A 72089-nucleotide genomic window follows, 5' to 3' on the forward strand; every position below is an offset into this window, starting at 1 on the left:
GTTTGGCTCAAGAGAACGTGGTTAACATAATCATGTCTCACTTCATATAAATTTGTGACTTTCATGTACGAGTAACATTCAATACCAAGTTAGAAGCCGAATTTGCGGTAGGTTTCATAGATTATATTGTAATCTATTTTCAGAGTCGTCACAACTCGATTTTTTGTCCATTAAATTTTAAGAGATTTTTTGTTAGGAGATTTTTCCATTGTCAGCTACTCAGCGGATAAATCGGGCTGGTGAACTTGGCTTTAGGGTCAAAACTCGAACCCATTTAGTGTTGTCCGATAGGTGACTCTAACTGGTCGGATCAACCTGTATAACTGTACTAGTATACGAACCTGGCATCGGTAGTCCAGTGAGGATCCTCTGTCCCACTTTTGTGTCCCATTTCGTGTCCCACTCCATACACATCTTGACACATCAACCCATCACCATATTTATTGTGTATTTTTTATTTGCATCAAGTGATGTGTCAAGATGTGTATGGAGTGGGACACAAAATGGGACATAAAAGTGGGACAGAGGATCTTCACTGTCGGTAGTCAGGTGTATGATAATTTAATCTTTTGGGTGTGTACTAGGCCAAAATTGTTTAACCCCATAGATAATTTCTAATTTGGGGAATTGGTCGCCTATCGCTTGGCGATTGAATTTATGGACAAGCGCGAAAATATAGGTCAGTATGGGCCGCATGTCTTAAGGATCGACAGTCTTGGACATGAACAATTGGGCTTGTCAACTTCTAACCTAAGCCCAATGGATGACAAATTTCTTACAAGAAATAGAGTAACCTAAAGGAGCCCACGTCATATTATAGATTTTCCGACCAACAAGTTTCTCTTAAGACGACAATATCCGTCTTAAGATGAAAATACATCAAATATGCTCTCTCTTACATATATAGAACAAATATTTTGTTAGTGTGCATTTAGGACTAAGTTGCACATAGGTGTAAACGTTTGAGGTGTATTTGCTACTTACCCGTGAAGGATCGTTTCTAATAGTTGTTTATTTTTTCTTTCAAAAAAAAAAAAAAAAATAGTTGTTTATTTTCGGAATTAAATTACTTTTTTCATATACGGACTTTACTCTTTCACATCTACTTTTTTTGTTAATTTTTTATATCCTACCATTTTCCCAAACTTAGACAAATTTTAGTCTACATGTTACCTTTTTCCCTAAAATCAATTCTAATTGTTCTAAAAACTTAAACAATGGATTGTAATTCTCAAACTAGTGAAGTTATTTATATTGTTTAACAATTAATATATTTTGTTAAAATTATTTGGGTTTCTGAATTGTTAATTAATGAAATGAAATTAATTGTTTACTTGTTTATCAATTGTTATCAATCAAGGCGTGGTGGACGGTACTTCTGGGTGGTGGACCGTGGTTACATGGGTGGTGCGCGGGGGTTAAGGGATGGTGCATGATCATGGTGGTGGTTGAGGGTGGTTACTACGTTAGTTTTTGTTATGCTTACATGTTTGGGCTTGGGACGGGAGCTAGGGGAGAAGGAGGTATGGTGGTCGATGGTGGTCGAAGCAGGGGGGAGGGAGTGCGGGATCAAAGGTAGTGCAAAGGGGGAGAGAGGGGGGGTGCGGCCAGGGGGTGGTCGTGTGTTTCTCTGGTGTGGAAGCCGGTGACGGAGGTGGTATGTGGTCGAGTGTTGATGTCAGGTGGTGGTGGTGGTGGTTGGGAGGCCAGGGCGTTGTTCTTGTCTTTTTTTAAATAAAACATATTTAGATCGTTCTTATGTAAAATAATAATTAGTTTGTTGCGAAGACTAGATTGGCCGGAGTTAATGAACGGAGTATGTGGTGGGCTGGTGTTAGCGACATGGTGGTGAAGACTGAAGGGAGATGAAGGAAGGGAGGGGGGGGGGGGGAGGGGGGAAATAAATTGGAGAATGACAAAAATGACAAGGGTAATATTATAAAAATCGTATGTGAAAAAGCACGACCCAATTCAAATTGGTCTAGTTGAGATTGCTCATTGACCCCTTGCTTTAGCCCACGAATAAAAAATCCTAAATCTGTTGCCCAAAGCTAAAATCAGGCGTCTCTTCATTGGTCATGCCGTCACACAAACTTACATATGGCATGAAAATACTGATGAGCTCTTATTTCTACACTTGTTTGGCATTATTTGGAGCTCATTTGGTAACATCTGGTAACGGTTTTTGACAAATTTAACGTCATTTGACCAATTTCGAGTGCTTTATCATTTAGCATGGTTTCTAATGAAAAATGAGGTGCCAAGAGACCAAGAGAAGCATCAAAGAAAGGGTGAAGAACAAGCATTGAAGAAACATCATGAGAAAGCCTTCCAAGGATCAAGCAAGCAACGATTGAAAAACGCGTTCCAGGACCTTTCTCGCACGGTGCGAGTTTCCAGACCCCAGAACTCGCACGGTGCGAATTTTCTGGGTTTTGTGCCGTTTGGTATTACGGGCTTTTCCTATGTTAAGCCCATGATTATTAGGTTATGTTAGGCTATGTATAGGATGTTTTCCTCTAGGTTAAGGGATCTTATGCTCTTTAAATTAATCAAGTTGTAATTTTGGGAATTATTTATCTTTTGATTGGGTTTAGATCTACAATAGAGAACTAATCTCCTTATCTTAATCCGGCTCAAAGGTGTAATCTTTGGTTGTAAGACTACTTAATTTTTCCTTAATTTTCATTATCATTGTTAATCCTTTGTGTTTATTGTTTGAATTTTGGAATCCTTGTTTACATTGAGTAATTAAGTGTGATTTCCTTGTTGCTTAATTAATCAAGTTCCTTAATTTATTGTTGTTGGGATTATTAAGTGTGATTTCCTTGTAATCTTATCTTTGCAACACCTTGTTATTATGCTAATGAATGTGATTTTTTCTTGACTTAATTAGCAAGTAAAGGATTAACTTGTAATTAGGCATTAATCGTGATTTAATTGTGTCTAATTACCCCTATTGAATCTCTAGTGCTCATATCTTCTTGTTAATTTAACCAATGTATGTGATTTTTACTTGGTAGAATTGATAAGTTGGGTTATTTGATTAAGTGTGATTTCCTTGTCATTTTGGCCATTATTAAGGAGATTTAGAAGATTCATCTTCACAATAGGGTGATAATATAAAACTAGTGTAGTTCCCGTGCTATAGCACGGTACTTTTTAAATTTATTTTATAAAGAAGTATCATCAATTAAATTATTTGCATAAATGTAGTATACTTTTAATTTAATGTTATAATCTACATATAATATTAATAAGAGGTTAAAAAAAAGTTTACTACCATAAGAAGATATTTTAAGTCAAGTTATTTTTTTACTATTAAAAATAACACAATAATTTTATATCGTTACATGCAACTAATTTATGACATTTATAGTATAATTATTAATTTAGTTGTATAACTTTATTAAAACGCGTATTGACCTTAAAACGAAAAGCAGTAAAAACTATTCCTCGCGTCGAAAAAGACGATTTACGAATTATTAAAATAATGTTTTCACTTTTTTATTTCTAATAGAAAATACATAAGTGTTTTTACATCCTTCAAAAAATAGTCCATATTACTAAGACAAAAATTTACATAATAAATAACCGATGATTTCTTACAAAAGGGGTAAAATATAAATATAATATAAATTTAAATTTATACGAAATCAAGTTCACTCATATAGCTTATAATATGACATGTAGAGTCCAAAAGTATTGGCTAAAATAACTTTTACTTTGATAGATGAGATAAAATAAGTGGGCTACGTATAAGGTCCACAATTTACAATCCATCAGATCTTGTTGTGTTAGTAGTATCCAAAGAAATAGGCCCAATTAAGAAGAAGTTTCTTTAGGCGGGAAAACTAAGAGAATTTTTATTCTCTTAGTAGTAGGGGGATTAAAGGATTGATTTTGTGGTTTTATTAACTAAAGTGTCTCACTTTATTGAGTCGGATTAAGTCTCTCTCAAATTTGATAAATTTCCATATCAAAAACTTGCTTGTTTAATTACTTGTTGCTTACTCTTGTTTGAATTTTGCTTTGTCTTTGTTACTTTTGAAAACCAAACCCCACACCCCCCCTTTTTACATACTTGTTTATTGTTTAACTTGTCACAATTGTTCTACTTGCTCTATTGAATACACCATTGCAAACCTCCCTTCTCTTGGGTTTGATCTCATTGCTTACTACTTTACTAGTTTATAATTAGTATTAATTAGTACGTATTGTGGTATATAAATTGTTAATTTGGCCAGCCGTCTTTTATTGCGACATTTTCGGCGTGTCACATACCATATGATAAAAATAACGACAAGATACGAGTCTATATTCCCTCGGTTCCGATTATTTATTTGCCGTATCTATTTTTTATAAGGAGTATTTTAATCAAACGTAGACAATGCTTGTAAATGGAAGAAATGTTAAACTGTCCTACAGAAAAAAAGATAGCTAAATGCCTAAATGCCTAAATAATACGAAGTACGAGATATTGTATATACTTCGAAAGTCCGAAGTAAACCCCGTTGTGGAAAAAGGACAATAGTTATCGAACATATTTTACTTGCAATAATAGTTACTCCCTAAGGCTTTGTTTATTTTGTACTTAATTCAACTCACTTCAATTCAGTTCACATTATATTATAAGTTGAATTTAGAAAATTTTACTCCAAAAAGAGTGGCTTTATTTTTTTGGAGTTAATTACACTTTGTTTATTTCGAGTCCAATAAAATAAGTTCCGAAATTAATCTTTATCTCAAGTTCTCAATTCTTTTAAATTCATTTTGAAAAGTCTTAATCAGACTTTAAGGTAAATCTCACGACTAGGTTTATGATTCATAACCCAACACATATCCAATAAGTCATTAGATATTTACTGGGGCTTAAATTGGTATCTAATACTCATCTTAAGACAAATCAGTAAATAATGAGTTGTTATCAAATAAAGTGGATCACTCAATTGTTTTGGATAGTTTTCGAGATTGAGCCGGTAAATAAATAAAGGGACATGCTAAATTCCGCACACACTTTTACTTAATCCCGCACATTTTTACGTGCTATTCCGAGTCTACCCTTTTCATTTGTCACCCACCAAGAGAGAAAAAACAAAAAAAAACCCTAAAAATTCGAAATTTCCCCAAATTTAACACGATGCACCACCACTCTCCTTAACTCCCAAATGGTTGCACCGACCAGCCACCCCTCCAGCCTTCCACCAACCGATCGGCGACAGAGAAGGATGAAGTCGACAACGACGGCGTAAGGGGAAAACCGGAAAATTGTCGGCGCAAAAGAAGAAAGAAGCGTTTGGATCGATCATCGATCAACGGCGGCGTTCATGTGTCGACACATGCCTGGGGTCGATGTGGGTAGGGTGATCGGCGCCGGGTGAGAGGTTCGGGGCTTGGTGGTCGGAGCAAGGGGAAGAGAAGGGTAGGCAGCCGGCAGGGTTGTCGGGGTTGGGATTGGGTGTAATTTAAATTTTTTTTTTTTTTATATTTTTTTTTGTATTTTTTATAAAGGGTAGTAGTGGAAAAACAAGAAAAAATGTGTAGGATATAGTAAAATAGTGTGTAGGATTTAGCAATTACGTAAATAAATCAGAAGTCGTAAGTTTGAATATAATCACAAATATAAAATAGTTTAGCTCCTCCTCAAATATATACTAACACATGATTTTGAAAGTTTTATTTTTTATAATTTATTATAAATATATTAACAAAAAATTGACATATGTGATTGTGGACTAGTACCCAATTGATTGATAGAGACAGGAGCAAGATCTTCATTAGCTGACGATGAGCAATCAACCATAACCAAACATAAAACTTTTTAAAAAAAAAAAAAGTAGTCATTGATTGGATTGGCCCTTGGTGTGAGGATAAGAAGATGAAGAATGCAAGCATTATACTCGTATAGAATAAAAACTATAAAAAATATCTCACTTTAAACCATCCGTCTAAAGTTATAGGCGAGTTAAATATGTGATCATTTACATAATCACAAAATCTCATTTGTGACGGCGATATCCGTCATTTGCTTGTGACGGATACCATTTTCTCTCACAAAATACCCATGAGAAGTGAGTGGAAAGCACATGGGGGTGCCCCACCTTGTTCCCTCTCCCTTTTTCTGAGAGGTCACAAGCTTGTGACGAGATTAACCCGTTACAAGCAAAACGCTTTGTTACATAATAAGAAAATAACAAGTAGGATGATGGGGTTACTATTCATGCAAAAATGAGATTATTTAACTCTACATCTTTAAACAGTTATACCCGTTTACAATAAGACTAATCTTAAAAACTAAGGCATGTCGTAGTCTATAACAACCATTTCACTCAAGATTATCAAGTAGATTCCCATGATGATGCTTTCATATTTCACTATCTTCACTTCTTTTTATTCTTCGATAGTTAAGGTGTCAACAAAGGACGTGTCACTAATTGTTGACTTTGTGCTCATTCGTTACCTGATCAACATTCTCCTCGGATGAAATTAAAAGTTGTGTATTGAAATATTTGTGAAGAATCACATAACAGTCTTGGAGAAATAGAGAAGTGTGATTTAGCTTATAATTTAAGGGGCTACTTTATCCATTGTCAATTGATTTTGGGTTGAAACCTCCTTCAACTAGTAAAGTGGACACTCTCTCCTCCTCGGTGGGCGCGGCCTAGGCCCATCTGCTATTCTAACATGGTATCAGAGCCTAAGGTTTAGTCATGGGTTGTGAGGCGAAGACGGGTCCGAAAAGCGACGACGCTGGGCCACTATTTAGCGGGTCCGAAAAGCGACGACGTTCCCGCCTGACAAAACAGGTTCGAAAAATAACGACATTCCTGTCGATCAATCGAAAAGGAGATCTCACATGTGAGGGGCCATGTGAAGAATCACATGACGGTCTCCCACATCGAAGAAATAGAGAAGAGTGATCTAGCTTATAACCCACGGGGCTACTCCAATCATTGCCATTTGGTTTTGGGTTGGAACCTCCTTGAACTTGTAAAGTGGATACTCTCTCCTCTTCGGTGGGCGCAGCCCAGGCCCATGTGCGATTCTAACAATATTTCACGTTCTAATTAATGACTTTATAAAGGTGAAAAATCATCTTTATAAGTGTTCGGAATATAATAGTATGAGGCCTTTTGGAAGGAGTCCAAAAGTAAATCTGTGAGAACTTGGCCAAAAGCGGATACTATCATACTATTATGGATTGTTGACACATGTGCGCAACACATGCCTAACAGAGAGAATTCACGCTTCCGCACAACAAGTGGTATCAGAGCCCGAGGTTAAACTTGGGCTTCGGCCCTACAACGTACAAATGGTGGAGCTTGGAGAGCAGAACAAATAGCATTCACGAGTCACATTTTAACACTCCAACTATCCGGCCAAGATAATTGGAGCCTTACCATCTCGGTTCCCCGAGACAGTGTTTCAAAACTCCAATCAAAGAACATTTTATTAATGTAAGGTTTAATGAATTATATAAACGTAAACAAATGAATAAATAAAATACAACTCGTGACATCTATACTCTTCTAGCCAACTAGACTCGTCTCGTAATATCATTAAGCTCGTCCCGTCTACCGCGTACTATCCAAACAACCTGTACTTAACCTACTCCCCATATGACCAAAGGATATTGTTCCGGGTGTAATTCCGGAGCAGGATTTGTTACCACGTAAGCTTGGTGAATGATGTCTTTGCTCGTCTCTTCCTCTCGGTCTCTCCTGTAAAGATGAACAAACTGAGGGCTCGGCTTGGTACCGAGCGTACTCACTCCGACGCTCAAGTCAGTAAACTTAAAGAGATTAAGTTGTGTGTTACTTGGCAAAGTATATTGTAGAGAGATAAAGGAGTTTATACAGATTAATAGTGAGTTTATGGATGAATTGTGGATTATTGGATTTGATTTCTCAATGAGGATTGAGGAGTATTTATAGACTTTCACCTTTTGTCACGTAGTGGCCAAGTGGCCAAGTGGCAGAGCAGGTGGAAAGACTGTTCTACCCTCAGCCGCGGGACCCATGGCAGGCCGGTGGCTGGTTGACTCCATGCCGAGGGGATTTGGATGTGAGTACGCGGATATGCCTCCGGTGGCTAGTTGCCTAGCCGAGACCCAGTGACAGCCGACAGCCGACAGTCGAGTTTAATTTGTCTAATACGTTGACTTTCTTTGTCTTTTGACTTTGACCTTGCTCAATATGTTGACTCGGTCAGCGGGTGCAGAATATGCCCCATCAATTTGCCCCCAGTGTAGTCTATGCCGTGGTATGGACCTTCGATGAGTGTTGAGCGTATTCTGCGCAAGTTGAATTTCTTCCCCGGCTTCTTCTTCCTCGGCTTGGTTACGTTCGGGCCGTACCATATCCCCCTCCACATGGATGTGTGATGGACATCCTATGTGGAAAAGAAAGTGGCGCTGGCCGAGACCAAGGTTGAGAGTGCCGTTTGTACTTTTGATTGCCCCGGCGTCTTTGTCTTTGTTTTGTTGATTAGTGGCCGTTAGCAAGTAATACCAAGGAGCGTGTTGAAGAAGATTTGTAACTGTATGTCGATTGACATTCCATGGCTGCATGCTTGACACGTGGCTTGGCATTGATTGGTCGATGTTTCATGGGTTTGCCCTGATTGGTCCGCTTCATGGGCTTTGCTCTATAAATAGAGCAGTGTGCCCCGTTTTTTGGCCATCAAACATCATTTTCTCAAAAAAAATTTCCTCTCTCTTAGTTTTTCGAAGAAACTTCTCTCTAGTCTTCAAAGCGTTACTCGGCGTAGCACTTTTCCAAGGTAAACAAACAAATTTTTCCAACTTTTAATTGTCAAGTTTTTGTTGTCATTATGTCTTCTGCGAATGCTCAATCCAGTACCTCTGTGGGGCGAACCGTCGCATCCCCGATGAAGAGGAGGCACTGGTTGTCACCCCGATAGGGTTTGGGGGTCCCAAGTCGCCTTCTCCTGAAATTGATCCTCAATTTTTGGAGGGTTTTGATGATGACGATGATGAGGCGACCCTTCGTCGTAAAGAGGCCGCTTATTTCATGGCACGGTGATGCCTCGATCGATCCGATCGTGCACGGACGAATAAGTTCGCTAGCCGCTCCGGTTCGATCTTTTTGAAGACCATTACTCCTTCGGCGGGAGGTATAAAATTGTTATCCCCGAGGAGGGTCGGGCCGTGTTGCCCTCCCGAGGGTTGTATCGGCGTGTACATCAGACACCTGGAGTATGGGCTCCGGTTTCCTCTTAATGAATACGTCGTGGCCATAATTAAAGCCATGAATGTCGCCGTGGCTCAACTACATCCGTTGGCCATCAGGACGATTATTGGCTTTGTATGGTTATGTCTTTTTAAGGGGGAGGCCCCAACGGTGAACCTCTTCCGCCGGCTCCACCATCTTAAGCAGACTACCCTAGGCGGCCCGGGGTGGTACAACATACTGACCGAGCCAAGCCGTCACCGTTTCCAAGCCGACGTCCGGCAAGGACTGGAAGGGGCGGTGGGTATACGTTGAGGTTCGGAGGACTACTCGCTGCCGGTCCTTTGAGCGCGTCAATTTGCGGTGTGAGAATCAAGGGGAGCATGACAAATATGTCTCCCGGAGTAAGCTTAAGATGGACGCCAGCAGGGTCTATCTTAATGAGGACGAGACGCGGGCAATGAGGCTGTTTGAGGCTGAGAAGGATGGCACGCCGAAGGGATGGATGCCTCCAACGCAGATCGTTCTTCAGGATGAGCTGCTTTGCCGCGTCGGCCTCATACCGGCCCTCGAACAGGGTGAGTGGGTTCGGTGTAAGGCCCACCCTTGCTTTTTATGCTTCTATGTTTGAACCTTGTTTTATTTCTTTTGCTTGACTCCTGCTTCGTTTCTTTTGCAGACCGATTTGGCCCGGAACTGCCTGTCTCCGTCCTCAAGAGGTTGGGACTTGACGAGAATGGGAGAGTTGTTGAGCTGCATCCCAAGGCCGCGCCACGTGATCGCAGACCGGCCCCTCACGAACTTATGGAGCAGCGGTTGAAGGCACTGGATGTGACGGCGGCTCAGGCGCAGATTGCCGGTAACGTGCCGCGCCGGAAACCAAAGACAACGTCTACGGCGGCAACGGCGTCAACCCCAGCTCAATCTGCAATCCCCGTTGTCCAAAAGGAGCAGGTGGTCGTTGACGTTGAAGAGGAGGTCACCGTTGTGGAGGGTCCTCCTCCTTCAAATAAGAGAAAAAAGGCAATGCCTGCCGCCGCTGCTGTTACCGAGGCCCGAGAAAGAAAAGGGGCCAGTCGGCCCTCTGTCTAAGAAGGCCAGGACCGGTACGGATCTAACCCAGGGCTCGGATTTAGCGGGCTCTTTAGGCATTCCTGATGACAGGCTCTCTGATATGTCAATGAATGTTGACATGGATGCTTTGTCTGAATTTTTTGTAGATCAACCGCCGCCGGCTGCCGGTCCCACTGAACGACAATTGGAGAAGCGGCCTGTGGAGACGGGCAATCAAAATGTCACCGTCGACTCCTCATCCCTGAAGGTTTCCCCCGCTCAGATTGCGGCGGAGGGTGCAAGGTTGTCCAAGAGGTGGCGAAGGGTGAAATAGCCGACGCTCACATTATGGAGTAAGAAAAGCTCATGGTCGAGGCGCTCCTGCGCTCGAACGGCTTAGGCTTGAGCTTGCTGCTTCTAAGGAAGAGGCCGAGAAGGCGAAGAAGGACTTCGTCGCCACCATGGAGAACCTCCTCACTCAGCGAAAGCTTAAGGAGGAAGCTGAGAAGCGGGTCCTAGCCGAGAGAGCCAAGGTTGAGGCTGCGTTGGCCGACGCCGCTAAGCTGCGGGAGGACAGAGAGAAGCTTCAGGGCGGTTACGATGCTATGGTTGAGCAGAGGGAAAAGTGGAAGTCCCTGCATCTGACCGAGGCGAAGGAGCACAGGAACACAAAGGCCATCCTTGCTCAGAGGGAGAAGGACATTGAGACGCTCCAAACTGTCATCATCCCTAACATGTGTGCCCGATCGGGGGACCAGTGAAGATGCTACCAGGGATGTAATTAAAGAGCTCTTTCCTGAAGGCCCCTTCCCGTGGAACGATTTTGACCGGCTTCTTGATGAAAAGGCGGCTGCTGCGGAGGCAAAGGCGGTGGAGAAGGCAAAGGCGGCGAAGGCCGCTGAGGAGGCTGAGGCCAAGACGGCCCATGCTGAAAAGGTGAAGGCGGCAAGGGAGGAAGCTGAGAGGGCAAAGGCAGGTGAAGCTGCCAAGTCGGCTCGGGTCGCCCATCGATGGTGATCTGCATCGATGCCGGTGGTGAGCGTAAACAGGCATAGGGAGACGGGCGGTCGTCACCAGATTCAACGGCCCTTCAGACGACTTCACTGTTCGGGGGCCAACTATTGAGCCTTTCCTCCCTGCCATCCTTTTGGCGCTTCAAGTCTTATGTCTGTAACCTTTTGTTGTACTTTTTGTTCTTGTTAAACTTTTGGTAGGTTGTGTTTAGGCTATCCCTATGGGGACAGCCGTCGACTTTGTTTTGCCTCATCCTGTAAACATTTTTAATAAAGTTTGTTTATTTTGCCTCCATTAAGTTGTCTTCTTACGTTTCAACATATTGAGTGCTTTTTCGTTTTTACTTCCGGCTTGGCCGAGGCAGTTAGAAGGCGCATCTCAATTGTACTTAAACGTTTAAACATGTTGGCATGTCGGTCGCTTCCTCCACCACCCCCGGTCTTAGCCGGGGCGGTCAGATTTGCGCTTCCCAACCACCGTTGTGAACATGTTAGCGTATCGGTCGTTGTGTCCCCGTCGCCCCCGGTGTTGGCCGAGGTAAAACGAGGTTACGGCTCGACAGCGTTCAGATCAGACATATTGATCGCTTCCTCTGCCGGGCCTTCGGTTGGCCGAGGCGGCTAGATTTGCGTCTCAACTGTACTTATACGTTCCTATTAGCGTATCGGTCGTTGTGTCCCCGTCACTCCCGGTTTTGGCCGAGGCAATCGAGGTTACGGCTCGACAGCGTTCGTATCTGTAGACATATTGATCGCTTCTTCTGCCAGGCCTTCGGTTGGCCGAGGCGGCTAGAATTGCGTCTCAATTGTACTTATACGTTCCTAAGGCATGTTGGTCACTTTCGCGAGTATCAATCGCATTTGGCGGATTTGCCGGCTTTGGCCGTGGCGTCTATTCTGGCATGACTATGGAGGGGACAAGTATTTTGATGGAAAACTTGGATTATTCTTCATAAGGTGTAATCATGCGTTGGGGTGTCCACAATGGTCTCGGACACCTCCGCCGCTATACAAAATATTTCTTTAAGTTGTTCGTGTTCCAGTGGCTCATCAAAGGAACACCCTCCATATCCGTCAGCCGGTATGTCCCCGTCTCATTTCTTCAACCACCTTGTAGGGTCCTTCCCAGTTGGCCGTCATTTTTCCATGGACGTTTCCTTTGTTTGTGGCGGCCGACTTTCTTAGGACTAGATCTCCTACTCTTAAGTCCCTTTTGTGGACCCTACGGTTGTATGCTCTTCTCATCCGGTTTTGATACACTGCCAAGTTGAGTCGTGCCGTATCTCGACTTTTTCGACTGTGTCAGGGAGGCTCTCGGGCCTTCCTCATTTTCGATCGGGTCAAAGGTTTGCGTTCGAATGTCGGCACCGCTTCAATTGGCAGGACGGCCTCAGACCCATAGACTAGGTGGAATGGACTGTACCCCGTTGCTTCTTTCTCCGTGGTTCGAAGTGACCACAGGACGCCGGGTAGCTCATCAGCCCATCTTCCCTTTAGATCTTCGACCTTCTTTTTTAGCCCGTTCAGGATTGTTTTATTAGCTGCTTCAGCCTGCCCGTTGCTCTGAGGGTGGCAGACGGAGGAGTATGCAAATTTGATTCCGAGCTCCTCCAACCAATTCATCACCATGTCGCTCCAAAACTCTCGGCCGTGGTCAAATACCATGACTTGGGGTAGCCCAAAACGAGTTATGACGTTCTCCCAAATCACTTTTCTTACGGCCGCCGTGGTCTTGGCAGGTACCGCGACAGCCTCGACCCATTTGGTGAAGTAATCAACGGCGACAATAAGGTACTTTCTTCCTCCGGAGGCCGTCGGAAATGGCCCTAGTAAATCCATCCCCCACTGTGCAAATGGAAGGGGACTAAGCACCAGTTGCAGGTCTCGGGAAGGAGCATGTATCACCGGAGCATGCATCTGACAATTCTTGCACTTCTTGGTCTTTGCTCTGGAATCCTCAAGCACGGTGGGCCAGAAGTAGCCGGCTCGGAGAGCTTTGTGGGCTAGCGTTCTTGCCCCCATGTAATGTCCACAGATGCCTTCGTGAATCTCTGTCAGTATGAGCTCCGCGTCGGCTGGGCCGACACATTTCAAAAGTGGTCTTATCACGGACCTTCTGTATAGTTCTCCTTCGAACACCAAGTACCTTGCGGCGATCCTTTTTATCTTCTGAGAGAGACTGCGGTCCTCCGGTAACTCTTTTGTCAGTTTGTATTTCATTATCGGAGTCATCCACGTCGTCTCGGCTTCGATGTCGCCCACCATGCCGACGGTCTCAGTGATGCTTTTAGCATTCCTGATATCCACCAGCACGGTTCGACTGACATTCTTGATACTTGAACTGGCAAGTTTTGAGAGAGCATCGGCTCGGTTGTTCTCAGACCTGGGGATGCACTGTATTTGGAAAGATCTCAATTTTGCAGTGTCGGCTTTTACCCTTTCCAGGTATCTCACCATCCCGTCGTCTCGAGCCTCATACTCTCCTCTGATTTGATTAGCCACTAAGAGTGAATCTGTCTTCAACACAACATGCTCCGCCCGGCAGCTCTAGCTAACTCGACTCCAGTTATCACCGCCTCATATTCAGATTCGTTATTTGAGGCCGAGAAGGTAAACTTCAAGGCGTACTCAAACTCGTCCCCGTTAGGGCTGATGATAAGGATGCCGGCTCCTGAGCTGTTTGCCGTGGAGGACCCGTCGGTGTATACTTCCCACACACCGGGATGTGATTCTTCTTGGTATGTGCACTCGGCTAAGAAATCTGCAAGTGCTTGCCCCTTTATCAAAGGCCTTGGTTTGTACTGAATGCCGAAGTCGGATAGCTCCACTGCCCATTTGAAAAGTCTGCCTGATTTTTCGAATTTTTCTAAGGCTTTCTCCAATGGCTGGTCGGTTAAGACCGTCACGGGATGTGCGTCGAAGTAGGGTTTTAACTTCCTTGCGGCAACGACGACGGCGAAGGCCGCTTTTTCAATCACTGGGTAATTTCTTTCGGCGGGCAGCAGTGTATGGCTGATAAAGTAGATTGGGTGTTGCTGCTTGTTTTCTTCTCTCGACGATTACAGACCGACCGTGGCGAGGTAATGACTAAGTATAGATATAGCGTCTTCCCCGGCGTCGGCTGGACGGGGTCGGGAGAGTTAGTAGGTGGGCTTTCAGTTGTTTGAAAGCCGCACTCTGTTCCTCCCCCCAGCAAAAATCTTTGTTCCCTTTTAGCACCGTAAAGAACGGAGTGCTCTTGTCGACCGACCGAGAGATGAAGCGGGCAAGAGCCGCCATCCTCCCGGTCAGTATCATAACCTCTTTTCGGTTTCTCGGTTCCGGCAGGTCTAGTATTGCTTGGACTTTCTCTGGATTGGCATCAATTCCCCTGGCACTGACAAGCACGCCGAGGAACTTGCCGGCCCGGACACCGAAGTTGCATTTCATTGGGTTGAGCTTCATCTTATATTTCCTTAGTGAACAAAATGTCTCGCTCAAGTCGGCCAAGTACTCGCTGTCAGACTTGATTTTTACAATAGCGTTGTCGACGTAAGCCTCGATGTTTCGCCCTTTTTGATCTTGAAATACTTTGTCCACTAGCCTAGTGTAAGTTGCGCCAGCGTTTTTAAAACCGAACGGCATCATTTTATACATGTATGTGCCGTGTATGGTGATGAATGCTCACTTAGGCATGTCTTCCTCGGCGATGAATACCTGATGGTACCCCGAGAAGGCGTCGAGCAGGCTTAGCATAGTGTAGCCTGCCGTTGCGTCAATTAAACTATTTATTCGAGGCAAGGGATAGCAATCTTTAGGGCATGTTTTATTAAGATTGGTAAAATCAACACACATCCTCCACGCCCCTGATGACTTCTTTACCATTACAACATTTGCTAGCCACTCAGGGTAAGTACAAGGCATGATAAAGCCTGCCTCTAATAGTTTATCTACCTCGGCCTTGATGGCCTCATCTTTCTCGGCCGAGGAGTTCCTCATCTTACGCTTGATCGGGCGGCGGTGGAGAGTACGTTCGGCTTGTGAACGATCACCTCCCGCTCACGCCTGGCATCTCGGCTCCGAGTATGCGAAGACATCCTTGTTCTTCCTCGGCGGGTCTAGGAGATCGGCTCGAATTTTGGCTCCAAGCCGACAGAATAGTTACGGTGCGCCCGGGTCAATTTCCACTTCCTCGGTCTCGGCTCCTTCGACCATGCCGACGTTGGTGTGCATTGGATCACCCTCCTGTTGTAAGGATGGGCTCTTCCCTTCTCTACGATTTCTTCGCCACTTTGAGGGATTGCATGTTGCACCCTCTGGCAGATACTTGGATATTGACAATTTCGTCTCTCTCGTCCTTTGAGACGAGCTTTTGTGCTTCCCCCTGGTCCGAGACGTACATCAATGTAAGGGGCCGGATGGACATCACAAAGATCGGCCTCGCTCAAAGTGACCCGGCCTATGAGGACATTGTAGGCGGACGAACCATCAATAACCACGAACTCAGACCAAACATTTTTGGCGCGTCGCTTGGCGAACATCACCGACGATCGATTGACCTCGGGGCTACCAGGCCGGCCCCGGAGAGAAGTCATACGGCGGGTTGGTGCAGTGGGCCGAGGTCTTCAATCTTGAGACCGAGATTGAGAAAGCACTCCCTGAACATGATGTTCGTGTAGGCGCTGTGTCAATCGGGCACCTCTTCACCAAGTGGTTGGCTATGTCTAGGTGGACTACGAGCGGGTCATTTGTGCGGGCGATGACTCCTTCGTAGTCCTTCTTTCCGATGGTTATATCGGGGACGGTGGAAGCGGGGGTCGCTGTTTTGGGCACAAAGTTGATGGCTTGGTATAGCTCATTCAGGTGCCGTTTGTGCCCATTAGTTGACCCACCGTTCTCGTTTCCTCCGATGACAACCTGGATCACTCCCCACTTGTTGGAATACGATTTTCTATTCGCCCGTCGGAGCTTGTTTCTGGCCTCCGGCTACATACTTCTTTGAGGGCCCCTTTTCGGATCAGCTCCTCGATGGCGTTCCTCAGATGCCGACAGTTGTCGGTCTTATGGCCGGGTTGGCCATGGTAGTCGCAGAACTGGCTAAGGTTGCCGTCCCCCCTCGCCTTGGGGGACCTTGCCCATTTCTGCCCTTCGTTCTTGCTTAGGGTAAAGACCTCGGCCGGTGATTTGACTAGGGGTGAGACCATTTGTGCACCGCTTCGGGTGTATGGTCCCGAACTCCCCGCGCCCGCCGAGTTACATTTCTGTTAAATCTCTCGTGTGACCTATTCATGTCACGGCGTCCTTCGTCTACGTTGTCCCGGCGGCTCCTCCTCTCTGGGTGCCCAGCTTCACTGTGGCCTACCCAGGTCTTGTGATAGTCCTCCACCGTTATGGCTCGGTCGGCCATCTTTCTGGCGGAGTCTAGGTTGAGGTCCTCGCACTTGATGAACTCATTTTTGAACTCGCCTTTCATCAGTGCGAAGGCCGCCAGTTCGGTGTTTAGCTCACGAATCTGTTGAACCTTAGCGTCGAATCTCTTGACGTAGCTCCGGAGGGACTCGTCCTCCCCCTGTCGGATAGTCAGGAGATCTGATGTCTCCACGGCCCTTCGCTTGTTGCAAGCGTTCTGGGCTATGAAATTGTCCCTTAGGTCGGCATAACAGTACACCGAGCCATTAGGTAGTCCCTTGTACCAACTCTGAGACATGCCATGGAGGGTCGTTGGGAAGACTCGGCACCACACCTCATCAGGCTGCTCCCATACCGACATGTACGACTCGAAAGCCTCGGCGTGGTCGGTTGGGTCGCTATCCCCTTTGTATGATAGGGGCGGCAGCTTCAGTTTGGTCGGCACCGGGACATCGAGGACAAAGGCATTGAGGGGCTATCAGACCACGTGCCGAATGACACGCGGCGATCGGCTCCTCGCAATCCTAGTCCGGCTTCTCTCTCTGTGGCGGGAAGGGCTTCTTGTTGTCCGACTTTGGAGAGTCGGACTTCTTTCTTCATTTCGTCGGGGGTGGCCTCGTTGTTGCCATGGCGACGCTGTCCTTCCGCGAGTGGGGGAAGGACTTTGGTCTGCCACTGGCACCACGGGCACCGCCGGCGTCCTTGCATGCCCAGCTTCTTGTAATACTCCGGTCAAGTTGTTCGGAGTCACTTTTTGGGCCCTGGTCACCAGTGGAGGTGCTGCCGCCTCTGTCGCCGTGACAGGAGTAACCGGCGTACCACCCATCAGGTCCAGGAATAGCTTCAGTTTGGCTGCATCGACCACATGTCCCATGACAGTGACTTGGCCGGTCGGCAGCGGTGTTTCTGGCTCTCTTGGCATCCCGTACTTCACTGGCTCAATCACTCGGCCGGTGGGGGACTGCCCGATCTCAGAATTAGGGAATGTCTCATCCTGGTAGAATTCAGTTTCTACACTCACAAGTTCTGGCTGTTTTGACATCTTCTTAGCTCTTTGAATGGTTTTTTTTTGGTTGTTTTTTGTGTTTTTTGTGTAAGGTAGGTGATTAGCTTTTAGTATCTAAGTTTCCCACAGACGGCGCCAATTGTTCCGGGTGTAATTCCGGAGCAGGATTTGTTACCACGTAAGCTTGGTGAATGATGTCTTTGCTCGTCTCTTCCTCTCGGTCTCTCCTGTAAAGATGAACAAACTGAGGGCTCGGCTTGGTACCGAGCGTACTCACTCCGACGCTCAAGTCAGTAAACTTAAAGAGATTAAGTTGTGTGTTACTTGGCAAAGTATATTGTAGAGAGATAAGGGAGTTTATACCAGATTAATAGTGAGTTTATGGATGAATTGTGGATTATTGGATTTGATTTCTCAATGAGGATTGAGGAGTATTTATAGACTTTCACCTTTTGTCACGTAGTGGCCAAGTGGCCAAGTGGCAGAGCAGGTGGAAAAACTGTTCTACCCTCGGCCGCGGGACCCATGGCAGGCCGGCTGGCCTGGTTGACTCCATGCCGAGGGGACTGGATGTGAGTACGCGAATATGCCTCCCGGCTGGCTAGTTGCCTAGCCGAGACCCAAGTGACAGGCTGAGTCGGTTAGGCTGTCTAATACGTTGACTTGCTGTCTTTTGACTTTGACCTTGCTCAATATGTTGACTCGGTCGGCGGGTGCAGAATATGCCCCATCAGATATCATATAGATCGACACAGACCACCCCAAAAGAGATAGTTGACAATGACACAGACACACAAATCTAAGTTTCATTAAATAAATAAAGTGTGACACGACTCGAGTGTGAGAATACAACATGACCATGATATGAATGAACCACCATCAACCACCACCACCACCACGGTACCGGGACATTCCCAGACATACCGACAACCACACTGGTACCGGGATACGCCCAGACATAGCGATTACCACAAACAGGTATCGGGACACGCCCCGACGTACTAGGTCCGAAAGCCAACCGGATCCCCTGCTAGACGTCGTGTCTCAACCACACGAGTCCCTCCCTAACTCAAGCCATTAATGTGCACATCCCTCTTGGAGTGGGAAGTTCCAAGAGGTGACTTAAGTGCAAGACGGTCTCCCAGCCGTCTTACGTCTCCAAAATAAGTAACCAATCAAACCACCATGTCCTCCGACATACATGACAACACAACAAATACGATATACCACATAACAAGCCAATTACCGACTCATTCAATGCAAATGAATGATAAAAGACTCATTTTATAAATAAATGCAATAATGAAACTGAGTAGGATAAACCTACCTCATAACATATCCGCATAAGAAATCCGTCACAGAAGATAGGTCCGTCTCGTAAAACCGTCTCACAAAACTCATTTCCTAAAATACGATAATAATACAAATACGTATAAATATACTCATCTAATCATACCAAAATGTATACAAATACGTATAAATATACTAATCTAATACATATTCAAATATGTATAATTATACGAATCGAATCATACTAAATATGTATAATTATATGAATTAATACATATACGACTAATTAAACTAAATAAACCCGACTTAACTAATTACTCAAAAACCCGACTCAACCCGACCCTACTACACCACCTCCACTGCCACCGTGGACCACCACCACTAGCCGTGGTGGCCACGACCAGCAGCAGCCACCCACGACCCACCACAACCGACACCAACAACAACAAACGACAACACCACAACCACCCGCGACAACACAACGCACGAACAAACCGCCACCGACGTGGCCACCACCACAACCACTGTGTTGGGCTGACCACGGTGGGTCTAAGGGTGGCCACCATGCCGGCAGCCACAACCCACAACAGCAGCAACAACTGCAACAACAACCGCATACAACAACAAAAACAACAACAACCCGACTCCCTCTGAAACCGCCACCTCCAGCCACCCTCACGGCCACCCACAACCACCACTCTACTCCTCTGACCACCCCCAACCTAGATCTGCCCATTCCCAGACCTAAACCAACCCGCAACCCCTTCAAAACCGAAGCCCTAACCCGCGACACACAAACCCCCAAAAACCCATTTTTCTACTCGGTCAAGGTCTGTTTTGGGTGGTCAACGGCCGTCCATTGGTGGTCCAAGGCGGGTCAAAGATGGGTCAAGATCGGGACGGGTCAAAGGTATAAAAATAATAACATAAAGGCTAGCATAAGACGGTCTTACCTAACGAACTCGAGGCGGAGGGACAAAAGGCAAATCTCCCTTTTCTTCTCTTTTTCTCTCTTCTTTCCTCTCTCTAATTCTCTCTAATTTTGTGTGGCGGAAATATGAATGAAGTGATAAGGGCTGGGTGGATAAGGATAAAGGAGTATATATGTATATGGTGGGAGTGTAATACATGTATAATGTATAATGTATAATGTATTATTATTATTATTATTATTATTATTATTATTATTATTATTATTATTATTATTATTATTATTATTATTATTATTATTATTATTATTATTATTATTGTAATCATTATTATTCTGTCTCAACATAACTCGTTTAAATAAATTATTATTATTATTATTATTATTATTATTATTATTATTATTATTAAATACGGAGTATTAAAATCTTCCCTCTCTTAAAATAAACTTCGTCCCCGAAGTTTCACCTCATTCTTCCCTTTCCGACTATTCTCTCAAATCTTATGTGTACTCTCTTCCCAAAGTTCGGTGTTCCATTCTCACTATTTCCTCACAACTCTCACTATTTCCTCACATTCCACACTTTCTTTTTCCTAAACTTCTAAATTGTTACATTCACTCCCCCAAAAAGAGAACTTCGTCCCGAAGTTCAACTATCAACCTTAAAAATACGGTCTCATACACCCATTACTAAATTCCACAAGTGACCATGTTCTAGGTTCAACACTCTCTCCTACTTATTGTAAGTCCATAAATAAATCACACATATTTCTAATGCCATGATATAACCCTACTCTAAGAGCCTCCCAAACATCAAAGTACTAGGTTCAGCCCACGGTTCGAAACCCTAATCCCATAACAACTCCCAACTCAATTGGTTCTAAGTCTACGCATCAGTCTCGGGATATAACTCGATTATTACTATTACACACATATATACCACGTCTAATCTCATACATGCACCTGTATACAAATTAAATATAAACATGCAGACTCTATGAAACAACCAAATGATGCAACGTCGCTCGTCATGTGACTCAACCATGTTCAACATTCCATTTTCCAGATACTATGCCACGCATATACCGCGTCAAATCCATCACATGATCACACATGTGTTTTCAATAATCCATTCCCATCTATTACCAACATTTCCGCTTATATGGAAGACCATACACACAATCATGCAAATGACCACTATGCAACACATAACTTGCATTTTTCATATCAATTCTGTCATCAACCAACTCATGTCGATTAACACACATCAACAAGGTTTTCATATCAATTCTGTCATCAACCAACTCATGTCGAATCAACGATTTCCATTACTTGCAAACTTCTACACCATATGATCAAGCGTAAACAATTCACATATATCACCCATGTAAGGTCAATCATGATCATCCAACACAAGTCAACTAATATAAACCGCGAAACAAAGTCACATGCTCAATATTTGGTCAAATATCAACAAGACAAGGGTCAAAGCAGACCACTCGGTCGAGTTCAGAAGGCCACTAGACCGAGTAGAAGACCACTCGGTCGAGTGCATAGTTCACTCGGTCGAGTGTCACCTGGGTATAACATTTCCGTTTCCAAACCCATTTCCAAACTTTCCTATTCCATCACATAGATGCTAATAAATCCCGAAGGTGACTCATATACCATTAAACAACTGAATCAAACACAGCTATCGGCCTTATGGCCGTCATTACTACATAGCTTAAACAAAACATCCAAAGCATACAACAAACACAAACATACTATTTTATCACCAGCAATTACACCGTAGTGTGAAACTCTAGTCATATCGGTAAACACAACCCTTACTCTAACTCAGGGGTACGGCCTAATCACTCATTACTCTTAGGGGATAACAATAACAACATCATTGATGCTTGTCGTTGTATGCACCAAAAATAATATTTATAGTCCAAACTACTACTATAGCTAGTGGCAGTCAGGGTCGAACCACAGAGAGGCGAATGCAATTAATAGCTGTCTTAATTTTAGTCTAAGTAACAATTGTGGGGGTTTGTTTTGAGTTGGTCTATACTAATGGCAATGAAATTAAAAGAAAACTAAAGAAATGTATGGAATCAAATTTTCTTTTTCTGCTGCAGTCAACGGTCGATCGACCAATGGAACCGGTCGATAGACTGATTTATTTTTTTCGAATCATTTTTTTTCTTATTCTATTTTTTTTTCGTTTTTCTTTCTTTTCAAATCTTTTTCTTTCCTTCCCTTTCACCATTTCACCAACATCTCAATAAAGAGTAAAATAACCAAACCGCAATAAACACATTTCCAAAAACTAAGACCACTAGCTTGACAAAGGCAGGCTAAATATAGGATGTAGTTAAGGGACAAAAGGCTAAATTTGGCTATGAGGGGTTTATGGGTAAAATGAATAAAGGGAAACCTCTACCACATGTGTCAACAAACCACGAACCCGAATGCACACAGGTATTAGGCAGATTAAGTTCACATTTATGCAAATTTATGTAACATGTCTCATAAGGAGTAACTACTCACATTCCTAAATGAACTGGTCATGGATGACACCAGTTATAAGCTCTAAACCTCAGCAAATGATGTAGTTTGCCAAAAATCTAAGTCAAGTCTCAAGTCCAACAAGAATTAACGAAAACTCGTAGACTATACATATGATTCTACTAATAACATGTCAATTAGCAAGGCTTAGGCATAAACGGATGAAAATGCAATGTCATCATTGAAATACTACCGTTCCAACTCGACCTATATGCTAAAATAAACGTGCATTTTTTTGAATTTTTGAGTTTTTTGAAATTTTTTTTTGAATTTTTTGTATATATATATATATATATATATATATATAGGAAATGAAATAAACAATGCAAACTGAAATGCAATAAACGTGAAACAGAAATGCATTAAAACATGTGAGTGTAATGCAAAACCTTTCCCCAAACCAAATCACACAATGTCCTCATTGTGCAAAATAATTTATAAAGAAGCAAAAGGAAAAGGGATTTTGCGATAAATAACTAAAGAAGACATGAAATGAAGCTCGGAAACTCACAAGACTTTAAGCGCAGTAAAAGGAAACCTCCCCAAACCAGCGTGAGCTAGGAGGTTTGTGAGCACAGATGCTACCAATAAGTACCGAAAAGAAGCAAAAGTACCACGCGTAAATCCGAGAAAACAATTTATTAAACGCAACATTATGTGTAAAATAAAGAAACGGAAGAAAACAGAAATGAGTCGGAGAATAAAGTGGAGAAAAGACTCCCTCAACTCCGCAAATCGACCAAACACAGCAGGGTAGTGATCGAAAACAGGTACAACAGCGAACATGGTCGATCGACCACATCACCTATCGATCGACAGAGTGAACAAGAACGAAGCTCCTGGAAGTCGCAGCTCAGTCGATCGACCATAGGAGGCAGTCGATCGACCGGAAAACCTGCTGTAAGTTCTGATTTTCTTCGAATTAGCTCAATATATTGAGCCAACATGGTCTATAAACCTGCAAATACACATAATAACGCGCCCAAAAATGCACAAAACCCAAATGTAAAGTCTAAAGTCTTTAAAAATCCTAAGAAAACTTATTAAAATGCGAAGTCTCGCGCACACAAAAACAATAAATAAAAAGTCTAACGAAAGCAATAAAGTGAATGTTTTTGTAAAGTCTTAATCAACTAATAGTTGATTAAGAATGGCCACGGAATGGCCCACTTGCTCGGCTTCTGGCTACAAGAAGTAGCCTCTACCGTGCTCAGCTGCACTCCTATCAACTTCAACATCTGCGGAACTCAATGGATCAACAGCTTCAGCATCTCCCCAATCAATAACTTCATCTAACTCGTCAAAATCCAAATCGGACTCCGTCACTTTGACTGGCTCCTCATCAGGCTCCTCATCAGTGCCATAGCTAAGACATCCTAAACCGCCTCTTTGAACGATAGGCTCCTTCACAGCTGGAGCAACATGCGACACTTCCTTCCCCAAACCAGCTCCTGCAATATCCAAAACAGAAGAATTTTCCTCCAATTTGCTCCCAATCTGAGGCGGAGGTGTTATAGCAGAAACATGCATAGAGGCAGGCATATCAGGAAGCACAAAATAGGATTTCTTTTCAGAAACCGTATTACAAGTGACTGGCCACATGGGGTCTTTCTTCTTAGCTGTCTGGGCAAAGACAATGGAATGCTTCCCTACTTTGAAGGTTAGAGTCCCTGAACCAACATCTATAACTGCACCAGCAGTGTGCAGAAATGGTCTACCCAATATGATAGGAATGTGGGCATCCTCGGGCATATCTAGTACAACGAAGTCAACAGGGAAAAATAACTTTCCTATTTGCACAGGAATGTCCTCTAAGACTCTTATAGGCTGGACTGCAGATCGATCAGACATCTGTACTGTCATGTTGGTAACTGCAAACCTAGTCAGTTTCAACTTCCTAGCAAGACTCAAAGGCATGACACTAATACTGGCTCCTAGGTCGCATAATGCCTTCTCAATTGAAAAGGTGCCAATATTACATGGAACTGAAAAACTACCTGGGTCTTTTAGCTTATGAGGTGCAGTATGAGTTAAATAGGAACATGACTCCTCAGTTAGTGCGATAGATTGCACAGTTTCAAGTGACTTCTTTTTAGACAAACGTTGCTTCATAAATTTCATGTAAGCAGGCACTTGATTAACTAACTCAAGAAAAGGAACTTGCACATTTAAGCTGCGAATAACATTTTCAAATTTGTTGAATGATACCTGTTCCTTTGTCGGCACTAATCTCTCTGGATAAGGGGCTGTAAGAAGCAACTTAGCCCTCTCCTCTAGGTCTCTCATGCCGGTATCGGTGGATTTAGGCTGAAAATCCACTACCTTCTCTTTGTTGTAGCTTGACCCTTCTTCAGACCGTCTCAAAAATGAACCATTAATCGTCATCGGGTCATACTTTGGAATCGAGACTGACCCATCAGCATTTGGGTCTTGCCTTAATATTTTCGGAGTAGTCGTACCCCGAAACAAGTGGTCCCTCAAGTTATTTGGCATTGGAGGACGAAAAGACTCGCCATCAGCAGCATAGTCAGTCGATCGACCATGCATGCCAGTCGATCGACTGACTTCTACAGGAACAGTATCTGTGTCACTTCGCGGACTGGTCGATCGACTGGGTATGTCAGTCGATCGACTGACATACCTGCTGATAGTCTTTTTCTTGCTATTATCCGTTACAGCCTTCTTCTTACTTGGTTCTGCCTCATCTTTTCCAGTAGCTTCCTCGACCATAGCGGGCCCCTCAAGGGTGGACCCACTCCTCAAAGTAATAGCATTAAGGGTCTCCTTTTGATCCGTCTGCGACGGTAAATGCCCTGGAGCTCGAGTTGCACTCTTGCTAGCCAATTGAGCGATTTGGCTCTCCAACATTTTCATCCCGGCCTCTCTAGCTTGAGACTCTTTCAGCAACAAATTTTTCAACTCGGCAAAATCGGAGCCATGGGACTGCTGCTGCTGCTGAGGAACATACAAAGGCTTTTGATATGGCTGCTGCTGCTTATGAGGGGGCACATAATTCTGCTGCTGCTGCTGCTGCTGCTGTTGCTGTGGAGGTGGAGTCGGATTTAGGACATTTTGTGTACTCCACCTCAAGTTCGGATGGACATTCGGCTCAAAATAAGTGTTTGTCTGCCTATAATGTTGAAAAGCAGCACAAGACTCATATGGACTGCTGCAGTTGTCTGAAACATGTCCTTCTCCTCCACATCTCTTGCAGACGAAAGGACCGTCTGAAACAGCATTCACATGATAGATCCCTCCTTTTGAAACTCCTCCCAACTCGTACTTATCAAATCTCGCCGTAAGAGCCTCTAATGCAGCTACAGAAGGGGATTCAGCACTTCTCCTTTGATTTCCCCTGGAATTTCCATACTCAGCTTTATGGGTGGCCAAATCATCAATAATTTTCCACCCTTTAGTTTCTCCAATATTCTCCTGGAATCTACTATTAGCTGCCGCATCTAGGATAGCCCTCTGATCGTCATAAAGCCCATTATAAAATTGATTGCATAGGCTCCATTTCTCAAACCCATGATGCGGAATAGTTCGCACCAGCTTCTTGAAACGAACCCATGCCTCATGAAAATTCTCATCAGGATCCTGTTTAAAGCTCGTGACTGAGCTCTAATGACATTTGTCTTCGAAGCAGAGAAATATTTCTTGTAGAATGCTAGGGTCAGCGACTTCCAATCAGTGATCCCGTTAGCAGCTCGATCCAGGTCTCGGTACCACTCCCTTGCAGCATCACGAAGAGAGAATATGAACATCGTCTCCTTCACCTGGTCCTGGGTCACACCGGTTGGTGGGGGTATGGAACAACAATAGTCAATGAATGTCTCCATATGTTTGGCTACATCTTCATTTGCAGCTCCCCCGAATTGGTTTCTCTCAACCAAGTGATATAGGACGGTTTCGGCTCGAATTTTCTATCCGTCCCTGGTAATGCGAATCCCTTATAGAGATTCTCAGTTGTCGGCTCAGAGTGACTGGCTATACTTGCTTCTTCAGCCATGTCTGGAGATGTGACAGTCTCTGCTGAAGAAGTAGAAATAGGTGACGAAGGTGGATCCTCCTCAAACAGCTCGTTCTCGTAGTAACTAGACAGAGTACTCATCTCTTCCTCTGTCGGCAATACTCTAGATGATCGTCTCAACTCACGCAAAGTCTTCTCAATCTCAGGATTGAACGGTAGTAATTCACCACCCTGTGACCTGCGCATAAGAAGAAACTACAAGTAGAATATGAGAATAGTTTATGGAACATATGTCCCTTAAACTATGAGAAAGACTAAAAATAGAAACAACTAAAAATTTTAAACAATTGCCTCCCCGGAAACGGCACCAAAATTTGATGTCTGTCGTTGTATGCACCAAAAATAATATTTATAGTCCAAACTACTACTATAGCTAGTGGCAGTCAGGGTCGAACCACAGAGAGGCGAATGCAATTAATAGCTGTCTTAATTTTAGTCTAAGTAACAATTGTGGGGGTTTGTTTTGAGTTGGTCTATACTAATGGCAATGAAATTAAAAGAAAACTAAAGAAATGTATGGAATCAAATATAAAAAGGGTACTAAGATGGTCGGTTCACTGTAGTTTCGGCGGCGGTACACTAGGTAGGTCTAAAACAATCACGTGAGACGGGAAAATAAGAAGTCCTCTCGGTCCATTCTTAACAGGTAGTATGTTTCGATCTAGCTACGGGTCCCTAACATCACTAATGCTAACTTTCGTCCTGAAAAGTGATTTAAAAGTCTAAATTAACTTATCTTTCGATCTCATTAATTTAGTCGTCTTAATTAGGTAGTCTATCTCCCTCCCCTATCTTTCGATCTTATCGGGTCGGTCAATTCCTAAACATTCAACTAGTCGCGTGCACTCGATTCGTCAAATATAGCAATTAAATTAATTAAAATGAAGCTAATCTCGCGTGGCCAGTCGATCGACCAGGGAACCCAGTCGATCGACCATGATGCGATTTCAGGTCATACTATTCTAATGCCGCCTACGTTACAGATTCCCTACATCCTAGCACATGGGGTTTAGCTACTCATACTGGAAATAATAACAACGATAAAATTGACTAATAAAACAGACGAATTCATGACTAAAATAGCTAAATAAATGATTAACATAAAACAATAATTGGCTTTGGGAAAACTATTCTAACAATTTCTAATCTATGAACGAACAAAGTAACGAAACTGAACTAAAGAACAGAAAAATACCGAATGGAAGTAAGGAGAATCGGAAAGCACGAACGAAAAGTAAATTGTATTGAATGAATGTAAACCCTTAATGCAAAACTTAATATCAAACCCTAGGTATTTCCCTCCAAGACTCCCTGATTTTCAGAATAGAGAGAATTACGTTATATAGGTAGACATACGTAACTTTATTCTAAAACCTAAAAATACAATGGGCTTCGGAATTCTCGTTCTATTTCTTTAATTTGCGCGTCAGCTCGTGTGATTGTCGATCGACCACTATGACCAGTCGATCGACTGACTATCGCTGAACAATGGCCTCTGATCTTCGTGCTCTGGTCGGTCGACCATAAGCATCAGTCGATCGACCACTATAGCTGGTAGTCCGCTTCTAAATCTTCATAAAGTTGTCTTTCAGGCCTCGAAATGCGCACCATGTTCGTTTCCCGAGTAAATACTTCATGTCAAATAAAATGCCAAGTACTTGGGGACGGATTTAGCTTGATTTCTACTTATTTCGGCATAAATCTGCAATATTACATAAAAATACGAAAGTAGACGAAATGGGGCAAATAGTAGCATAAACTACATAATTGAGCTCTGAAATGCGTGCAAAATAGGGTGTAAAACATCATATAAATGACACGCATCAATCATCACCCACTCAAGCACTACAACAAAATCACGATGTACACCGTGGACGTTTTACCATAACGTTTGAGAGACAATTTTACAAGAAACATCTATACTGCCACTCTCAGGGTCGGAGTCCGACACAACCACTTTCACACATAATTCCTATGTACTTAGGTTAACGGTCACATTATGTCTCACAAATTATCAAACTTATCAACCATAAGATTGAATTCTTACGCATTAAATGCCCCCACTCTTTGTAATACTACGGTTTTCTATGTCTATGGGTACTCTATCGAGTGGGATTTACTCTGTCGAGTAAGTATATTTTTACGCAAAACAGTATCTGACCTGATGGGTACTCGATCGAGTACGTGTGACACTCGATCGAGTAAGTGAGTCTTACGGGTTGATTTAGCCGGGCATTCGTCGCATTATTAGCAAATCTCAAGGTTAGGATCGTTAGATTATCCTGTTCTTTACGCCGTTGTGATCGTTGTGTCGAGGGTAAGCTTTTTGTGTAATTTTTATAATGTTTTGATAAGTTTGTTCAAAACCCTAATTGGGTATATTTGAGGGAATTGGGTGTATTGTGTGGATTTGGTGGTAATTGTATGTATATGTGTTATAGGAGAAGGATTCGTAGAGGAACGGTATTGATTAGCTGCTGTGACGGTCGTGTGATTGCTATTCCAGGTAGGGTTTCCTTACTCAGTATTGTTTACATGGCATTGTTGGTTAGTGATTGTTGTTGTTGTTGTTGTTATTGTATATCATGTCGGTATTGGATTTGGTAATGGTTGATTGTATTGTTGATTGTATAACTATCTGTGGCTTGCGAGGTGCGTCCTCGGCTGAGTGGAGTCACTTGCGGGAGTGGCTTCACGCCCTTGATTTGTCTTCTGTGGAATCCGCCACAAAAGGGATGTGCACATTTAGGAACTTGGATTTATCGCTCGAATGAGATGAGCGGGGCTTAGGTGAGAACGGCTGCGGTTCCCCACTGACGGTGTGCAATACTTGTATCGATGAGTATTCTGGCAGGACTACACACTTTAGTGTGTAGTCAGGTGTGTGGTGATTTGATGGAGATTGGTTTGGTTGGATTGGATTATTGTATTGCTTTGGTTGTATCGTTTGTGTAATCAGTACTGACATCGTTTAATTGTTTTAAAAACTGTGGTGATCCATTCGGGGATGGTGAGCAGTTATTGAGCAGGTATGAGTTGATGCGCATAGGATAGCTGAGATGGAGTCATCACATGAGTCACTAGAGTCTTCCGCTGTGTCATGAACTACTTTTATTTCAATTTTGAGATATAGTTGTATTTGTTTTATCAGTTTTGAGATTTGGACTTGTATCACTTTAAACTTATTTATTTAAGTACGTTTCTTTATTGTCTATTTGATATACATTGCCTCGGGTAACCGAGATGGTAGCATTCTCGTGCTTTAAGTGGTCCTGGTAAGGCACTTGGGGTATGGGGGTGTTACACTCTTACTCTCATGACCACAAAACCAAACTTGGTGATACCAAATCGACAATTACATATATCCCGATTACTAAAGCTCAACTCATCCACGATTATACTTTCTCACACGGGTTCACTTGAAACTTACAACCAAATCCTCACTAAATGATGGGTTACCACTTGCAAAATCTCCAACTCATTTGTCGCTTAGTACTCTATATCTAGTATTCTAGATTCCTAGATTTTGTCAACATATATTCAACTCACACCACTACTCAAGTCACATCTCATGTTCTCCACAACTTCTGTCAGCTTATGCCATCGCTCTCCCTTACCCCTAGTTCCTCAATTATTCCCTCATCATTTTACAAATTCTAACTCGACCACATGCTAACCAAAACATTTGAGTTATGCTGAAAGGTCATCCTCACATGTTCTCAAATTGCGCTCACTATCTATGAGTCCACACAACCGATAAGTATCCAATTTCGATTACACACCACTACTGTCCTAGCTGTCTCTCCTGATCAATTCACCATACTCAAGGCATTACATGGGCCAACTATCGTCCTAGTGTTCCCAAATTATCAAACTTGATGACTACATCCAAAATCACTCATCTTGTCGGAAACATATGCCTAAGGCTAGGGTGAGAAAACACTCTTTCGGGCTCACACACAACTCTATGCCCGGATATTCCGGGTTAACTCTACGGATAAGGATGTTGGGAATTAAAACAAGCCAAAACGGATATGGAAAAGATAGGAAATCAAATAACATGGAGGGGATAGGAAATCAAGGGTCAACACCAAAAAAAGAGAATTGCCCTAATAGCACACTCGAAATATGATGAACTTTAGAAAACGATGCAACTTCAAAACTCAACTCTAATGAAATTCTACTCAAACTAGATCAAATGCAAATGCTATATTAAAAACTTTAACATAACGGGCATTTATTTCAAATTTCTCGAAAATTTTAATACAAGGTAATCCGTCATAGGATGCACTACTACAGATACAGGCTATAACAACGGGTAAAAACCGTTGTAAAAACAAAAATCGAACGTTGTTAAAACGGCCGTTGTAAAAGGTATTTACAACGGTTAGGTTATTTACTTAAACCGTTGTCGAAAGTATTCACCACGGTTAAAAGCCGTTGTTGTTGCGTGTAAGCCGTTGTGGAAAGTGTTTCAAAAATTTGGTGGGAATAATATAACAACGGTTGTGATATGTACAACCGTTGTTGTAACTTTCCCTCCAAAATTGTGAAGACTTTTAACAACGGGTATATGCTACATACCCGTTGTTGAAATTTGTAGTAACAACGGTTCTTTGTTTAAAACCCGTTGTTGTAACTTTCCCTCCAAAATTGTGAAGACTTTTAACAACGGTTCTTCGTTTAAAACCTGTTGTTGAATATTATGCCCGGTATTTGTGAAAGGTATTCACAACGGTTTTTTGTTTTAGTAACCGTTGTGAAAGGTATTCACAACGGTTTTTTTAGTAACCGTTTTTATTACGAACTCCTAATGTTTTTAAAAATTAAATATGTTTCATGCCATTCAAAAACCTGCATATATTAGCAGCACCATATACCAGCGCCAGCATAAATCACAGCTGGGTTCATCAGAACTCAATAGATTCAATTCAACCACAACGAAGCATCATATATATATATATATATATATATATATATATATATATATATATATATATATATATATATATACTTACAAGGAGTTAAATTTACATGAACTAATCATTCCTTCAACAAAAAATTTACTAATAACCTGATCTAAGCTCTGAGTATCATGTATTTCTATTTTCTAAGACGTATTTGCCCAACATGTCCCTTACCTCGTCTATATCTAAACTTTTGTATGGCTGAATCTCTTGTGACGGGTTGATTACATACTGCGGAAAAAGCAAAGACAAGACATTATTGTAACAATGCAACATCAAATACTGCATAGCAACATCAAGGTATAGCAGCAAGCAAGACAACATCAGCTCTAATTTTAAAAAAGTAATAAACACATTATTAAATTACTAACCTTTTCTGGAATAAGGATAAATCTTCGCCTAATAATCTCCAACATGAACCGACAAACGTAGTATCCACATTGTATGCTATCCGGCTGGCGAGGGGCTTATTATTACATAAAAACAAACAGACGAGAGAAGGCTCACATCGGAATCTTGATCTTTAGGTATTGTATTAGTATTAAACACAGATTTTTGCACAGGAATCCGTATTGATCAGATGGAATCTTCTTCCCGGGGATCACTCTCAATTTCAATATCTTACATTATTACGGTATTAATTCCGGTATTTAAAACACTATCGAGTAGTCAGAATATTAGAATATGAAATTATTTATTAAGAAACTTACTTCATCCAAACAAATAGGTGTTGGACATCAATCTGGTCTAGGCCAGCCCAAATGGCTAGCATATCCTATGACATAAGTGCTTCACGCTCAACCCCTAGAATATCCTCCTCGAGCGGAATAATTATCAATTGCTCGTTGGCTATGCGACGGCAAGCCTCCTCATGCAGTTTCCTCATCGTCACTGTTCTTACTTTTTGCATGTAATCCTTCCCAGAATATTTTGAGGAGTTTAAACTCCTAACTTCTTTCAGTTCGGGGAAATAATGATTCTTTGATTTTGTGCTACTACCACCAGCCTACACATGTAGATAATTAAAATAATAAAAAATCCAAAGGTAACATATCCTAGTTGAAGTAATAAAAATAAAAATGTACTTAACTAAATACCTCATCAACCTGCTCTTTCAATGATGAGGTAGTAGTAGCAGGTATGACTAGGGACTTAGGCTTATCAGTCTTTTTTGTCCTCTACACAAAATTACCATTCTTTTTAGAAATACAGACAAAATATAAATAAAGGGAGCAAGGTTTTAAAAAAAATGGAGAAGTTAATTAAATACCTCATCAAGTTGTTATCTGGACGAGGTAGTTGGCATGTCCGGGGACTTAGGCTTATCCGCCTTAGCCGGCTTTTCTGTTCCCTACATACAAAAAATTTCCACGCTTTTTAGAAATACAGAAACAAAAAAAATTAAAGGGAGGTTTTCATAAAAATGGAGAAGTTAATTAAATACCTCATCAAGTTGTTGTCTCGACGAGGTAGTTGGCATATCTGTGGACTTAGGCTTATCCGCCAAAGCCGGCTTTTTTGTTCCCTACAAAAAAAAAATAACATATAAATTTAACATATAAAAACATTCAATAATTAAAAATTTAACATATATATAAAGGTATTTCTTCTAACCCTTACTGCTTTCGGCTGAGGCGGAGACGACCGAGCCAAGTAGATGTGAGATTCAGGCCATTGGATGAAACTTCCAACCGCATCTCCCAGAATGGTAATGTCGTCACGAACTGGGACAGGCAGTTGAAAGTTTTCATGGCCTGGAAAGACTATAGTTATCTCTACTTTTGTATGATTCGGCAAAAGTTTTTCGCCATGAACTACGTTTCGATCTTTGATTTGGTGTGCATTTCTACGAGACCCGGCCAACACGCACATATGGATTTTCGAATTTAGGGTCAGCAAGAATAACGGCCTCTTGTTTACGGCTTTGAAGAATATACACATACATTATTATATCCCAAAATTTAATAGAATTCATATAAATTTAACTAATTAAACACTTCATGCACACCTTCATCGAAAACAGTGAACCGACTTGAAGGGGATGTATCTTGTTTTCCATCACCGTCTTCTCAAGTTGCATCTCCTTTTCAGACCCATTATTTACCTAATAAAATTAACCAATGGCACGATGTCAGAAGTTATAGCATTAGAGTGGCGGGGAACACACCCCCGATCTTACCCAAAAAAAAAAAAAAAAAAAAAAAAGAAAAATAAGGAAGTATTAGGTACCTGATCGGCTTTAGTTGTTACAACTTGAAGCATTAGGTACACGATCTTTCGAATCTCGTTGACCGATACTTCCTTCTCATGTATTGCCAAGGTAGTAGCGGCCTCTTGACCAATCTGTTGTACCTTATTACCCCCTTTATAAATGACATCCTCTATCATCTTCACTTCTTCTTCGGAAAGCTTGCCTCAAAGCATTCAACTTTAGTAGTACGGATGCCATTAATCAAGTCTGCGTGCCAAGAATGTAATGTTTCAGCAATTTTTATCCCAACAATAACATGTGAATTGAACTTAAATGAAAGTAATAGAGTAAATGGTACCATGTCGGCCTTCTCGAGACTTAGTCTTCCTTTTCTTCTTTATCGGGCGGTTGTCCCATAATATTTCGTTACTCCAACCTGTAACGGACGCCCCTCAATCGACCTGGATGTTCGGGTCGGCCAATCGCTCTAGCAAGAACGTCATTACGACCATTGGTAGTGAATTTCCCTTCTTCTACCTCCTTCAATACGTTGTCCTATAATATATTAAATAAACTTCAAATTATATTTGTGACTAAAATAATAAAGTTAGTAATGAACTCGTCTTAATAAAATAATGCTTACTATGTTGGCCAACACTTCCTCATCATATTTGTCACGCGACCGGGATCCTTTAGGCGTGTGCTATTCTTTATAAGTTACATGCCGATCCAAGTTGGTCACTCCCTTTGCCACCTACACATTAACATGGTAACATTTATACATGTAAATGTGTATCAATGCAAGTCCAAGTGTGATTAAAAAATAAAGTCTCACAGGGGAATGCATGCTACTTACGAGGTTCTCTTCTATCTTTCTGTAACCGCCTCGAGAACATGGTAACATTTATACATGTTTGCACGATTTCTTCTGCTAACGGCCTTCAAATAATTATATAAAAGCGCAAGTAATAAAAAGATTATATAAAGGACTCATTAATTAAAAAAATGATAGGTAAATCGTTAAAAGGCGAGGATATTTAACCTGAAACTTCTCAGTAGTTCTCATCTCTTTGAAAAGATCCCATTGTTCCTGACTGATGGTGGGACACTTATTGTCTCCCGGTGGGTTCTTACACATCTCCCCCGTTGCCTTGTCCACATACAACCAATCCCTAGCAACGTCACACTTCCACTGCCTTAGGACATCCCTTGCCTTATGCATTAAATACTTATCATGGCATTCATCGGGTATAATAAAGGCTTCCTTTACACGAGCCAAGTATAACTCCGCCAATTTTGGATTCAAATTTCTAATGTCATCTAAATGGATAGGCACAAACTGTCTTGTGCAACATCCAATGCAACTGGATAAATAACCCGCATTTGGACCAGTAGGGAAACCCTTCGAGCTCCATGTTATTTTCATCGGGTCTTTAGCGGCTATAGCTGTAAGGGCTTTCTGGCACTTCGTAGCACCCCTCTCACCAGGCTTATTATCCCCAGGCTTATTATTCTTTTGACTTCTTTTCCGTTTTTCACCCATGAAAATCCTAAAACCCAAATATGAATGAAATAGGAAATGAACAACTTAACAATGTACATGCACAGTATTATCTAAAACCCTAAACCCTAATAGGAATGAAAATTTAAAACAACAGATTGAGATTCTAAAATCCTAAACCCTAATAAGAGGAGTAAAGTAGATTATGCGGGATGATAAAGATAACAAAGAAGACGAAAAACAAACAGATGCATGAAAAAGAAAAAAGATGATCGTCTTAAAACCCTAATGACAAAACACAAAATTAAAGTGAACATACCTGATGATGATGATGATGATAAAGAGAACGAGCAGGATGATAAGGGAAGGCAACGGAATCTGGACGACGACCGGCAACGAGAATGTAGAAAGCGAGGAAGAGAGAAGAATAAACTCAGGATACCAACGGTTGAACTGGTGTTGTGTGTGTTTGTGTGGTATGCTGTATGTCTTTGTAAATTAGTTTTTTTATTAAGACAAACTATTGACAACGGGTGCTCAAAACAAAACCGTGGTTATATGTTAATAACAACGGGTCAATATAAGTCAACCGTTGTCAAAACTTTATTACAACGGTTAAAATATACCCGTCGTAATATATTTTCACCAAATTTGCGCCAAAATGAAATATGTCAAAAAAATCAATGACAACGGGTACGGGTACTACAACCGTTGTTGAAAGTAATAACAACAGGTAATGTAACTATAACCGTTGTTGATTGTAATAACAACGGGTAATGTAACTATAACCGTTGTTGAAAGTAGTAACAACGGGTAATTTAAATATAACCGTTGTTATTGTTGAACCTTTTTTTTTTAAATTACTGTAATTCCATTACAGTCCAAACCTGTAACAATACATACTGTAACAGTAGAAGCACCATATACTGCAACATTATTCAGCAATTTCAACACCAGCATCCACATCTAATAATAAGATCAAGAAAATAAGACAACACCAGCATGCATGCATACTGCATATCTAAGCTACAGGATTTACCATGCCATGCAAATTTGGGAATTTTTATTTAACAATGACCATTATTGATTTACCAATAAATTAAACCATCAAATTATTCGTCTGAAAATGACTCAAAATGTTGGTCGTCCATATCACTGTGTCCTGATGAACCATCTCAGGATCGGAGACGTTTCTTGGATGTCATAGTTTCTTCGTTAACACAAATACCTTCACCATGGTCATCACGCATATAGATGCTTTCAGTGTCCTCATGATCAGTGTCAACATCGTCGAAATAAGATACAGTGGTAGAGTGATGCATTCCCTCAAAAACGACATCCTGATCATCATCACCATTATCGGATGGACTACTCCTTCTACTCCTTATAGACAGTACAACATACCACTTCTTATCCATAGGATCGGTGACATAGAACACTTGTTTAGCTTGGGATGCCATTATGAAAGGATCATCCTTATTATTGCCAACCTTACCCAGATTGACCAACGTAAATCCCATCTTATCCTTTCAGACACAATGGAGGTTGTTATCAACCCAGTTACATCGAAACAAAGGCATTGTGAAACCAATGTAATCTAGTACCAATATTTCTTGAATAACACCATAATAAAGGCATTTTCCCCAAATAGGCTTTTTATCTTTTGAAGTAGCAAAGTGCATTGCCTCAAATTCAGAACTCACACCACTATTTTGCATTGTGCTCAACTCATCTTGCTCGCGGGGTGTAAAAAGTATATCCATTAATGGCAAAACTGCTGTAAAAGGTGACCCTGGCATTTGGGCCTAAACCAAGATGTAGTAACCTAGGAGAGATGTCATCACCAGTTTGATTCGTACACTCTAAGACAATATTCCTAAACCACTCTGCAAACGTCTTCGTATGCTCGTTTGCAATCCACTTCTCAGTCTTGTTTGGGTGATCGTATTTGAGCTCATCTTTGTGTTGTTGAATATAAGGTTGCACCTCATCTTCGTTGTTTAGCACATACGTATGTGCTAAATGCAACATTTCACGTGTCACAATTTTTTCAACCCGGCCCCTAATACCTTTTCCGGTCATCCAGTCACTATAACGATTCTTAGGAACGCCAATCAACTCCTCAGGGGAGAGATGAGCGTAACAATATGAAAGACCATCGTCTAAAATAGCGCGTTCAGCAATACAACCTTCCGAACGATACCGATTAGATGTATTGTCCTTGTAGACTTTCATCAATCTTTCGAAAGGATACTGGTATCTCAAGTACACGGGCCCAAGGTACAAAATCTCCCTAACCAAGTGAATGGTCAGATGAATCATGATAGTGAAGAAAGAGGGTGAAAAATACATTTCCAACTGACAAAGAGAGGTTACAACGAGGTCCTGGAATGAATCCGCGTCATCGGGATCGATGACTTTCTCGCATATGGACTGGAAGAAGAGACAGAATCTAGTTATAGCATATCTTACCTTTTCGGGTAAAATGGAACGAATAGCCACAGGTAGTAATTGTTGCATCAAAGTGTGACAGTCATGTGACTTTAACTCGGTGAGTTTTAGGTTTTGCATCGACACTAGGCTTTTGATGTTCGACGAATAACTATGTGGCACTTTAATTCCATTCAAGCATGCACATAACTCTTTTTTCTCATTCCGTGAAAGGGTATAAGCTGCTGGCGGTAAAAATATACGATTACCTCTCTTCTGTGGTGCCAACTCTAGCCTAATACCCATCATTTTCATATCTTCCCTAGCTGCGGCGTTATCCTTTGTTTTACCAGGAACATTCAGAAGGGTATTGATAATATTATCACAGACATTTTTCTCAATGTGCATGAAATTGAGGCAATGCCTGGCCTCCAGGTCAGGCCAATATGGAAGGTTATCAAAAAATATGGATCTTTTCTTATACCCACGAGTAGACAATTTAGAGCCGCTCTTCTTCCCATAATCTATCTCAATATGCTTTACTTTTTGATAAACTTCATGCCCACTCAAAATTCTAGGAGGTTGACGAAGTTCTTGTCTTCCATTGAATACTTTCTGCATCTTGCGATAACAATGGTCATGATACAAGAACCTCCTATTTCCCATATACACATACTTACGAGAAGACTTCAAGTATTTAGACTCGATATCCTCCCTACACAATGGACAAGCCTCTTTTCCATGAATTGTGTGCCCAGAAAGGTCGCCATAAGCCAGATAGTCAGATATTGTACACAATAACATCGCTCTCAAATTGAAATTTTCGTTCTTATATGCATCAAATACTTCTATACCACTATCCCACAATCCCACAACAATCGCAAATCATCTAGAAGAGGTTCCAAATATACATCTATATCATTTCCAGGTTGTTTAGGGCCGGAAATTAACAACGACAACATCAAATACTTTCTTTTCATGCACACATATGGAAGTAAGTTATAAATAGCCAACACTACTGGCCAAGTACTATGTTGGCTACTCATGTTTCCGTGTGGGTTCATTCCATCTGTGGACAGCGCTAGACTTAAGTTTCTAGGTTCATTGCCGAACTCGGGATACTTAGCGTAGAACGATTTCCATTGCATACCATCTGTCGGGTGTCTTAGCTTTCCATCATTTATTCTTCCTGTGTCATGCCAAGTTAACATTTTTGAATCATCGGGATTCGCATAAATCCTTATGACTCTTGGTATCAATGGAAAATACCACAACACCTTAGCCGGGATCTCTTCCGTATCCTTATAACCCCACTCCAAACATTTAGGGCAATTGGTTAAGTTTTGATATAATTTCCGATAAAATATGCAATCATTTGGACATGCATGTATTTTCTCATATTTCATACCCACTCCTCTTATTAGGTTTTTCGCCTCATATGTCTTAACAGGTAGAACATTACCATCAGGAAGCAACTCCTTTATCAAGGCTAAAAAACTAGTGAAACATGTGTCACTCACCCCATTTGCCCCCTTGATATTATACAACTTCACCACAGCCGACATTTTTGTGAACTTACAACCAGGATACAGAGGTGCTTCAGACTCACACAACTTCTCATACATGTTGTTAAGGTCATCCCAATTACTAGTGTCATCACCTACATCTTCAAAAGCAATCGACTCATCATCATTCTCTTCATTATCTATAGACCCAACATTCAACTTCTCTACTTCCAACTCTTCCAACTCAAAAAACTCGGCAAACTCAAGATCATCAGTTAGCCTTTCGTGTACCTCAACATCATCTTCTTCAGAGTTATTCTCTTCCTCTAATGATTCCCCATGAAAAATTCAACGTGTATAGGATCAACTAAATGTCCACTTTTCTAGGTGTATTTTAACGTCCGGAAAAGCCATATAGCTAATATTACCACATCTTTCACAAGGACATGCAATACTAGAAGAACCTTTCAAATTGTTCGAAACGACTTCATAAAATTCAGCTAAACCATCCTTATAGTTGCGGTCACTCATATTTGCATCAATCATCCAAGTTCGAGTCATTATTCTACATTCGTAATAATAGGCAACTAATTCAGAAAATACAATAATAGGCAAACAAATAAACGAAATTCAGGAAAGCAATTAAGCTAAATTATCAACAAATTAGATAATAACCCAAAAAATCCTATATCTATAAGCGTTGCTAAGAAACATATATATACCTGATTGATAAACACGATGAGGGAGAGAATACGGTGACAACAGTGACCGAGATGAAGACAGAGAGACGATCAGGGGGGAAAGGAGGATGATATAGTAGCAGTATTACCTTGTGTTTGTGTTTTGTAGCGTATAGCAGAATAAAGCAATCTGTTGTTCTTAAGATTTTCATAACATTAATAACAACGGTTATTGAGTCTACAACCGTTGTTAAAAAGTATTAAAAACGGGTTCTAATATAACCGTTGTGATTACTTTTCACTAATTTTGCGCCAAATTATTAACAACGGTTAAAATGTATTACAGATTCAACCGTTGTTATTAGTTTTTATATTAACAACGGTTTTTCAAGTATGACCCGTTGTTAAAACCAATAACAACGGTTAACAACACAGAACCATTGTAATTAAGTTTGGTAAAATTCGCGGCATCAATTCTACGTCTTTTGATGATTTTCGTGAATAAGCGTTGTTAAATGGCCGTTGTAGTTGCCTGTATTTGTAGTAGTGATGGTACATGTCAGAATAGACCAAGTTCAAAGTATTATTATTCGATTGGTACCACACATAACTTAGAAAAGTCAAAAATCCGGGTAGGTACACCATTCTTTTTTTTTTGAAAATAAAACTTTAAGGCGGAAAAATTCCTTATGCATGACTTCACAACACATTATACTTATAGATGAATAATAAGGAGTAAATAAGTTATGTCACGAGCGGAAAACCAAAGCTTATGTATACTTTTCACAACATTTTCAGGAAATTTGTCAACCTTTAAGATGACAAAATTTTGATTCACATCATTTTAGAACAAAATCTCAAAATAATATTATAATTTTACAATATTATTTAAACCATATTTGGTAAAATCAAAAATATTCATATTCCTCACTTGGTTCAAAATTTTAGACTAGAATTTGCAACGAAATCTTCATTTTTTTTAAGACAATGCACCACACCACTAGGGATAACGGTAGTCTTTATAAGACGATTAAAACAAGTTTCCAACTAGAAAAATCAAAGATTAAGGTAAGCTTTTAAAATGAAATTTTCATATACAAGACAAAATTCGACATTAACAACAAGTGTCAAGCCTTTCTTGTTCAATATGACCCAACAACAAGCATGAAAATTTAGTTATCGACTCAAAAGCACAAGTTTTCAAGTTCCTCCATGGCGGGAAATTTTTTTATCAAAATACAATTTTTGACCATTCTAATGATGTAGAAAATCAACCATTACTATGAAATCGAACAAGGTCCTGCAATTTTTTGATAAAACTTGAATAAACACGTGTATATATAAAACCATTTCAAATTGCAAAATGAAGAAGATGACTCAACTACATAGTCAAAATTTGAGAAAACGGATCAAGAAACGCGGAGTAGTAAAGTGTAATTCAAATAACAAATTATAATATAGACATTTTGAATTATTTTAAGATAAATCGATGTCGAATTTACGAGGTTCGAGATAGAAATGAAAAGACAAGGTAGAAAAGAAAATTTCAAACGAACTTCTCAGCTAAACAAGCCCACTCGGCCGAGTACTTAGGGCACTCGGTCGAGTGCAACTCCACTCGGTCTAGTGATAGGTTACTCGATCGAGTGGAAACCTTTTAGAAGTTTTCCAGTTTCTTAAATTTGCCCACTCGGTCGAGTGACAGGTTCACTCGATCGAGTGAACTGTCCACTCGGTCGAGTGACTGGTCAACACGCTCGAGTACTACTCTACTCGATTGGGTTTAGTCTCACACTCACTATCTTTGGCACATTACTCTAAAAATCATAACTATTCTACCACTAACCATCATTATTCATGCTTTAACAATGACACTAGCAAAGCTTAAATATGCATATGATATCTACATGGCAAGATTCGGGACTACCGTCCCTCATATCAACACACACTAATCATATCTACAACATATTCACGTTTTTCCACTCATTCATCCATCACATGTTATCATATTCTACACAAACGATTCTATCATATGATAAACCTATTACGATTCACAAAACACAAGTATGCATACCACTTTCACTAATGATCATATTCCATTCCATATGCAAATACATATTAAAGCCATAACACATATGCATTCATATCATGATTCACATAACATTTCCCATACTCCTAGCCACCCGCGTAGTGACCAACTGAGACGATAGGCACTACCTTTGGTATGAGGGCGCCTACCCATCCAAAACCGATCTCCTATTGTGCTCATGTCAGGTTCATTTTACTTAAACTCTCCTAGATTCATTTTTTTTAGTTCATTGGTTTAGGTTCCAAAATCGTCGCTTTGATACCACTTTGTAACACCCCAACTATCCGGCCAAGATAATTGGAGCGTTACCATCTCAGTTTCCCGAGGCAGTGTTTCAAAACTCCAATGAAAAAACATTTTATTAATGTAAGATTTAATGAATTACATAAACGTAAACAAATAAATAAATAAAATACAACTCGTGACATCTATACTCTTCTAGCCAACTAGACTCGTCTCGTAATTTCACCAAGCTCGCCTCGTCTCCCGTGTACTATCTAAACAAATTGTACTTAGCCTGCACCGGATATGACCAAAGGATATCATATGGATCGACACAGGTCACCCCAAAAGAGATAGGTGACAATGACACCCCAAAAGACTCGAGTGTGAGCATATAACATGACCATGATATGAATGAACCACCATCAGCAACTATCACGGTACCGAGACACGCCCAGACATACCGACAACCACACTGGTACCAGAACACTCCCAGACATACCGATAACCATAAACACGTACCGGGACACGCCCAGACGTACCGCATCCGGATGCAAACCAGATCCCTTGCCAGGCGTCGTGTCTCAATCACACGAGTCCCTCCGTAATTCAAGCTATTAATGTGCACATCCCTCTTGGAGTGGGAAGCTCCAAGAGGCGACTTAAGCGCAAGACGGTCTCCCAACCGTCTTACGTCTCCAAAACAAGTAACCAATCAAACCACCATGTCCTCCGACATACAAGACAGGACAACAAATACGATATACCACATAACATGTCAAGTACCCACTCACTCAATGCAAATGAATGATAAAAGACTCATTTTATAAATAAATACAACAATGAAACTGAGTAGGATAAACCAACCTCATAGCATATCCGCATAAGAAATCCGTCACACAAGATAGGTCCGTCTCGTAAAACCGTCTCACAAAACCCATTTCCTAAAATACTATAATAATACAAATACGTATAAATATACGCATCTAATGATACAAATACATTTAAATATACTAATCCAATATGTATTCAAATACGTATAATTATACGAATCTAATTATACCAAATATGTATAATTATACAAACTAATATGTATATGACAAATTAAACAAAATAAACCCGACTTAACTAATTACTCAAAAACCCGACTCAACCCGACCCCACTACACCACCTCCGCTGCCACCGTGGACCACCACCACTAGCCATGGTGGCCACGGCCAGCAGCAGTCACCCACGGCCCCACCACAACCATGCACTACAACAATGCATATCTATAACGGCGTTTAATTTTGATCAAGGCGGCATTTATAAACGCCACGACAAATTGTAGCAGCATTTGCTCAAATGCCGTCAAATCCAATGTTGCTAAAAGTTTCTAGTGGCATTTATTGATATGCTGGTAAAGGGCTACATAAACGCCATCTAAGCCCTTTCTATGAATTTTCAGATCCGCCTTTTTCTCTGTACATTGTTAGACGTGACATTTTTAAATTTTAAGCTTTCTGATATTTTTTGTATATAAAATAAAAATTAATTAATTAAAAAATGACAAAACATATAAAATAATAGCATATATTATAATGAAAATAAAATTTGTCATTACAAAAGCTTATATTAGCATGACTCAATTCAGTAACACCTAGTCAAAAGATAATCCAAACCTAAATTGGTATCATCCAAATTTAAAATTGATTATAGCTAATTAAACATTCACAAAAACTTGAATTTTGGGTCTTGGATCTCACAGCACAGCACAACCTCACTGTTGGGCTTCAATCTTGTTGCACAACTTCTAAATTTGACTATAACATGACTCTGTCAAAACCAAAATGTCATACATCTTTAGCTATAATCCAATTGTCCGACCTGGGCAAAAGAAAAAGGAAAACAAATATCATTTCGCGCATCACTTATAAAATCTACAGTTTTGCAACAGAACTTGAAATTTGTAGTCATTGTTATATAGCATGATTTGGAGTAATTTAGAAGCAGCATGGTGAAATAGCCTCTGCAGCAGTAAGATGATATTTCATCTCGCAGCAACTATCAAAAACCAAAAACTAAACTGAAATATACTGCATTTCACCAATTACATTATACACGATTCAACCAGTAAAGAAAGTTCACTTGGTATCTTGTGGTGAAGCATTTTCCTTAAGCATAACCTGCATCAAGCCAACCTCCATTAGCAGCTAAAAGGCGGTGAGACAAGTATGCAACTAAGAGGAGACACCATTGTAGATTTGAATAAATTATATATTCAACATCCCACGGATGTATTCATAGCATATGGTGAAAAATTTCTGAAAGTAAACTTGTGTGATGTACTCAGGTTCATTTTAATTGACACCCTATATTCGTTAGATTCATTGGTTAAGGTTCTAAAATCGTCGGCTCTGATACCACTTTGTAACACCCCCGCACACCAGAACGCCTTACCAAGGACCATCCCAGTGTATGACGGTGTCACCATCTCGGTTTCCCGAGGAGGTAGATCAAATTAGACAATAAAAGAACAATTGTAATTATTATTATATCTCATACAATACAACTAAAAACAAACTCTCTTTACAACAAGGACACCACTACAATACTCATGACACTGCATCTCTAAACTGGTAGCGTGATGACTCGATCCCTCCAATCCTAGCAGCCACAATCAACAGTACTGCTAAGCCAACTGCTCACCATCCCCGAATGGATCACCGCAGATACCACAAAACAACACGGGGTCAGTACTGACTAATCAAATGTAAGACATGCCAACAATGTAAACAGCTAAACATTCTCTAACCCAATCTCTCGATCTCGCACAGTAACCGACTACACCCCAAAGGGTGTAGCCCTGCCAGATTACCCATCGCAACAGGTAATCCTCGCCGCCAGTGGGTGACCGCAGCCCATCCCACCTAGTCCAGCTCATCAATGAGCGACAACAATCCCTGTCCCTTAATGTGCACATCCCCTCCCGTGACGGGTTCCACGAAGGGCGAACTAGGGTGTGAAGCCACTCCCGCAAGTGACTCCACCACAATCACACACACAGCATCACAGCTGTCACAACACCACGTCTGACACAGCACAACCACATCAACACCGTCACCACAACACCCAACCTCCGATGATCAGCAGATAACAATCATACACAGTACAATCACAATCTTAAATCAATTAACAGTAAACTGAGTAGGGAAACCCTACCTCGACGCAAAGCATGTAAGACCTCCATACACAGCCACCCACAACTCCAATAAGCATCCTAACATTGATAACCATCTCCTATTACACAACTATATTCAAAGAATCACTCAAAAGAACACAAGGCAGAGACTTACCTAACATCACACATCGGCGGTGACATAGACGACCACCACACACGTCATCCTTCCCCCAGCGAATCCCGTCCTTCCCATGGTGGAGGTTTAGGCTAGAAACATTAGTGTGTGAAGAGATGGGGTGATAGGAGAGGGAGATAGGCTAGGGTTAGAGAAAGAGAAACTATCGAGGAAATGAGAAATGAGATGAATCTCGCGAACTTGCATTTATATTAACGTGTCGACAGCAGCCATACTCGGTCGAGTACGGGAGTACTCGGCCGAGTAGGCTCTACTCGGTCGAGTATATGTGATACTCGGCCGAGTAGCCTCAGCTAGGTCGAGTAAACAATCCTATAAAACTTATGTTACAAGCCTGATCCCTCACCCATTCATCCCTAAGGTCTGTTTGGTCAACAAGATCGGTCAACAGCGTTCTTAAATATCCTGGGTATTACAGTCTTCCCCCCTTAAAAAGAACTTCGTCCCCGAAGTTCAGCCCGCACGCCACTCCCTTCAAGGTTACGCACTGTGACCCTAACCACTTACACAAAGGCACCCCACTCACACCATCCTGACATCACTGACGTACCACATTACTCACACAACGATCACCTATCACAGCTACTCTTCCAAACAACACTAATCACCAACTTTCACATATACATACGGAAATTAATGAATTCATATGCACTCTTTTGTTAAGAGCGACACAACGACTAGCAACCATACACAAATGCAAAACAATACTAAAACACAGTACTCAACCACCACATTCCGTACACCTATATCAAATATCACATAAATTGAATTGAGACACCCGTGCAAAGTATAATCTTCATATTATTTGGGTACAACATGGATACAACTTTAAGGAAACATAAATTTAATTCCGAATGCTAACATGCCTAACATACCTGTGATTCCAAATATTATAGGCATAATTAAATACGTATTTCCGCGACATTACTCTTCCCCTCTTAAAAGAACTTCGTCCCCGAAGTTCACCACTAGCCACTGCCCGTGCCCAAAGCCAACACGCACATGACATTACTCATAAACTCTTGTAGCACAACTTACTTTATGACATTACACGTTTGCGACTTGTAAAGACAGAATATTTCAGCAACTAAGTAGTATATATAAACAATATGGGGTTAACAAAAGATAGCATCTTTATTCATAACCAATTGAGGCGATTATCACCGTAATCAAACATATACACGACTAAGACTGGTGACATCTACAACAATGTATGGGCATTATTATCTTTCTACATTATTTAAAGACTCGGGTATTCCTCCTGAACAATAAAATTCCTGAATACCAACCAATGTTATATACGAAATTTTCACAATTTAATAGATTATCTCAACAATCACGTACCTGTGACATAATCATAATCAATCTTTTGAACAACTAATTGAATAAAATAGCAAAATAAGGCACTAACAGACTCCTTCATACAATTATTCACATAACTTATGCAATTCGCATCGCTATTAAACATCAGGGTTTCTGTGTTATCAATAATCGGCCGAGTATGAGAGATTACTCGTTCGAGTAAGCTTTACTCGGTCGAGTATATTTGTATACTCGACCGAGTATGCTCTACTCGGTCGAGTAGTAACTATGCTCGGTCGAGTTATGACAGCCAGAGAGCGTTTTGACGACATCACATAGAGCATCCACAATCAATCTGCATCAAACCCTTCCCAGCAATCTCACACACATCCAGTCTCTTAACATAACGAAATCTAACTCGTCTCCACACGATAAATAAAATAGTTAACGGCCTTATGGCCGAGTACAGTCATCTAACAGTAGATAATAAATCCCGAAAGCAACATCCAAAATAAAAGTACTAAATCCAACACAAACGAAATAAATCCAGCATCCAAGAAATCAAAACAAACAACCTAGCAACACGAGATCAATAACGAGGACCCTCCTCCATGTCATCATCACCACCTGCACCGGAAGTACCTGCACCTGAACTCCCTGCTCCTGGAAAGCCTGCTGCGGCTGAGTAATCCCCTCCTAGCTGACTGCCAGAGTTGGCTCCCCACAGTCCCGCAAGGTAGCCAAACTCAATCTCCTCCGGAGTTCTCCAGTAACTCGGGTCAACTCCATAGCCGTGGAATACTCCCGTATCCACTCCCGGTCCCCTCCACCAGACAGGTTGTGCTAGCTGTGTCCCTATGCCCTGGTTAAGGGTCATCTCATGCAGATTGCAGAGCACCAAAGTAGAGGAGATCCACTCAGCCAGGTCATGCGGCTGCATCCTGGGGTCATGCACTGTGGGGTAAGGCGAATACTGGTAAGGGTGGTAAGGATAGGAGTCAGGGACAGAGTAAGAGGGCTCAGGTACAACCGGGTCTGTCCTAGACTGCCTCACTCCACGGCGCTCCCGAGGTGGGGGAGGTGCCTGCTGCTGTCCCTCAGGCACGGTGACAAGCTCAGATAGGTCCAAGAGAATCCGTGGGTCAATCAGGTAGGACTGGGGCTCAGGTCTAGGAATAGCACAAGTCTCCCACTTAGCCAAATGATCAACAACAGGGAGATGGGCTGGGTCCGGAAGTACCATCCACATAGTTCCCCTCACCCTCCAGGCATAAGACCCGTCATCCATCTTCCTCAACCATCTGTTCTGACGCCAATACTGAGCGTCCATGGTAGGCACAATCTCTACATACTCATTCCCCTCAGGAGGTGGGGCCTCAAAATCTGTCAGGCGCTGAGCTAGGCGGGTCACTATGGCCTCGCAAGCAATGTGTCGGGTCTCGGACTGTGCCATGCGCTCAAGACTAGAGCACACTACACCAGGAGCACTGTAGTAGAACGGTTTCTGACGGTTTAGGTTAAGGTAAGACATAAGGAGCATGACTTCGTGAAAATTGAGCTTGCTCACGTCATCTCTCGAGTACAACAAACAGGTCAACATCCTTAGAAACATACGAAGGGAAACGTGTTGCACGTCATTAATCAGCATGGCACTGGCACTAGGGGCAGGTCTGCCAGTCAAATATGAAAGGTAAAGAGGTGCACCACTGTTCTTGGCCACATCACTAAGGTACCCCTCCCCCTCGACCTCTAGACCCAAATGGTCAGCAAACTCATCTAGGGTAAGCTCATGATCTTCATTCATGAGACGAAAAGAAACAGTCTTTCCCTTCTTATCATAGACAAAAGAGCTCAAAAACTCCAAGGTCAAGTGGGGGTAGGATTTCTTTCTCAGATGATACAACCCCTCCATACCCAAAATCTGAAAGATATGAAATATGTCCTCTTTGATCCCTAAAGTCTCAAGGATACCCGGATTAACACAGCGGGTGGGGCGGAAAGGACGACGCATGAGAGCCACAAAAGCCTTACGATGATTGTAATCAGAGAATATTACGGATGGATGCACCTCCACCGGTGGAACGACAGGTTCCCTGCTTGACTGACCAGTCTCAAGCTGGACATTAGCACGAGTTCTTTTGTTGGGTAAGCCTCTGGTTTTCACCATACTGCAAGAGAACAATCTTTAACAAGAGATTGACACAAAATTCTTAGCGCGAAAGACGTACTGTTTTCAATTGTATATCGATTTTAGAACGATCTTTTTAAGACAAATTATCAGAAAATCACAAATTACCTTACAATTTATATGGTTACAAGCTTTAAATTGCTTCAAATTAAAGAATAACCATCAACAACAAAGAGAGTTTCATTTTTGTAACCCTAGAATTAAGAAATTGAATATTAAACCATGAAATTAATTAAACAAGCCATACACGAGATCTATATACAGTTGAGTCCAAGAATCAATAAGTTGAAGGCTAAATTTCAGTTGTTTACAAAGAAATTCGAAATTTAGCATGAAATTTTACCATAACTTGAAAACAAATGAGGAAATTGAGCTTAACCCTTACCCTAAACTGATTTGGGGCAAGCAAGAGCAAGTGGAACACAAGGTTTTACCCAAAAGCTTGAGGAAGGAAGGATATGGAGTTTTTAGAGAGAAGGGAATGTGAAGATGGGAGGCGGAAATAAGAAAGAAAGGAACGAAAATAGGGCTTTTGTATAACCCGCATAAGTTCTGCTACAGTAATACTCGGTCGAGTATTGGGAATACTCGGCCGAGTGTCGTCTACTCGGTCGAGTGTTTAGGATTACTCGGCCGAGTGTAGACTACTCGGTCGAGTATCCTTCTTAATCAGTCGAATATTTAAGAACAGGAGCGATTATTATTTTCACAAAACAGATACTCGGTTGCGTAACTTGATACTCGGCCGAGTATGGTCTACTCGGTCGAATACAGTCATCTACTCGGTCGAGTTTCCAAAAATGAAGAGGAAATCATAAACTTTCACTATCCCTGCAAAATAAATAATATCGTTCGGAGTTCCGTGCAACCGGCTCGTCACTATTAAGGCTTAGTTCTGCCACTCAAACACATATCAACACCTATTTTGTACATCTACTACCAATACTATCATCATTACCACCTTCATTCCTCACGATGCCACGACACTGTTACACCCTATCCTTATAGTATACTCAGCATTTAATTACGGTACCTGCAAGGTTTAGCTCTTATATCACATCATCTATAATTCCGCTAATCACCAAACATACACTATAATCACATTTACAAAGCAGCAATTCAACACACAACACATTCATCATGAAACCAATTAGTTAACTTACCACGGGTCGCACAACGCAACAATTCCATCAATCACTCCAACTTTTCCACACATACCTCATAACACATATCACCCTAATCATAGATACGCACAACAATTATCACTAAGCAATCAACGACTCTCACTAGCTACCCTTTCCCCGTGTCTGCCTTAAGTTCGATGGGGCCATGATTTTGAAATGAGGGCGCCTACTCACCCAAAATCTAGCATCGGCTGGGGCTCCCAACGTACATACACCAGGTTCATTTTAATTGACACCCTATATTCGTTAGATTCATTGGTTAAGGTTCTAAAATCGTCGGCTCTGATACCACTTTGTAACACCCCCGCACACCAGAACGCCTTACCAAGGACCATCCCAGTGTATGACGGTGTCACCATCTCGGTTTCCCGAGGAGGTAGATCAAATTAGACAATAAAAGAACAATTGTAATTATTATTATATCTCATACAATACAACTCAAAACAAACTCTCTTTACAACAAGGACACCACTACAATACTCATGACACTGCATCTTTAAACTGGTAGCGTGATGACTCGATCCCTCCAATCCTAGCAGCCACAATCAACAGTACCTGCTAAGCCAACTGCTCACCATCCCCGAATGGATCACCGCAGATACAACAAAACAACACGGGGCAGTACTGACAAATCAAATGTAAGACAGGCCAACAATGTAAACAGCTAAACATTCTCTAACCTACTCTCTCGATCTCGCACAGTAACCGACTACACCCCAAAGGGTGTAGCCCTGCCAGATTACCCATCGCAACAGGTAATCCTCGCCGCCAGTGGGTGACCGCAGCCCATCCCACCTAGTGCAGCTCATCAATGAGCGACAACAATCCATGTCCCTTAATATGCACATCCCCTCCCGTGACGGGTTCCACGGAGGGCGAACTAGGGTGTGAAGCCACTCCCGCAAGTGACTCCACCACAATCACACACACAACATCACAGCTGTCCCAACACCATAGCTGCCACAGCACAACCACATCAACACCGTCACCGTCACCACAACACCCAACCTCCGATGATCAGCAGATAACAATCATACACAGTACAATTACAATCTTAAATCAATTAACTGTAAACTAAGTAGGGAAACCCTACCTCGACGCAAAGCATGTAAGACCTCCATACACAGCCACGCACAACTCCAATAAGCATCCTAACATTGATAACCATCTCCTATTACACAACTATACTCAAAGAATCACTCAAAAGAACACAAGGCAGAGACTTACCTAACATCACACATCGGCGGTGACATAGACGACCACCACATACGTCATCCTTCCCCAGCGAATCCCGTCCTTCCCATGGTGGAGGTTTAGGCTAGAAACATTAGAGTGTGAAGAGATGGGGTGATAGGAGAGGGAGATAGGCTAGGGTTAGAGAAAGAGAAACTGTCGAGGAAATGAGAAATAAGATGAATCTCACGAACTTGCATTTATATTAACGTGTCGACAACAACCATACTCGGTCGAGTACGGGAGTACTCGGCCGAGAAGGCTCTACTCGGTCGAGTATAGGTGATACTCGGTCGAGTAGCCTCAGCTAGGTCGAGTAAACAATCCAATAAAACTCATGTTACAAGCCTGATCCCTCACCCATTCATCCCTAAGGTCTGTTTGGTCAACAAGATCGGTCAACAGCGTTCTTAAATATCCTGGGTATTACAGCACTATACTGCAAATAATCAGAAAATTCTTCTGATCTCCTCTCTAATTTCAGTAATGTAGCGTAAAATAAATTACTTAACTACCTATTCCGAAAACCTTTTTAGCTTACACAAATAAGCATAGAATCGCTTAAAATCACTCTTATGTCATTGGAAAGCATAAAAGTGTAAGCTAGATTTGGGATTTGGATTCATGTTCATATCCTTTGTATAACTCCAACTATGGCTCAAACAAGAAGCTGCAACAGAATGCTACACTGGTGGACAATGATTCACCGTGACAGTACCAAACATTATAATATACCATTATTCTGTTTACACAAGATGGTCATACATATATATACCCTATCTAAAGTGAAGCGATTCAAACATTTGATACATGGATCTTAGCGTCTTTATATTTGTTAAATGCGAAAGACAAAAAATCGGAAACCCCGGCTAGGTACTCATACCGATTGTCACAAGCAATCCATTTGTGATTTTTATCATTCATGATTCTGGTAGCATAACAAAACTTAAACAGTATATCATTTCATAATTGTTTTATCTAAAACTAGCAATTAAAAAAGAACACCAAAATTATCATGATCCCTTTTGATAATGTTAAAAAAAATCACCACTCACCTTTTGCAAGAAGCAGTAGTCCGAAAGCTCCCAACATAGCTGATGATTGATACCTTCGTTATGTACCAAAAATAAATACGTATTACTGCTAAAAGAAGTCAGCGGTAAGTATGGTCGATCTCCACAGGGAGAAGGGAAAATGTCTGCTAAACTAAGTCCGTCCGAGTCACAATTTCTTGGGGGGGGGGGGGGGGGTTTAAATGATTGTTCTAAACTAAGGAAGTCAAAAGTGAGAAATAAAATAAGAGAAATAAAGGAGGAAGTCGATAACAATAAACAGAGAAAGGGTAGCTAAGACAGTCGGTTCACCACGATTCATAGGAAGTGTAATCTAGGATCTCAGGTCAATGCAAATACGATCTACAAGGTAATGAATATTTCCTTCCGGTCTCAATTCACCTTAAGACACTATTATCTTAGCTTCCGCCCTCACTAAAGTGCCCTAATGTTCGCTACATGTCTTACCTTTTCCAGTCTTCCGATCTAGGTCAAGGCGTACCGTTATTAATTACCTAATTGCGTCGACTCAATTAGACAAGAGCAGTTATATGCAACGATTAAAAACATAAACCTAATTCACATCATACCTAATACCTATTTCATAATTCCTTTAAATCATGGCTCCCGTATGTCTTAGCAAGGGGGAATTAGCTATGCATTATCATTGAACAAGCAACAACATTACATAAACCGCAGAAAATCATAGTAAAAGGATAAAGAGAAATTGATAGCAATAATGGAAATTAAAAAGAGAAAAGCAGTAGAATGCAATAATAGATTAAGAATAAAGAGTAGAGTAAGGGTACCAATTACAAGGAGAAATGAGAAAATCCGTAGTTAGGGTTCAAGAACAAAAGTTTATGAGAGCAGAGAAAGTGTCGAGGGAAGGGGAAGAGGAAGAGAAAATGATATATATATATATATATATATATATATATATATATATATATATATATATATATATATATATATATATATATATATATTATGACCGCCGTCATAACCTTATATTCTAAATTACAAAAGCCAAACTCAAAAATAACTCAAAGCCAGTATAAAACACATAGTTTCTCGATCGAGTGAGATGAAACCACTCGATCGAGGATAAATCTTGAAAATCCTTTCGATCGAGTGGAAATGGAGCTCGATCGAACACTTCGAATGGTGGCTAACTCGATCGAGGGAAAGCAGATTTCGATCGAGTGATTTTTGAGGGATAAAGCATTCGATCGACCAATATAGGTAGAGAAACTGGTCGATCGAGCAATATAAGCACGGTTGGACTTCTGGGCATCTTCCGAGGCCACTTCACGCATCCCTAAGTGAGATTCCGGCCTCCGATTCCTTATTCTCCAAAATGCATGCAACTATGACAAGTTCAGGCTTGATTTCGCTCCTTTCTGGTTCATACCTGCATTTTATACAAGACAGACCAAAGTAGACTATTCGGGGGAATTTGTAGCCAGATGCCACATAAATAATTAAGAAATGCGTGTAAAAATGAGGTAAAATCCTTATGTAAAATACACGCATCAAATCTCCCCAAACCAAACCTTTGCTTATCCTCAAGCAAACTATGAATGCAACTAAAGACAACTGACGGAACGGGACCAACTCATCAGCTACAAATCATCCACCCAAACCACTTTAATGCAACAACCAACAAAGTGACAACTGATAAGTGCAAACGAGTTAAATCAATGCCTCAAACTACCGAACCGTCGACCCTGGAAGACTCATAAATATCGAACTCTCACGGGTCGCTCATCGCACAAATTAGGCATACGGTGAGTATATAAGTAAGAGATAGAAAGAAGTAAAGACACTCACCTTACTCGACCTATAAGAACATGCATGCAATCTAACCTGATTCATATACATTCCAACCAGTTAATGACCAAGACACATACCGAGGACTTACATTTGGGTAAGTGAGGTAATGGGTAAGAAGGGACTATAATGAATTTGGAGATGTGGAGTTAATAGCCAGGCTAGCAACAACGGATCCAAATTAGAAACACTTCCAAACTTCATACTCAAAATATCAACACAGAACAGTGTTAAATTGCAGCACACAACTCACTAACCAGCATAATATCGTCAACTCCCCATAAGATACAAATATAACATGGGAGCGAAAATCACAAAATAGAATACTTTTAGCTCATGATTTTTCGTAAACTTTCTTTTCTCTTTTTCATATTCTTTTCTTTTTTTTTTCATATTTCTTTTCATTTTTTTCATTATTCCCTTCAACATTTCCACCAACTTCTCAAAATAAATATAACCATATTACAATGGCGCATTCCCAACAACTACTATTGCTAGCTCATCTAGGGTAGGCAAAATTATAGACTGTAGCTAAATGGGACAAAATGGGCAATTTGGCTATGTGGAGCTCATGGGTAGAATGGAATAAGGGAACTGCCTCTCCTAACATGTGTCACCAACCACAGACTGAATGCATACAGGTACCAAGTAGACTAAATTCATGCTTATGCAATTTGATGTTACATGTCTTATAGAGAGTACTACTCACATCTTATGTGAAACTGGTCATGGATGTCACCAGTTTATTAAGCTCTAAACCTTAGAATGTAAATGTAGCTTGCCAATAAATGAGTCAATTCTATTCGTTCAGATAAGTTTTAAACAAAAACTCGTAGATTATGCACATTACCAAGCCAACAGAATGTCAAGAATATGCAAGGTAAGGGTAAAACGACTTAAAGTAGCGTAAAAGTTCAACGTTTCGACTCAACCTAAATGCAGAACTAAACGTGAACTTTTTTGAATGCATGCAAAAATAAATAAATGTGCTACTCGATCGAGAAGAGGGGATTTGCAGGTAATCAATCGAAGGTTGTTGGGGATCGATCGAGTAGAAATATCAGCAAAAGTGCTCGATCGAGTAAGAAAATTACTCGATCGAGCCAAACACCTGCAAAATCGCAACAAAAGGACTACGAGACTAACAAGAGTACCCACGAGTTCAGCGTTTGTTCGTAAACTAAAGTCTAAGTTCAAACAAAAGTACAACAAAATAGTCCGGGCTGCCTCCCGGATAGCGCGGGTTTAAGAGGTCCCGCACGACCTTTCTGGCTTCAATTAACTGGCTCATCACGATTATCGAAGTACAGGACTTCAACTCGGTTATCTGCATCATTTTCTTCATGGTAATGCTTCACATATTGGCCATTGACCTTGAACCGGTTGCCCTTGGAACTTTCTAGTTCAACGGACCCAAATTTGGTGACACCAGTCACCGTATAAGGGCCACTCCACCTGGACTTCAGCTTGCCAGGAAATAAGCGCAGTCGGGCATTAAACAGCAGCACCTTCTGCCCGACATGAAATTCTCGAGGTATGATCCGTTTGTCATGCCATCTCTTCGTCTTCTCTTTGTAGATGCGTGAGCTATCATAGGCATTTAGCCTAAACTCTTCCAGCTCATCTAGCTGCAATAAATGGTTCTGACCACACAACTTAGGATCAAAGTTTAGTTCATGAATAGCCCACCAAACCTTACACTCTAACTCAACAGGTAAATGAGAGGACTTTCCATAAACAAGCCGATATTGTGATGCACCAATCGGTATTTTAAAGGCAATCCGATAAGCCCATAATGTGTCCTCCAGCTTAAGACTCCAATCCTTCCGTGATTTAGAAACTACCTTAGCTAAAATATCTTTAATCTCTCGATTAGAGACCTCAACCTGCCCACTAGTTTGGGGATGATACCCCAAACCGCGCCGGTGTTGGACACCAACCTTAGACAACATAGAAGTTAGTTTCTTTTCTTTGAAGTGCATTCCCCCATCACTAATGACGACCCTAGGGACACCAAATCGGGGAAAGATAATATTTTTGAACATTTTAATCACGGTCTTGGTATCACAATTAGGCGAAGAAATCGCTTCCACCCACTTAGACACATAATCCACAGCTACCAAGATATACCTGTTACCTCTGCTAGACGGGAAGGGTCCCTGGAAATCAATGCCCCAGACATCAAAAACCTTGACCAATAAGATACCATTTTGTGGCATCTCATATCTCTTAGAAATATTCCCAGAGCGTTGGCAAGCATCACAAGCTGAAACAAACATTTTAGCATCAACAAACAAAGTAGGCCAATAATAACCAGATTGAAGTACCTTAGCCACGGTGCACGATGGACCGTGGTGACCACCATAAGAAGATGAATGACAGCCCTCCAAGATTGCCTTGGTCTCCCACTGCAGAATACACCGTCTGTAGAGACCGTCTGCACATTCCTTAAACAAATAAGGATCATCCCAGAAGTACTGCTTAGCGTTATAGAGGAAACGCTTCTTCTGCTGATAAGAAAGGTCAGGTGGCAGCTCGCCAGATACAACATAATAAGCTAAATCTTCATACCAAGGGTCATGGTTAGGATGAGAAGACACAACAGCAAATAAGGAGTCATCGGGAAAAGAATCATCAATAGGTAAAGAATCTTCTCCCTCCTGCTGCGATAGTCGCGACAGATGATCAGCTACTACGTTCTCAGCCCCTTTCTTATCTTTAATTTGCAAATCAAACTCCTGAAGGAGGAGTATCTTCCTCAACAGCCGTGGTTTAGCTTCCTTCTTAGCAAGAAGGTGTCTCAGCGCTGCATGGTCAGTAAAAACAGTAACTTCTGACCCTATCAAATAAGAACGAAAATTTTCTAGCGCATAAACCACAGCTAACAGCTCCTTCTCAGTAGTGGTGTACTTCACTTGAGCCGCATCCAGAGTTCGGCTCGCATAGTATATCGCATTAAAGGCTTTGTCTTTCCTCTGGCCTAGCACCGCTCCTAGTGCGTAATCACTAGCATCGCACATAATCTCAAACGGTAAGTCCCAGTTGGGAGGCTGTATAATCGGTGCTGAAATCAAGGCCTGCTTCAACCTGTTAAAAGCAGAAAGACATTCATCAGTAAATGCAAAGGGGGCATCATTAAGCAACAGCTGTGTAAGTGGTTTAACAATTTTTGAAAAGTCCTTGATAAACCGGCAATAAAAGCCGGCGTGACCAAGGAAACTTCTCACTCCTTTAACATTAACAGGAGGGGGTAATTGCTGAATCACTTGCACCTTTGCTTTATCGACCTCAATGCCCCTGTCAGAAACTAAGTGCCCTAGGACAACTCCCTCGTTGACCATAAAGTGGCACTTCTCCCAGTTAAGCACAAGATTAACCTCAATGCAGCGCTGCAACACTTTATCAAGGTTAGACAGACAATTAGCAAAGTCACTTCCATAGACACTAAAATCGTCCATAAAGACTTCCATAATATACTCTATATACTCAAAAAATATCCCCATTATGTACCTTTGAAAGGTGGCAGGGGCATTACATAAACCAAAAGGCATCCTGCGATAAGCAAAAACACCCTGAGGACAAGTAAAAGTAGTCTTTTCCTGATCGTCTGGATGGATAGGGATCTGAAATAACCCTGAGTATCCATCTAGATAACAGAAAAACTTATGAGAAGCTAACCTTTCTACCATTTGATCAATTAAAGGAAGGGGAAAGTGATCTTTCTTTGTGGCGACATTCAGCTATCTGTAGTCTATGAACATCCGCCAACCAGTTACTACTCTAGGAGGTATCAACTCATTTTTGTCATTCTTTACCACATTAGTCCCTCCTTTCTTAGGAACTACCTGAATTGGACTCACCCACTTAGAATGACCAACAGAATAGATAATGCCTGCGTCGAGCAGCTTCATTACCTCAGCCATCACAACATCCTGCATTTTCTGGTTCAAACGGCGCTGACCCTATCTGCAAGGCTTGTGATCTTCTTCAAGCTCAATTTTATGCATGCAAATGTCGGGACTAATGTCCTTAATGTCATCCAATGAATAACCCATGATTTTCCTGTTTTTCTTAAGAACAGCTAACAAAGCGGTCAGCTGATCATCATCCAATTTGGCACTAACAATGACTGGATATTGCTCTGTATCATCTAGGAAAGCATATTTAAGATGAGAAGGAAGAGGCTTACGCTCAGGTACCATTACCTCTATGGCGCAAAGAGTATTGATCATTCTGATGTGACTCATAATTGCGCACATTTAGTTCCCTAATTGAGCCCATTTTGCATACAAATATAACATTTCATAGTCATTTTATCCGTCAAATGCTTCCTATTTTGCTTTCCTAGTACATTTCGTATGTTTTGTAGGAAAGAAGACAATTAGGCGGAAATTCCCATCTCTCATGCATATTTAGAAGCTTTTTGACGATATTAGATGGACTAGTATGAATAGGAGGGAAGAATGATGACCAATGATGTAGGAATAAAGAGTATATAGAAGGATCATAGGGTTAAAAAGCAAGGATGACGAGAAGAAAGTCAATGCAAGAAGAAATTGCTCGGAACCAAACCAAGGGTTACTCCTTTGGCTCTGAAAGTATGCTAGGTGGAACGGCGTCAAAAAATAAAGTGATCTAGGCTTTTGAATCACTCCAATAGGAGTCCGGATGAGAAAATGACGTCTGTTTTACAATCTGAGCTCAAACAAAGAAGCTGTCCGTCAATCCGCTCGTCCCGAGACCCAATCCGCTCGTCTGCTACAGGACGCTCGTCCCCCCTCCAGGACGCTCGTCTTGAAGCCTTTTGATCCGAGCGTCCTGTGCTTAATCCGCTCGTCCTCTGCTCCAACAATCCGAGCGTCCCGACCCCTTGGCCGCTCGGATTCCTTTCCAGTGCAACCGGCTTCTTCTCTCTCCATTCAAGATGCGCATATTTTTGAAAGACTGGCTAAAAGGAGACCCGCATCCTTTCTTGGGAGGAGCGATTCCTCAAGGACTTAATCGTCATTTAAGCCCTTAGTAACCCTAATTTGTGCACCTAATCCCCACTATAAATACCCCATTTGTAATAATCAAAGACCAAGCTCTCTTAACCAAATTACCATATTAGAAATTCCTCTTAGATTAGATTAGGAGTAGATTAGAATAGATTACTCTTTAATCTTTCCACAAATTACACATTAATATTTCCTTAATTATTGTTCAAGTTTATTATTCAAGTTCATTATTGGGTAATTGAAGATTATTGGGTTATTATTATAGAATTGACAACTCTTCATCAATCAATCAAGTTCTCTTCTTTTATTCTTTGCTTTATTATTTGGAATCATCTCAAGTTTGGTATAATTCTTTTATCCTTTACTCTTTATTGTTTATTTCCCCATTCTCTTATCATGTTTACACTTGTTGTGATGATTGACACTATTAATGACATGTTTACCATAATAATAAGTGAGTAGTCTCTAAACTAGGATTAGTGGGTAATTAGGGGAAACCAACATGGGATTAATCATGCTTAATTTAATATGTTTTCATAATTAGTTTGCTTGCTTGTTGTGATGTCAACCTATGCACATGTTATGTTTGATGAAATGTTAAGCCTATGAATCCTTGCATTTATAACCATCACTTACCTTTTCAATGAGACTTGTAAGATATAAACCAACTCGAGTCTTGTTAGACCATGCATAGAAGTTGAATAGGAGGAAATTAAGTCTACTTGTAGGTGTTGTACAATCTAATCGATTCGACTCGGGGACCCAACTCTTCCTATGAACCGTAAGACATAAACCAACTCGGTTCCTTTACAACATTAATTGCTTGCAACTTTGTAAACATGTTTGTATGGTCAACTCTCATGAATCCCCTATGACCCCATGATATCCTAGTACTCTTTACTACTTGTTTACACCTCTATTTACTTTATTGCTTGCATTAGTCTAGAATACAACTACAAACCCAAATAAAATGTGACACTAGTATAAATTGAGATAGATAGACTTAGAACCAAAAGCACACCGTCCCATCGATCGACCTCGACTTACCGCTAACTAGTTGTTTGTTGAGAATTATAAATGTGTTTTGATTGGGTGTACAATGACATGCTCACGTCAAAAATGGCGCCGTTGCCGGGGACGGTGTTATGTGATTAAGTTCTTACTTGTTTGTCTATTTATATTTGTGCTTTAACCTTGAGGAACTTGTTCCTCAAGGTTTGTTTTTACCATTTTTGTGTAGTTTTCTTGGTTGTAGTTGTTTCCTTGTCTTAGCTATGATGGCCCAAGACTTGACATATGGAGTACATGTTGGATCTTTTGAGTATGACTATGGGTATGGGGAGTTTGAGGAGCAAGTCAACACAAACCTACCTTACTACTCATACAATGAAAATCCTAACTACTACCCAAAAATTTCCCACCAAAATCACCACATCCAATATCCACAACAACCACCCACCTAATACCCACTTCATAATCAGTTTCAATTGCCACAATACAACCACTTTCACACCTACCCACAACAAGATGAACCCATTCAAAATATGATTCTCCAAATGATGGGAGATCAACAAAACTTCTTCAAACAAATGCTAGAGAAAAGCCAAAAGAGGGACAATGTTCTTCAAGGCATTGTTACCCATGATGAGGAGTTGGCAATTCAAATTGCCCAAATGAAATAAGCCCAAGTAACTACTCCTCACCATTCCTTAGACATTGATCATGAATGCGAGTTTGAAGGAGTTACCTTTGATGAGAAATGGGAAGAGCCAATATCCTTGAGCTCTTGTGAGTATGAAAGTGTGGTATTTGATGAGGAATATATGAGGTTGAGTAAGCCAAATACTCTTAGCCTTTGTGAGTATGAGGGTGTGTCTTTTGATGTGAATATAGATATGGTGGAGGAAGAATTATTGAAGGAGAATGAAGCCCCTATCTATGATTCATATGAAGATAGCGATGATGACGTACCTAAGGAAGGAGCTTATGAAGAATACGTGCCTTACAAGGACCTTTGGAATAGGGGAGAGGGATGGACTTGTGATACCACCTTACTTGAGGAGCCTATCATTAAACAAGCAACAACAACACATAAACCGCAGAAAATCATAGTAAAAGGATAAAGAGAAATTGATAGCAATAATGGAAATTAAAAAGAGAAAAGCAGTAGAATGCAATAATAGACTAAGAATAAAGAGTAGAATAAGGGTAGCAATTACAAGGAGGAATGAGAAAATCCGTAGTTAGGGTTCAAGAACAAAAGTCTAAGAGAGTAGAGAAAGTGTCGAAGGAAGGGGGAGAGGAAGAGAAAATGATATATATATATATATATATATATATATATATATATATATATATATATATATTATGACTGCCGTCATAACCTTATGTTCTAAATTACAAAAGCCAAACTCGAAAATAGCTCAAAGCCCGTATAAAACACAGTCTCTCTATCGAGTGAGATGAAACCACTCGATCGAGGATAAATCTTGAAAATCCTTTCGATCGAGTGGATATGGAGCTCGATCGAACACTTCAAATGGTGGCTAACTCGATCGAGTGAAAGCAGATTTCGATCGATTGATTTTTGAGGGTAGAGAAACTGGTCGATCGAGCTACATAAGCACGATTGGACTTCTGGGCATCTTCCGAGGCCACTTCACGCATCCCTAAGTGAGATTCCGGCCTCCGATTCCTTATTCTCCAAAATGCATGCAACTATGACAAGTTCAGGCTTGATTTCGCTCCTTTCTGGTTCATACCTGCAATTTATACAAGAAAGACCAAAGTAGACTATTCGGGGGAATTTGTAGCCAGATGCCACATAAATAACTAAGAAATGCATGTAAGAATGAGGTAAAATCCTTATATAAAATAAACGCATCAATGATCCGACAAATATACCCAAATTTCCTAAATTCAAAGCAAGTTAATCAAAATACTATAAAATAAAATAATTATCAAAGGTGAGTGGATTTAGATAAGCAAAGTAAAGTGCAAACCCTAAATTGGCGAGATTTCAATTTTGAGCAACAAAGACAAATTGAACATCCCTAAACTCACAAAAAAACAAACATTACAACTTAATTAAACAAGATGATTGATAAAATAGGCTTAAGCATCAAGATCCATATCTTTAATTAAGATGTAAGGCTAACTGACGCCATTATTTTAGCTTTTAGGTTTTGAAGCTTAGAAGGAGAAATGAAGTAATTGTGTTTTTCAGAGTCCTTGAGTTTTTTTTTTTTTGTAATACCCCGAATAAAATTAATTTTAAGATATATACTCCGTATAATAATAGGACCATTAGAGACTTTATGGACTAAACTCGTATGTTTTTTCAGTATACACGAAGATGGCTCCATTTTAGTAATTTGTCTAAGAGTATATGAGTCGGACCCGTTACGATTTTTACTACTCTATTAGAAAAAGAAAAAAAAAACTTGCACAAATACACGTAGCCTACCTAAGCTAGTGACTCACCAAGGTTAATATGTGGACACCAAATTTGTGTATACCGAAGAGGCAAGCAAATGAAATGTCGGGGAATGAAGGATTAGGTAAAACGAGAATGAAAAACTAAGAGGAGAGACCTCAGATAAGGGAAAAGACGGAAATTGCAAAATTAGTGAGCCACGAGTTAGTACATCTTCAATAACAATACAACGGGCATAATAAGGTATGATTTTGGGACCCTTCATCGATATAAGTAATTGTTTACCTTTGAAATAACAGATTAGAAATAATCGATTATCTTGATTTTATTGTTATTTTCATGTTATGATTGTTATACTGCTCACATGTTATATTAGTTACCGTCTTATGAATATATTAATGTGATAAGGTTGTTGTTGTCATAATGTATAATTGGCCAATTGTAGCATTCGGGATACGATTATTGATTTGAGGTGGCATTATGTCGTAACCTGTGTACACAGAAGGGGCGTTGGCTCCGGGAGTACTCTACATATATAAAGTAAAGAGGCGTTGGCCCCATGAGAACAAAGGGGCGTTGGCCCGAGTGAAATTATTATGTTTCTGTGTAAATGGAGGTGGGTCTTAGACCCGGTGTAAGTGCTGATCTCCATAATGTTTCTCCTCTTAGAAATGGTATACCGGCATTAATGTGATAGGAATATATATTCTGTTGGTATGGTAGTCATATAATGTCTTTGGGCACCAGACTGGTCATTAATAAGAGATTGTGTTGACGGTAAGTATCGTATCGGGTGGTACGATGATAAAAACTGTTATTGAATAAAGATAATGACATAAGGCCGGTGGAGGTGACTGGAGTTTTAGTTTTAGTCCTATAAGATGTATAGTTTATAATTATAGAGTTTTAGTTTTAGTCTTATAAGTGCACTTATTTTATTGTATAAGCCTTGTATTCTCCGAAGGGGGAATACGGCGGTGACGCCCTTTGTTGAGTTTATCGATCCGGTACTTAAGAGGGGGAGGGGATGAATTAAGTACCCTTTTAAAAATTAAAGCGAAATTAAAGCAAAAGGCCGTTCACGAATTTCCTTCTGAAACAATACACAGGCTAATTGAACAGTCTCGGTGACTGCTCAAACAATCAGAGTTGTGCTGTATTGTTCGTTTGAGTGAATGCGTGAATCAAAAAAGAAAAACAAATAAAAACAAAGGCAAACGAAATAAAGAAAGCAAGAGACACACGATTTTTAACGTGGTTCGACCTACTCTCTAAAGGTCTACGTCCACCCTCTCTCTTATTATTATTTCCTTTATAACCAAACTCGATTACAAAGAAAACCCCCACGATCAACCCCGATCGTGCGACTCGAGTACAACCCCGTACCCCAAAAACACTCTCTCACAAAAGAAAGATTACAACACACTTTGTCTCCTTATATGGTTCAACAATTTAGAACGATGGAGAACAAAAATAGTCCTATGAATATGAGAACTTAAGCACACGCGAATGGTACACAGGACACGAAAAAATATTTTGCAAATTGGATTTTTCCAAGAGGGACACGTGAAGAATTCTTTGCAAAACAAAAGCTTTTAGTGCAATATAAGATGCTCTCAATTTTCAGTAACACAAAGAATGATTTGCTGAAAATTATATAGGAGAAAAGTTTGGTAACAAACCCTATATTTTTGGCAAAGAGATAAAATAAAATCTTTCTTAGAATAAAATATTCCACAAGATAATTTGACTTGCTTTCCAAGATAAATCTTTCAACTAGTTTTCAAAAGATAATTTTTCTCAAAACCACCAGAAGATTCTTAAAAATATCTTAGCCAAATTTTGATCAGAAAATATTTTATTCAGAATGCTTCTTTACCAAATAAAATCCATTACGTGTTCTTCATTCTAGGTCATGCACCATTCATAGTTCGAACAGTCTGCAGAACTGTTCAGAACATACGATGAACTTAAGAACCACATTCTTACAACAATACTAGACAACGACGGACACAACAGCTTCCAATCCGCTTTGATGAATGAAGTCCAAACCTGCAACATTAAAGCTCTTTGCCAAAATAATGAATGAGAAGGAACAAAGAATTGGGAACTTGTCATCATCAAGAATCATAGCTCCACAAATTCCCTCTTTGATGATGACAAGCAAGTTCCTTTAAGAATATTTCCCCCTTAACAAAGCACTGACATCCAAGACAATTAACATGGGATAAAATAGAATTAGAGAACATTCACAAGAAAAGCATAAAGAGATCAGTCTAACAATAAAACATAAACCATAAGTCTAAAAAAGCATAAAGAGATCCTCACACATAGAGCAAGGTCTAATACTAAGCAGCTAGTAGTGCAATAAGTCCCTACATCTTTCCCCCTCTTGACATCATCAAAAGGAGAAAGAGGCGCAAAAAGTAGTGACAACAGAACCACAGTCAGAGATACCTAGTGCAGCTACCGGACACAGTCCAAAGACATCATTATAATAAGTACAGACCATCTAAGAGAGTATCAAAATGTAGCCAGCAAGAAAACATGACAAAATGGACAAGGCAGAGGGTAAGCAAGGCACGGCTAGGTATTGAGCAAGGCTAGGATCTTGTCAAGCTTGGCATGAAGGGAGGCATGGCTAGCTTCCAATTTAGTGACCCGGGCATCAATAACATCAAGACCACAGTCAACCTTCTCCGAGTGACTAACCACTGCATCCGTGAGAGTACTCACACGGGAATTCAGAATCTCAAGACCCCCTGTACCAGCACTGTTAATATCAACGTCGGCCGGATGTCCTCCAATGGCAACCAAATGATCACCGACCTCCTTCAACTGCATTTGTCTTAACAGACCATTTTTCATTTCATCTCGTATATCCACCCCAAAACTATGTTCAGTTAGAAGACCCATTTCTAGAAAAACATAAGAAAGCCACATCCTATATGGTAGCGGATGCGGCTCCGTGGTGGTTTGCACGGACTCAGCAACAGACCGAATATGATGAAAAATGATGGACGGAAGGTTCAAAGGTAATTGCAGAAACAGGTGATACATAATCAGCAGATCTGAGAGCAAGCAACTGCCTCGGGACTCATTTCGAAGGGTAATTGTGCGACGGACACAGTTGAACATGAATTTTTGTTCAACAGACAAATTTCGGGGATGGATTCTAGCATTATCAGAGGTGATACTTTTATCAAAAAATTGTAAGACTTCCAGTTTAGAAACATAATCAAGTCCGGGCCAAGTATTTTTATCAATTTAACCAAATCCCCGGTTTCCAATCCGGAACATGTTAGCAAGGTCTTTTGTGTGAAGAATTAAGGTCTGACCATTAATAGTGACAGTAAGAATTTTACAAGACGAATTAACAGCCACAGACTGATAAAATTGAAGAAGTTCAGGAATATAGACAGGACAGGTCATACCAAAAAGGGGAACCCAATTCTGAATTTCAAGAGCAGCTAGAAAGAACCCAACTGACGCCTTGTCAGTTAACCATGCAGTAAGGTAATACCGGCCAGACATGATCGGATAAGTGAACAGACGGTGACAAACAGCCGCTTCATCCTCCTCGAGCCCGAGAGAGTCGATAACCCGAGAAATTCGGTCACGATTGATAGTGGAAAAAACAGACACATTAAGACTCGAACTCGGCTCATCGTTCCCCATATCACCATCGACATCCGCACCTGCCCGTTTTCGTTTTAAGATACCCTTAACACCAGCAACTTTACCCTGAGAATAGAACTGTATCTTTTCCATCTCCTTATCATGCACTCCTTCCCAAGTATCCTCCGATTTCTCTTCATCGTGTTCAACAATCGGACTTGGTGATTGAACAACACTTTTTCGGCCTTTTCTAATCAGAACCCCTTTTCCTTTTCGATTTATAGCAGCAGAGACAACAGCAGGGTCTTCCAACACACTCGCGGCAGCGATTAGGTCCTCATAGACGGTTGCATATGATTTTGTAGACCGGGTTGGAACGGATTTGGTTGGAAGAAGGGGTTTAGATTTGACATTTGTTGATTTTGTGGTGGTTTTGGGAGAGATATCGGGTGATAGGGTTGTTTCCGGTGAAGGTTCGGGTTCGGGTTCGGTTTCTTTGTGTCGGGTTTTGGATCGGGTGGTAGTGGAAGCTGGGACAAAGGGTTTGGGATCGGCCTTTTCAATGGCGGCCGTGAGCTTGGGTTTTGAAGGTTTTTTCGCCATGGTTGAGTTGAAGAAGACGGGTGGTTGTGTGGAGAGTTGAAGAAGACGGGTGGTTGTTTGGTGGGGTAGTAATTGTTGTTATGGATGGGGATGGGTTATAATATATGAGGAAAGGTGGGTGGGTGGAAGTGGGGTAGGGTTTAAGTGGGTGGGCTTTTAGTTGGGGTTTTAATTTTGCCATAAACTGCTTGCATGAATACGAATGATAGCATCTCAAAAATAAATCAACTTATTACTAGTCTAGATGAAAACACCAACTAGAGTAAGCAGACTGTACTAAATACGATAACTGTAAGACACATTGTCAAAACAAGACGCCTGAGTCTCAATTCTAGTCAATCATTTAGGGGATCAATTTAAGGACAATAGAGACTATGAGCTACTATTCAAGAGACCCAATTCTAATCGGATTTTCTCAAATTGTTCTCTAGCCAAAGGTTTAGTGAAAATATCCGACAACTGATCTTCTGTTTTACAAAATTTTAAGCTTATGTTCCCTTTTTCCACGTTATCACGAAAAAAATGATGACGAATGTCAATATGTATTGTCTTGGAGTGCTGGACGGGATTTTTAGAAATATTAATTGCGCTAGTGTGGACAGCGGGGGCCCACGGGGGCGCTTGGGAGGAAAAGAGAAACAAGCGTTTGCATTTTTGTATGGAGTCGCCACCAATTTTTATGGGAAATTGGAACCGTTCGAATACCTCGTGTCATGTCAAGACACAAAGTAGAGACATGAACACTAAGCAATCGTTACCCTTAGCATTCTATGTCTAGAATGACTCACGTGGATGCCAATGAACACGGGTGTTCACAGATATCTGGAGTAAGGGGTGAGGGTACGTATTAGGAAGCTCTTTTGATCGAACACCTAATCCCGCCCGCCTCGATAGCGGCCTCTACTAATGATTAGGGAAGTTATTCATACTTGATATATCGTCGGCTATATGCATGCAATGCAACATCCAAGTTTTAATCCTAACATGTGAGAATTAATACTAAGTCGGTGAAACACGTAATTAGCAAACAATTGGGTCGAAGTAGGATTTAATGTTGATTACATGTGAAAACATACAAACAATAAAAGAAATACAATAATTATGAACTACAATAATGAAAATTACAATAATTACATTGGGTTAGGCGATTTATGTCGAAAATACCTTTAAAACGGATAATTTGAGAAAAAGAATAAAAGAATGAATTACGAACAAATCAGAAGGTGATAATATGATTAATAATTAATTATACGTAAACTAAATAAACTAGGTCAAGGCAAAAACAGAGTTCAGGGACAGAATTCAACCGAAGCAGCGTAGCGGAGTGCGTCCTTTGAATAAAGCGCGTGACATTGCGTCTGTTCCTGACCTTAATTCTGGCTGTGAAGCCGGAATTGCGTGTTGTCAATATTCGTCGGTAAATTTAATGATTGATTAAATTATTCACTCGGATGAAAGTGATTGGTGGATTATTTACATATGAATGGGTCGTGAAAACAGTAAAACATGGATAAGACGGAATTAAACGAATTAACATAAGATGAATTAATTACAGGAGTGAAAAATATTAACAAACTAAACAAATTAAATCAATTAATTAAGTTAGATACGATGGATTAATGACGAATATGCGATGAATACGACAAAAGACAGATGAAAACTATATCAAAGACGAATTCCAGAAACCCAATATTGATGAATTGAATTCTATAACCCGGAATTGAATTTAATGACGAAAACCCGCAAATATTGGATTATTTGGGATTTAAGTCGGATTTGTGATGATTAAAACATATTAAAGATGATGATAAATATACATGTGAATTATATGCTATCATGATGAAGAATTAACAAACAAACGAAACAAATAAAAGAACTTGACGAACAACAGAGGACGAACGAAGAATAAAGTAAGCGAAGGCTCGGCGGCCCTCACGAAGAGGCGCGGCGAGGCTCGCGCTCCTTCAAGAGGCGCAGCGATTCTTTGCGTCCTTTCTCGACTTGTTATCTCCGGAAACCGTAAAAAGAGGTTTTAGAGCATGATTTTAGAAATCGGTTTTAATGGTACTTTCGACGTAAACCTTACAATTGATGATGATACAATAAATAAATACAATAAATAAAAGAGAGATTTACACCCTCAGACTTACATGTTGACGAAACGAGAAGGACTAAGATATCGATTAGTGATGCTCGACGCGAATGCAAAGAAAGTGCCCTCGTAAGAGGAAAACGATTAGATTAATTAGGTTGATTGATGTGGAGTTGGTCAAATTGGTCGGTCATGCAAACGAGGCTGGTACTCAAAAAGATCCGAGCTTACGTGGTCGAAAGTTCAAGCACGTAGACGCCAAAAAGTAAGAACAAAGTCTAGAATGCAAAGGGAGAAGAGAATGGCGGACACTCGCGTGAGAAATATGAGGAGCGAAGGCTCCTATTTATGCTAATCACGTGGAGGAATTAGGGTTTCGGAGACTCTTTGGAAGTGAATCTCGGAAAGATATGAAAGAGATACGAGAAATACGCAGAAAAGGGCCTGGGAAGAGGCGCAGCAGCCACTGCGTCTCTTGGAAGAGGCGCAGCACCTGCTGCGTTCGTTCCCAAGGGGTTTCCTCCTGCGGAAGAAAGATTTCCGTGTTTGAGTTATGGTAGGACGGAAATAATTCGGTTTTCCTTAATATCTTATGTGAATATTACGGGAAATTGTTTGCCAAAAGATTAAATTTATGAAATATGGAATAGAAATATCCGGAACATTCCAGAACATTCTGACTCGGGATTTAACGGTTATCATAAAATGGAGACGGTTTTAGGCCCGGACTCCAAATGTACTCTAATTACTGTCAAAACGACCGTATCGGGACGTAGATGACAACTAAGAGGTAGACATTAATATTTGAGCAATCACTTGACGATAATCTTACGAACTGTCACAAATTATTCCGCGTACCAAACATGCGGCCCAATCATCACCGGGTGGTTTGCGAGAGGTGCAGAAATGAGGTATCTACAAAGCCCCCACTTTGACTGAGGCTTGGACAAGGCGAAAGTCAAAGTATAGCCATCAGGTCAATCGAAGATTACAACCTGACGACTATGGCGACGCGAGGCGGCTCAAGGGGTCTGAACCAAGGACCTGTCGTCGGGAACATTTTAGAGTCTGTCGACTATCGAGGAGGGTCGTTTAAAGTCCATTAGACTACGTAAGGAGGCTCGCCAGCCATAAGAAGAGATCATACCTGAGACTTCTTCTCGATATGCTTACGGGGTGCATAGGAGCTAAGGTTAAGACCTAAAAGATACATAAGGATTGTGCTAGGGTATGGGGCCCTAAAGGAAAGCATTGACGGGAAGGAGGCCAAATATAAATTCAACTTAAGGGTAACTAAAGCTTGGGTATAGGAACTCTATTGGTTAGGGAACTTCTGGAGAACGACTCCTTTGTCGAACTCCGTGGGGAAACACGAAATATTGTGGGTAGCAGGACACAGGCGGGAGCTGCTGAGAGAAAACTGCTTGGGTAGTCTTCGAGAAATAATTGCGAGTAGCAGGACACAAGCGGGAACTGCTGAGGGGAAATCTGCTTAGGTAGATGTTAATCCTCACGTCTTGAGAGGGACAGTACATCCGCTTACTCTCGCTGGAGACATGATTGGGAATTATTCTTCTTGTCATGAGAGGGAAAGTGTATCTGCTTACTCTCGCTGGGGACATAATGAAGGTGTATCGAATTCTGTGAAGGAATAAATGCTCGTTGCGACAAGCAAAAGGTCTTGGAAGGAATAAATAACGTGCGACAGTCTGCTGCTGGCGTGGAAAATGCGGGCCGGAACGAAAGAAAATCGCCAAACGGACCAAAAGAATAAAATAGCATCGGGGAAGAGGCGCACCAAAGATGGGCCCACAAATAACGAACTCATAACGAATTTTTGAAAATCCGTATGGAGGGAACACAAGGAAGAGGCGCAGCAAGAGCTGCGTCTCTTGGAAGAGGCGAGCGCCTGCTGCGTCTATTCCCCAAAGTGTTCTTTCTGCGTAAAAAACGCGATAATTAGGAGGCTTATGTTCATTTGTTCGAAACATAATTCACACAATTTCTCTCTCAAATCTTCACCATTTTCGCCAAGGTTTGATCCAAAAGCTTGCATTAATCATGACTAATCGAGGTATGTGTCTCATTCTTGCATTAATCGTCTATATTTGTCCAATTTTGAGCCGAAAAAATTAGGGTTTATGACCCATTTGATCGAAATTTTGGGGCTTTTCCCCCAAACGCATTTGCCTTGTCAAATTGACATTAGAAATGGATAGTAGGTAATATTAGGAACATAACCATGTATTTATCTCGAATTTTTGTTGAGTTTTGAGCCTTTGAGTGAAATTTGAGACGGTTTCACAGCTAAACCGTAAATTGCTTCGAAAATAGCCTTAGGATTGCCCATTTGTGATGAAACTTGATATTTGGGGTCCTTGAATGATGGGTAAACTTTTTACCATCTCGGAATTTTGGTTTGTGACGGCTTTTTCAGGACACCTTTCTAGGGCATAATCGTCGTTATAACGAAATGCTGCCGAAATTTTGACTCGAACCCGAGACTAGGCTTCAAATTAGACTTGACTTGACCCAAATTACCACATGAGTGATCGGGTTGGTGGGAATATGGCCAAGGATGGCGAGAAAAGAGCGATTTCAAGGCCTTGAAGGCTCGAAAATCCCTTAACCAAGGCTTGTCGTCACGTGACGCGGCCTAAATTTGCTTTAATGTTGCAGGTGATGAGGCTTCTACTTTTGGGAGAGCTCCCATGGAGATAGACGCTGCTACTGTCGAGGAGGCTTTGGAGCAGGCCTTCACTGCTGCGGTGATGGCTGCTGGGGACGAGATTCACGAGGAGGAGGCTGTCGAGGAGGAGGAGGCCCCGAGACGGGCCAACGTCGGGCGAGGAGGTCGTCAGTTGGGAGATGCTCCTGCGTGGGCTGAGACTTGGGAGAGCAGGCACCTGGTGTGGGCTGCAGAGGGTCACCTGTCCTACAGGACGGTGAAGAGTTTGGTAAATAGGAATTCACTACTCATTACTCATCCTCTTTCATTCATTTGTTCAAATTCCTTTCAAATTTTATTCAAAACTAAAGATAGCTTTTGTTTCAAATCGCAATAGGAGGCCGGGAACATCAGGTCGTTCTCGGGGTACACGACAGCGATGGAGCACTACGAGCGGCTGTCGGCGGAGGAGCGGGCCATGATCGA

At 41.1% G+C, this 72089-nt stretch overlaps 1 long non-coding RNA gene and 1 pseudogene across 1 annotated transcript; one reads left to right on the top strand and one right to left on the bottom strand.

Moving 5' to 3' along the window:
- The first annotated feature begins 25948 nt into the window (after positions 1-25948).
- Positions 25949-26047, top strand: LOC141625607 (small nucleolar RNA R71; annotated as a pseudogene).
- Positions 26048-43599: 17552 nt separating this feature from the next.
- Positions 43600-44355, bottom strand: LOC141621287 (uncharacterized). The gene is made up of 2 exons (XR_012532194.1): positions 44135-44355; positions 43600-43907 (listed from the first exon to the last, which is right to left on the bottom strand). It is a non-coding gene; the product is annotated as an uncharacterized LOC141621287 (long non-coding RNA).
- Between the last annotated feature and the right edge of the window lie 27734 nt (positions 44356-72089).

Source organism: Silene latifolia, chromosome X, assembly GCF_048544455.1.
Source record: "Silene latifolia isolate original U9 population chromosome X, ASM4854445v1, whole genome shotgun sequence".
NCBI lineage: Eukaryota > Viridiplantae > Streptophyta > Magnoliopsida > Caryophyllales > Caryophyllaceae > Silene > Silene latifolia.